The sequence below is a fragment of the Budorcas taxicolor genome, chromosome X, assembly GCF_023091745.1.
Source record: "Budorcas taxicolor isolate Tak-1 chromosome X, Takin1.1, whole genome shotgun sequence".
Taxonomy (NCBI): Eukaryota; Metazoa; Chordata; class Mammalia; order Artiodactyla; family Bovidae; genus Budorcas; species Budorcas taxicolor.
This window is the reverse complement of record NC_068935.1, coordinates 31531095-31603183: the sequence shown is the minus strand read 5'-3', so window position 1 is coordinate 31603183 and position 72089 is coordinate 31531095.

Here is a 72089-nt window from a genome sequence, read left to right as displayed (position 1 = left end):
AAATTTAGAGCAGATTCTTTACTGCCAATTTTCCCTGTAGGTTATCTACCCCTTTATTTAAACTCAATTTTCATTCTTAAGTCTTTTTAAAAAAAGAATAGTTTGCTTACTTTTATTTAACACACAATCTTAGTCATTAAAAAAATCTTGAAACACAATCTCAATCAAAAACCTACTATAAAATATGGAGCAACATTTCAATCCACATTAAAAGATGTCTTGTTCTCATTTATTTTATGTGCCTAAATCTCTCATTTTTCTTCCTTCCACATATCAGCACTACCTCTCAGAATGTGTTTGCTGAATTGTCAATGCAGCTGAGTGATTATTTTATGTACTGCTTCCATTGTCCCTGGAAGCTGTTTTGAACTTTACCTCCTCCTCAAGTTCCATACCCTCAATCCTAGCATAGTATTTTCTTAAAAAAAAAGAGAAAGAAGTTAACTCAATATTGTTTTCCTCCATTTTAAACCTACTTGTTTTCCTCCTTTCTCAGATAAGTTCATTATTTTCTTTCACTTGCACTTATCCCCTCTGACCTTTTAGCTCCCTCTCCATCAATATTTACTATTTCTTATACCTTCAATTTACTGTTTATCAGTCTATGCATGCATGCATGTTCAGTCGCTCAGTCATGTCTGACTCTTTGCTACCCCATGGACTTTAGCCCACCACACCCCTCTATCCATGGAATTTTCCAGGCAAGAATACTGGAATAGGTAACCATACCCTTCTCCAGGGTATCTTCCCGACCAAAGGATCTAACCCACGTCTGCTGTTTCTCTTGCACTGGCAGGTGAATTCTTTACCACTGGGCCACCTGAGAAGCCCTTATCAGCCTACACATGCTTGAATATTCCCTATCCTAAAATAAATGTAATACATATAGAAGCAATCATTCTAATTGGCCATAGTAGGAGAATTATTAAATGAATTATATCTTATTCATACAATTAAATATTACATCACTGATAAAAATAATGGATGGATGTGTGTATGCTCAGTCACTCAGTCATGTATGACTCTTTGTGACCCCATGGATTGTGGCCCAACAGGCTCCTCTGCCCATAGGATCCTCCAGGCAGGAATACTGGAGTGGATTGCCATTCTCTTCTTGAAGAGATCTTCCCAACCCAGGGATTGAACCCATGTCTCCTGTATTGCAGATGGATTTTTTTTTTTTACCATCTGAGTTACCAGAGGAGCCCAAAAATAATGCAGTAGATAGAAATACACTTACATAGGATGTTCCCTAATAATATTAACATTTAAAATTTCATAAGAATAAGGTATAGTAATTCAAATTATAGCACATGGGCTGGACTTAGGGATGACAAGTGTGACTTCCTATTTTTACTCTTTCTATTGAATTTGTACAATAAGTTAAATCCTTCTGTGTATGCATATGCATATTACCCTTCAGTTAAGTTCAGTTCAGTCGCTCAGTCATGTCGACTCTTTGCAACCCCATGAATCGCAGCATGCCAGGCCTCCCTGTCCATCACCAACTTCCGGAGTTCACTCAAACTCATGTCCACCGAGTTGGAGATGCCATCCAGGCATCTCATCCTCTGTCGTCCCCTTACTCTTGACTATATATTATTCCCCGAAATAGTTTCTTTCCCTGTGTTTAATATCATTATCACATGCTGCTGCTGCTGCTGCTAAGTCACTTCAGTTGCGTCTGACTCTGTGCAACCCCATAGATGGCTGCCCACCAGGCTCCCCCGTCCCTGGGATTCTCCAGGCAAGGATACTGGAGTGAGTTGCCATTTCCTTCTCCAATGCATGAAAGTAAAAAGCGAAAGTGAAGTTGCTCAGTCGTGTCTGACTCTTAGCGACCCCATGGACTGCAGCCTACCAGGCTCCTCCGTCCATGGGATTTTCCAGGCAAGAGTACTGGAGTGGGGTGCCATTGCCTTCTACAATTATTATCACATAGACTTTTGAAAATATTTTCTTTTTATTTTTTATAGAATATATTTAATTCAAATATTGTATTAAACTATACAACATAGTAATTCAATAATTTTATATATTATACTCCATACAAAGTTATTAATAAATATTAGCTATATTTCCTTTCTGTACCTTACATCTTTGTAACTTATTTATTTTATACCTAAGAGTTTGTACCTTTTTATCCTATTTACCTATTTTTATCCTCCCCATCTCCTCTCCCCTCTAGTAACTAGCAGGTTGTTCTCTATACTGTTCATAGGGTTCTCAAGGCAAAAATACTGAAGTGGTTTGCCATTTCCTTCTCCAGTGGACCACGTTTTGTCAGGACTCTTTACCATGACCTGTCGGTCTTGGGTGGCCCTACACAGCATGGCTCATAGTTTCATTGAGTTAGACAAGCTGGTGGTCCATTTGATCAGATTGGTGAGTTTTCTGTGATTGTGGTTTTCTGTCTGTCTGCCCTCTGATGGAGAAGGATAAGAGGCTTATGGGAGCTTCCTGATGGGAGAGACTGACTGACGGGGAAACTGGGTCTTGTTCTGATGGGCGGAGCCATGCTCAGTAAATCTTTAATCCAACTTTCTCTTGATGAGTGCAGCTGTGTTCCCTACTTGCTATTTACCAGGGGCCAAACTATGGTGGAGGTAATGAAGGTAATGGCAACCTCCTTCAAAAGAACCCATGTATGTACTGCTACACTCAGTGCCCCCAACCCTGCAACAGGCCACCATGACCCATGCCTCTGCTGGAGACTCCTGGACATTCCTGGTCAAGTCTGGGTCAGTATCTTGTGGGGACACTGCTCTTTTCTCCTGGGTCCTGATGTATACAAGGTTCTGTCTGTGCCCTACAAGAGTCGTTTCCCAGTACTGTGTAAGTTCTGGAAGCTCAATGATGGGATTAATGGTGACCTCCTCCAAGAGGGCTTATGCCATAACCAAGTCTGCTGTACCCAGAGCCCCTGCCCCTGAGGCAGTCCACTGTTGACCCACACATCCACAGGAGACACTCAAACACAGTTCTGTCACTGTGGGGTCCCTGGATCCTGGTGTGCACAAGGTTTGCTTGACCCCTCTGAGCATCTCTGGCAGGAATGGGGTTTGATGCTAAATGCAAATTTGCCCCTCCTATCGTCTTGCTGGGGCTTGTCCTTTGCCCTTGGACTTGGGATATCTCCTCATAGCTGCTCCAGCACCATGCAGCCACCACTACACTGCCTACCACCCTGCTAGGTAGGAACCTATTTCATCCTGGCATAGGAACCTGTAATGTTAGGTCCATGAATCAAGGCAAATTGGAAGTGGTCAAACAGGAGATGGCAAGAGTGAATGTCGACATTTTAGGAATCAGCAAACAAAATGAAATGGAATGGGTGAATTTAACTCAGATGACCATTATATCTACTATTGTGGGCAAGAATCCCTTAGAAGGAAATGAAGTAGCCATCATAGTCAACAAAAGAGGCAAAAATGCAATACTTGGGTGCAATCTCAAAAATGACAGCATGATCTCTGTTTGTTTCCAAGGCAAACCATTCAATATCACAGTAATCCAAGTCTATGCTCTGACCAGTAATGCTGAAGAAGCTGAAGTTGAATAGTTTTATGAAGACCTGCAAGACCTGCTAGAACTAACACCGAAAAAAAATGTCCTTTTCATTATAGGGGACTGGAATGCAAAGTAGGAAGTCAAGAGATACCTGGAGTAAGAGGAAAATTTGGCCTTGGAGTACAGAATGAAGGCTAACAGAGTTTTGCCAAGAGAAAGCACTGGTCATAGCAAACACCCTCTTCCAACAACACTAGGTAAGACTCTACACATGGGCATCACCAGATGGTCAATAATGGAAATCAGATTGACTATATTCTTTGCAGCCAAAGATGGAGATGCTCTGTACAGTCAGCAAAAACAAGACAAGGAGCTTACTGTCATGAACTCCTTATTGCCAAATTCAAACTTAAATTGAAGAAAATAGGGAAAACCACAGGACCATTCAGATATGACCTAAATCAAATTTCTTATGATTATACAGTGGGAGTGAGAAATAGATTTAAGGGATTAGACCTGATAGACAGAATGTCTGATGAACTATGGATTGTATATGAGATTGTACAGGAGACAGTGATCAAGACCATCCCCAAGGAAAATAAATGCAAAAAAGCAAAATGGTTTTCTGAGGAAGCCTTACAAATAGCTTTGAAAAGAAGAGAAATGAAAAGCAAAGTAGAAAAGGAAAGATATACCCATTTGAATGCAGAGTTCCAAAGAATTGCAAGAAGACATAAGAAAAACTTCCTCAGTGACCAGTGCAAAGAAATAGAGGAAAACAATAGATTGGGAAAGACTAGAGATCTCTTCAAGAAAATTAGAGATACCAAGGGAACATTTCATGCAAAGATGGGCTCAATAAAGGACAGAAATGTTATGGACCTAATAGAAGCAGAACATATTAAGAAGAGGTGACAAGAATACACAGAAGAACTATACAAAAAAGATCTTCATGACCCAGATAATCACGATAGTGTAACCACCCACCTAGAGTCAAACATCCTGGAATGTAAAGTCAAGTGTGCCTTAGGAAGCATCACTAAAAACAAAGATAGTGGAGGTGATGGAATTCCAGTTGAGCTATTTCAAATCCTAAAAGATGATGCTGTGAAAGTGTTGCACTCAATATGCCAGCAAATTTGGAAAATGCAGCAATGACCACAGGACTGAAAAAGGCCAGTTTTCATTCCAATCTCAAAGAAAGGCAATGCCAAATAATGTTCAAACTACTGCACAATGGCACACATCTCACACACTAGAAGAATAATGCTCAAAATTCGCCAAGCCAGACTTCAAAAGTATGTGAACTATGAAATTCCAGATGTTGAAGCTGGTTTTAGAAAAGGCAGAGGGACCAGAGATCAAATTGCTAACATCTGTTGGATCATCGAAAAAGCAAGAGAGTTCCACAAAAGCATCTATTTCTGCTTTATTGCCTGTGCCAAAGCATTTGACTGTGTGGATCACCACAAACTGTGGAAAATTCTTAAAGAGACGAGGATACCAGATCATCTGACCTGCCTCTTGAGAAATCTGTATGCAAGTCACGAAGCAACAGATAGAACTGGACATGGAACAACAGACTGGTACCAAATCAGGAAAGGAGTAAGTCATAGCTGTATATTATCACCTTGCTTATTTAACTTATAGTCAGAGTACATCATGAGAAACACTGGGATGGATGAAGTTCAAGCTGGAATCAAGAGAAATACAATAACCTCAGAAATGCAGATGACATACCCTGATGACAGAACATGAAGAACTAAAGATCCTCTTGATGAAAGTGAAAGAGGAGAGTGAAAATTTTGGCTTAAATCTCAACATTCAGAAAACTAAGATCATGGTATCTGGTCCCATCACTTCATGGCAAATAGATGGTCAAACAGTGGAAACACAGACAGACTTTATTTTGGGGGCTCCAAAAGCACTGCAGATGGTGATTGCAGTGGTGAAATTAAAAGACGCTTACTCCTTGGAAGGAAAGTTATGAACAACCTAGACAGCATATTAAAAAGTAGAGACATTGCTTTGCCAACAAAAGTCCATCTAGTCAAGGCTATGATTTCCCAGTAATCATGTGTGGATGTTGGAGTTGGAGTATAAAGAAACCTGAGTGCTAAAGAATAGATACTTTTAAACTGTGGTGTTGGAGAAGACTCTTGAGAGTCCCTTGGGCTGCAAGGAGGTCCAACCATTTCATCCTAAAAGGAATTTAGTCCTGAATATTCATTGGAAGGACTGATGCTGAAGCTGAAGGTCCAATACTTTGGCCACTTGATGCAAAGAACTGACTCATTTGAAAAGACCTGATGCTGGGAAAGATTGAAGGCAGGAGGAGAAGGGGACGACAGGGGATGAGATGGTTGGATGGCATCACTGACTCGATGGACATGAGTTTGAGTAGACTCTGGGAGTTGGTGATAGACAGAGAGACCTGGCGTGCTGCAGTCCATGGGGTTGCAAAGAGTCAGACACAACTGAGCAAATGAACTGAACTGTTGTCTATAACTGGTAGTCTGTTTCTGGTTTGTTATATTTTTTCCTTTGTTCTATTTTTTAGATTCCATAATAAGTGAAAACATACAGCATTTGTCTTTCTTTTTTTGACTTATTTCATTAGTCATATTTCCCTTCAGATCCTTCCATGTTGTCTCAAATGGCAAAATTTCATTCCTTTTTATGTCTGAGTAATATAGCATTGTTTATATATACTACATCTTCTTAATCTGTTCATCTTTTGCACACACTTAGGTTGCTTCTATATCATGGCTGTTGTAAAGAATGCTGCCATGAATATTTGGGTGCATGTATCTTTTGGTATTAGTGTTTTCGTTTTTTTTTTTTTTTTTTTCAGATAAATACCTAGAAGTGAGGTTTATAGATCACATAGATATTCTATTTTTGACGTAGCTGCAGGCTATTTTCCATAAAGGCTATACCAATTTATATTCCTGCCAATAGTGCACAAGTGTTCCCTTTTCTCTACATCATCGTCAACACTTGTTATTTCTTATGTTTTTGACAGCAGCCATTTGACTGGTGTGATGTGGCATCTCATTATATTGATTTGAATTTCCCTTATGATTAATGATTTTAAGCATCTTTCTTGTCCCTGTTGGTCATTTTTATGTATTCTGTGGTAAAAAATAAATAAATAAAAGTCTATTTAGGTCCTCTGTTGATTTTTAATCAGGTTGTTTGTTTTTGTGAAACTGAATTGTATGATTGATTTTTATGCTTTGGATATTAGCTCCTCACTAGCCATACTGTTAACAAACATTTCTCCCATTCTGTCAGTTGACTTTTCATTTTGCTGATGATTTCCTTGGCTGTGCAAAAGCTTTTAAGTTTAATTAGGTTCCACTTGTTGATTTTTGCTATTATTTCTCTTGCCTGAGGAGACATATCCAAAAATTATTGCTAAGACTGATATCAAAGAACATACTACCTATGCTTTCTTCTAGTAATTTTATGATTCCAGGTCTTACATATAGTTATTTAATACATCTTACTTTATTTTTGTACATGGTGTGAAAAAATGTTTTAGTTTCATTCTTTTACACATAGCTGTCAAGTTTTCCCAACACCACTTAATGAAGAGTCTGGGTTTCCCCTGCTGTATATTCTTCCCTCTTTTGTAACATCTTCGTTGACCACAGGTATGTGGGTTTATTTCTGAGCTCTCAATTCTGTTCCATTGATCTGAGTGTCTCTTTTTGTGCCAGTATCATACTTTTTTGATTGCAGTAATTTTGTAGTATAGTCTTAAGTCAGGGAGCATGATACCTTCAGCTTTTTTCTTTTGTCTGAAGATTGCTTTGGTTATTCGGGATCATGTGTGATTTCATAATAATTTTAGAATTATTTATTCCAACTCAAATGGTAAGGAATCTGCCTATGAGGCAGGAGATCAGGGTTTTATCCCTAGGTTGGGAAGTTCCTCTGGAGAAGGAAATGGCAATCCACTCCAGTATACTTGCCTGGAGAATTCCATGGACAGAGAAGCCTGGCGGGCTAGAGTCCGTGAGGTTGCAAAGAGTCGGACACGACTGAGTGACTAACACAGTCTGTGAAAAATGTCTTGGGTGTATTGATAGCGATTGTATTAAATCTGTAGATTGCTTTGGATAGTATAGACATTTTAACAATATTAATGCTTCCAATTGATGGACATAGGATAACTTTCCTTTTTTTTTTTTTTTTTTTTTTTGTTTCTTGAGATAGACCTGTATTGCTATACTTCCCTCTTGGAACTGCTTTTGATGTGTTCTATAGATGTGAGAAAGTTGTATTTCTATTTTTATTCATCTTAAGGTATTCTTTAATTTCCTCTTTTATATATCTATGACCTGCTGGTTTTTTAGTAGCATGTTGTTTAGTTTCCCTGTGTTTGTGTTTTTCCCATCTTTCTTCCTGTGATTGATTTTAGTTTCATACCACTGTGATTAGGAAAATGTTTGATATAATTTCAATCTTCTTAAATGTATTTAGAGTTGTTTTATAGCCTAGCATATGATCTATCCTTGAGAATGTTTCATATGCCCTTGAAAAGAATGTGTATTCTGCTGATTTGGGATGGAATATTTTGTAGAAGTCTAGTAAGTCATCTGGTATTTTTTTTGTCATTTTAAGGCCACTTATTCCTTATTGCTTATTCTGTCAGCATGATCTATTCATTGCTATAATTTGGGTACTGAAGTTTGCTACTACTATTGCTGTTGACTTCTTTTATTTTAGTATATACTTTATATATTTAGGTGCTCCTATATTCAGTGCATATGTGTTTATGAATGTTATATCCTATTCTTGAATTGCCCCTTTTTCATTATATATTGCCATACTTTGCCTTTTTATAGACTTTGTTTTTAAGTCTATTTTGCCAGACATGAGTATTGCTACCATAGGTTTCTTTTTGTTCTATTTGCATTGGGTATGTTTTTCCATTCCTTCACTATTTCTGCTATATGTGTTTTTAGCTCTAAAGTGAGTCTTTTTAAGTAGCATATAGATGGATCTTGCTTTTTGATTCATTCTATCCATTCAGCCACCGTATGTCTTTTGTTTAGAGTGTGTATTATTAATGTTATTATTAATAGGTATGTTGTTGTTGACTCAGACTTATGTCCGACTCTTTGCAACCCCATGGACTGCACCTTGTCAGGCTTCCCTGTCCTTCACTATCTCCCAGAGTTTGCTCAGATTCATGTCCATTGAGTCGGTGATGTCATCCAACTATCTCATACTTTGCCACCCTCTTCACCTTTTACCTTCAAATTTTCACAGCTAAAGGATCTTTTCCAATGAGTCAGCTCTTTGCAACAGGTGACCAAAGTATTGGAGCCTCAGCATGAATATTCAGGATTGATTTCCTTTAAGATTAACTGGTTTGATCTCCTTGAAGGCAAGTGTTTTTCCAGCACCACAGTTCTAAAGCATCAATTCTTTGGTGCTCTGCCTTATCTATGGTCCAACTCTCACATCCATCCATATTGGAAAAAAACATAGTTGACTAGACAGACCTTTGTCAACAAAGTGATATCTCTGCTTTTTAATATGCAGTCTAATATCGTTATAGCTTTCCTTCCAAGGAGGAAGTGTCTTTTAATTTCATGGCTGCAGTCACCATCAGCAGTGATTTTGGAGACCAATAAAATAAAATCTGTCACTGCTTCTAGTTTTTCCCCATCTATGTGCCATGAAGTGATGGGGCCAGGTGCCATGATCTTTGTTTTTTGAATGTTCAGTTTTAAGCCAACTTTTCCAGTCTCATCTTTCACTCTCATCAAGAGGCTTTTTAGTTCCTCTTCACTTTCTGCATTTAGAGTGGTATCATTTACATATCTGAGTTTGTTGGTGTTTCTCCCAGCAATCTTGATTCCAGCTTGTGATTCATCCAGCCTGGCATTTCAAGTGATGTACTCTTCACATAAGTAAAGGAAACAGAGTATGTACTTGTTGCCATTTTGATACTTGTTTTCTGTTTGATATTTCTGTAGTTTTCTGTTATTTTCTTCTTTTGGTAATTACTTCCCTTATAGTTTGATTGTCTTTAGTATTATATGTGTACTCCTTTCTCTTTTTTTTGTGCATTTTTTGTAGGTTTTCTAGTTACCATGAGGCTAATCTATATATCCATGTCTGTATCTATAATCATACTTGTTCTAAACTTATAGTTATTTAAATTCAAGCACATTTTAAAAGTTCTAAAATTTTTACCCCCATGCCCCCACAATATTTTTATTTTGATATCATACTTTGGTGTCATACTTTATTTGTATCCCTAAATTGTTTATTGTAGTTATGATTGATTTTATAATTTTTGTCTCTTCACCTTTGTATTAACTTATTTAAGTGATTGGTCCACTCTGTTTACTGTATATTTACCTTTACCAGTGAGATTGTTTATATATTTTCTTATTTCTTAGATTCTGTAACAATTCCTATATGGACAGTTTGGTTGTGATGAACTGTTTTCACTTCAGCTCAGTTGCTCAGTCGTGTTTGACTCTTTATGACTCCATGGACTGCAGCAAGCCAGGCTTCCCTGTCCATCACCAACACCCAGAGCCCACTCAAACTCATGTCCATCATGTTGGTGATGCTATCCAATCATCTCATCCTCTATGTCCCCTTCTCCCCCTGCCCCCAGTCTTTCCAGTATCAGGGTCTTTTCCAATGAGTTGGTTCTTCACATTAGGTGGCCAAAGTATTGGAGTTTCAGCTTCAACATCAGTCCTTCCAATTAACACCCAGGACTGATCTCGTTTAGGATGGACTGGTTGGATCTCCTTGCAGTCCAAGGGACTCTCAAGAGTCTTCTCCAACACCACAGTTCAAAAGCATCAGTTCTTCAGTGCTCAGCTTTCTTCACAGTCCAACCCTCACATCCATACATGACCACTGGAAAAACCATAGCCTTGACTAGATGGACCTTTGTTGGCAAAGTAATATCTCTGCTTTTTAATATGCTTTCTAGGTTCGTCATAACTTTCATTCCAAGGAGTAAGCGTCTTTTAATTTCATGTCTTCAATCACCATCTGCAGTGATTTTGGAGCCCCCCAAAATAAAGTCTGTCCCTGTTTCCACTGTTTGCCCATCTATTTGCCATGAAGTGATGAGACCAGATGCCATGATCTTAGTTTTCTGAATGTTGACCTAGAAAGTAGAAAAGTAATGCTCAAAATTCTCTAAACCAGACTTCAATAGTATGTGAATTGAGAACTTCTAGATGTTCAAACTGGATTTAGAAAAGGCAGAGGAATCAGAGATCAAATTGCCAACATCTGTTGGATCACAGAAAAGTCAAGAGAATTCCAGAAAAACATCTACCTCTGCTTTATTGCTATATTAAATCCTTTGACTATGTAGATCACAACAAACTGTGGAAATTTTTAAAGAGATGGCAATACCAGACCACCTTATCTGTCTCCTGAGAAACCTGTATGCAGGTCAAGAAGCAACAGTTAGAACCTGACATGGAACAATGGACTGGTTCCAAATTGGGAAAGGAGTAAGTCAAGGCTGTATATTGTCACCCTGATTATTTAACTTATATGCAGGGTACACCATACGAAATGCCAGGCTGGATGAAGCACAAGCTAGAATCAAGATTGCCAGGAGAAATATTGATAAACTCAGGTATGCAGATGACACCACCCTTATGGCAAAAAGCAAAGAGGAACTAAAGAAAGCAAAGAGGAACTAAAAGTGAAAGTGAACAGTGGAAAAACCTGGCTTAAAACTCAGCATTCAAAAAACTAAGATTGTGGCATCCAGTAGCATCACTTCATGGCAAATAGATGGGGAAAAAAAGGAAACAGTGACAGACTATTTTCTTTCTTTTTTATTGTTTTTATTATTATCATTATTACTTTACAATATTGTATTGGTTTTACCATACATCAACATGAATCCACCACAGGTGTACACGTGTTCCCAATCCTGAACCCCCCACCCCCCTCCCTCCCCATACTATCCCTCTGGGTCATCCCAGTGCACCAGCTCCAAGCATCCTGTATCATGCATCGAACCTAGACTGGCGATTCGTTTCTTATATGATATTATACATGTTTCAATGCCATTCTCCCAAATCATCCCACCCTCTCCCTCTCCCACAGAGTCCAAAAGACTGTTCTATACATCTGTGTCTCTTTTGCTGTCTTGCATACAGGGTTATTGTTACCATCTTTCTAAATTCCATATATATGTGTTAGTATGGTGTTTTTCTTTCTGGCTTACTTCACTGTATAATTGGCTCCAGTTTCATCCACCTCATTAGAACTGATTCAAATGTATTCTTTTTAATGGCTGAATAATACTCCATCGTGTATATGTACCACAACTTTCTTATCCATTCATCTGCTGATGGACATCTAGGTTGCTTCCATGTCCTGGCTATTACAAACAGTGCTGCGATGAACATTGGGGTACATGTGTGGGCTCCAAAATCACTACAGATGGTGACTGCAGCTATGAAATTAATAGACGTTTGCTCCTTGAAAGAAAAGGTATGACCAGCCTAGACAGCATATTAAAAAGCTGTGACCTTACTTTGTGAACATAGGTCTGTCTAGTCAAAACTATGGTTTTTCCAATAGTCATGTATGGGTGTGAGAGTTGGACCATGAAGAAGGTTGAATACTGAAGAATTGATGGTTTTGTACTGTGGTGTTGGAGAAGACTCTTGAGAGTCCCTTGGACTGCAAGGAGATTAAACCAGTCAGTCCTAAAGGAAATCAATCTAGAATATTCATTGGAAGGACTGATGCTGAAGCTCCAATACTTGGGTCACCTGATGTGAATAGCTAAATCACTGAAAAGACCCTAATGCTGGGAAAGAATGAAGGCAGGAGGAGAGGGGATGACAAAGTTTGAGATGGTTAAATGGTATCACTGACTCGATGGACATGAGTTTGAGCAAGCTCCACGTGATGGTGAAGGACAGGGAAGCCTGGCGTGCTGCAGTGCATGGGGTCACAAAGAGTTGGACACGACTGAGCGACTGAAGAACAACAACAAAAATCGCTGGAACTAGAGAGGCATAGTGGGAGCCTTATCAGAGCTGGGACTTCTTCCAGCCTCAGTGGTACTCGAATGTCCTGTCATTTGGTGGGGTCAGGGCCCCAAGAGCTAGAGCCACAGTCTGAATCAAGGTAAGTTTATCTTAGCATGATGGTGGTTTCCCCTTTGGCTAGAGACAGTGCCAGAAATGGAGTGGTTGGAACAAAAGGCCTAGGCTTCTCCCCAGCTTAATAGCTGCCTTTGCCTTGACCCAGAGGTAGGGCTGTGGCCCCAAGAACAGGAGCCCAGTAGAAATCTTGGCTTCACCCAAGGTGCAGTGGTGATTTCCACCTGGGCAGGGAGCAGTGCCAGAGCTGGAAGGACCGGAGCCTGAACCTCGTGTGGGCTGGAGGATGAATTAGGGAGTAGTTCTGGTAGACTGGCCAAAATACCAGGTGGTTTTCAATATGCTACCTCTATACTAGACCTGAGGGCAAGTAAATCTATAAGTGCACTCCTCAAAAGCAGATTTCAATTTCCTACAGCCCTCCAGTAAGCCCCACTGCTTTTCCAGCCAACCAAGGGGGCTCATGTTTCTGATGCCAGACCCTAAGGCTAGAGGGTCTAATGTGAGATTTGAATTCCTTTACTCCAACACAGGATCCCTGAGCCTGTGATATGACCATCCTCTTCAGGTTTGTCCACCATGGTGTGGGTCCCAACTGTACCACTTACCCTCCATTCCAAATAGAGTTCATATAGTCCTCTCCCTATAACATTAGTTGTAGAAGAACTACTCTGCTAATCTTCAAGTGATTCTCAGAGAGAGTTGTTCTGTATGTAGTTACAATGTTGATGTGTTTGTCAGGAGGAGGTGAGCTCAGCATCTTCCTACTCTGCCATCTTGATCCTGCCCTTTACTTTTGATTTTTAAAAGTTATTTCTATAAAATCGGAAGACAAAAAGTAAAAATATTATCTGCATTTTTAGAAAACTAATTGCTTGGTGCCTACCAAACTATAGCCTACCACCTGCTTTTGTGAATAAAGTTTCACTGAAAGACAGCACAACCATTTACTTATGTGTTATATACGGTTGCTTTCACATCATAATGGGAAAGTTAAGCAGTTGCAGCCGAGACTGTGTAGTCCAAAAACCCAAAAATATTTACTATCTGGCCCTTTTCATTAAAAAATAATTGCTGACACATGGGGTAAAACCTATTATTACAACAGTATATTTCACATAGTTAAAATCATTAATAACATAATTTTGTACACTTTTCCATTTAATATTATAGAGAATACATTTCCTTACTGCTATTTTTATGAACATAATCTTTAATGATTTTCTGACAAGTCATCTATTAGATAAGACATTGTTTAAAATAACATACTTTTATTGTTGAGCATTTAGCTTCCAGTTTTTAAGCACTGAAAATACTTCTCAGAAGAATAACCCTAATACATATTTGGAGCACATTTTCGATAATTCCTTTATAGTAGATTCTTAAAAATTGAGTTTGAGTGTCGAAAGATATGAATATTTTATAGTTTTCATAGAAATTATCACATGAATGTCTAAGAGATTATATCAGTTGACAATGGCAGCAGCAATCCATGCTGGCGTTGAATTCATTTCACAATGTCAGAAAAGGTTAGGGGAAAGTATGCTTCATAAATATAGATACATATTTTTTAATATAAATTTATTTATTTTAATTGGAGGTTAATTACTTTACAATACTGTATTGGTTTTGCCATACATCAACATGAATCCACCACAGGTATACATGTATTCCCCATCCTGAAGTCCCCTCCCTCCTCCCTCCCCGTACCATCCCTCTGGGTCATCTCAGTGCATCAGCCCCAAGCATCCAGTATCATGCATCGAACCTGGACTGGCGATTCATTTCATATATGATATTATACATGTTTCAATGCCATTCTCCCAAATCATCCCACCCTCTCCCTCTCCCACAGAGTCCAAAAGACTGTTCTATACATCTGTGTCTCTTTTGCTCTCTCGCATACAGGGTTATCGTTACCATCATTCTAAATTCCATATATGCGTGTTAGTATACTGTATTGGTGTTTTTCTTTCTGGCTTACTTCACTCTGTATAATCGGCTCCAGTTTCATCCACCTCATTAGAACTGATTCAAATGTATTCTTTTTAATGGCTGAGGAATACTCCATTGTGTATATGTACCACAGCTTTCTTATCCATTCATCTGCTGATGGACATCTAGGTTACTTCCATGTCCTGGCTATTATAAACAGTGCTGAGATGAACATTGGGGTACACAGGTCTCTTTCAAATCTGGTTTCCTTGGTGTGTATGCCCAGCAGTGGGATTGCTGGGTCATAAGGAAGTTCTATTTCCAGGTTTTTAAGGACTCTCCACACTATTCTCCATAGTGGCTGCTAACAAACACATGAAAAGATGCCCAACATCACTCATTATCAGAGAAATGCAAATCAAAACCACAATGAGGTACCATTTCATGCCAGTCAGAATGGCTGCAATCCAGAAGTTTAAATATAGATACATATTTAGAATATAAATATATATACATAAAGTTTGTCTCTCATGAGTTTATAATATGTATCTCTATGAAACTTCTCAGGTTTCATTTTTTTTCATTCCTTTTTAAACTTTTGGATAGTATCCCATCTCATTTTTGGCTCATATTTTTGGGATCTTCAAGTTATTTTGTTATCATATTTATGATTTTTATGTAAAAATTTATCTTACATACTTGCATAAATACTTTAAAATTTCTGAATTCTTTGTATTTGACCAAACACTTTAAATTAATATTGTCTGTCTTCCATCTTCTATTTTACTGAAGTGCTAGAGAAAGTTTCATTAATGGTCTGCTTTTGAAAATATTTCTTTCCTTACTCATTTGTGGCATCTGACTATGATGACCCTTATAACTACATTAAAACAATTTCTTATTTATATATTTTTCCCCTCTGGGTTTCCCTGTACTCGATCTATTTCTCATTTTCCTTTATTGAATTTCTCTTCTAACCACATTTTAAACACCAATGGTCTTAAGATTCCATCCAATTATTCTTTTTTTAATATAAATTTATTTATTTTAATTGGAGGTTAATTACTCTACAATATTGTCTTGATTTTGCCATAAATCAACATGAATCTGCCACAGGCATACACGTGTTCCCCATCCTGAACCCTGCCCCTTCCTCCCTCCCTATACCATCCCTCTGGGTCATCCCAGTGCACCAGCCCCAAGCATCCAGTATCATGCATCAAACCTGGACTGGCGATTTGTTACAAATATGATATTATACACGTTTCAATGCCATTCTCCCAAATCATCCCACCCTCTCCCTCTCCCACAGAGTCCAAAAGACTGTTCTATACATCTGTGTCTCTTTTGCTGTCTCGCATACAGGGTTATTGTTACCATCTTTCTAAATTCCATATATATGTATTAGTATGCTGTATCTTACTGAATTTTTCTAGGCATTCTCATCCTCTCTAAAAGTCTTTATTTTTTCCTGTTATATTCTCCATATCTTCATTACTCATTTTCTTTCTGATATTCAATCATATATTTTCAATTTCTTGCTGAAATCTCCTTATGTTGTCTGATAGGCTACTCCAACAAATTCCTTAACTTTTCAATCTCTTGAAAGTAGCTCCAGCTCCCGTTATCCATACTTTGGTTAATGATAGTGCCATTGAACCATTTCATATAGCTAAAAATCTTGAAGTTTTCCTTCATACTTACCTCTTTCTCACTCTCTACACTCAGTAATTTACCAAGTATTTTCAATTCTAACTGCTCAATATCTTATTCTATTGAACCATCTCTGCTGCCAAAGATTAGGCCTTCAGCCCCTCTTTTGGTTGTTTAACTGTTTTCTCACACTTAGAAGTCTTTTTCCCTCTTGTTTAATGTTACATGGTTCCATGGGTTCTCACTTTTTATAGCCTACTCCCACTGTATTATAATTATTAACATGTTTGATTTCTCCATTGGGCCATAAGTTCCTAAAGAGTGTCATTTCAATCTCAGTTCTTAGAATAAAGCAAGTGTCTGCATTGATTGTTAATTAAAAGTTTGAGTATAGGCATTCATATGTTATGAATATAAGGTACTGTATTAGTTTACCAAGGCATTTAGCCTTCACTTTAATTATGATAAGGGCAAAAAGGATGTCTATTCAAGGTGTTTTAAATGTCAGCAGTAGGTTTGGATGATTATTCTTACCATCTCTTTAAGTCTAATACACAAGCAACGATATGTAAATAATCTTCCTAACAGGAGTTAATTGACTCAAGAAACTAGTTTATTGGAATGTTTAAATTCAGTAAATCTTCTGATGTAAATTTTAAAGTTTAAAACATTTTTATGATGACAAAATTTTATAACATATTCTCCCCTTTGTCTTGATAGGAGAACAAAACCATGATCTAAAAAACAACAAACATGACCATTCTTTGAAATTATTTTCCACTTAGAAAGTTTTGGATTTAGTGTTATCTTTTGCATATTGTCACAAGTAAATAAAAATACTGAAAAATTATGACCATACATGAGTCAGTTTCTACTTCTTTAAATGACTTATGTTCTAAAGGTCTGAAATAATAGAGAGGGAGTCAATAAATAAGCATAGATACAAAATTTAGAAAAATAATTCCTAGAAAAAGAGCTGAAATTAGTATTTTTCAGACATTAATTCTGTGCTTTATCTATATCATTACATTTCAGAACTTGTCAACCCAACTACATAGAAATGTTTTAAGATAAGAAGAAAGTGTACTTGAACATGATATTAGAAATAATGCTAGGATGACATAAACTAGAACTTTAAATTATTTTGCATTATTATGTCTTGATTATAGCTTTGTAACCAACTGCAGAAAAATTACAGTAGACAGTCCAAGAAACAAAGATACAACTAAGGACTCACTTTACATGTTTATTAATATTGTATTGGTTAATATCAGACAAATACAATTAAAATAAAAAATTCCTAGAAGAGAATGTTGTAAAGATGAAATCTCAAGTGAATTTAAAATCAGGAGAATCCAGGGCACTCAAAACATCTTGTTATAGCAGCCTTTTTTTAACTAAAAAGCACTTTTAGGTTATGTAAAACAGTTTTTCAAGTTTCCCCTAGATATGAAAGGATCAACGACTGTAACTAGAACATTCTCTCTATAATGAGGCAATACTGAAAGGTATTATTTCTACCATCTTCAAAAAAACTCTTGTGCCACTCCATCATTTCTCCCAGATGAAAATGGTCAAACATAAATGAAATGTCAGATTAAAAAAAAAAAGGTGCAGCACTGCTCAAGTGCTGTACCATACCTGTACCTGCCAGAAATGATTACTAAAAACTCATTCCAATAAACCATCTCTGATTACAGTATTCACTTGGAGAAAACCTCTATCAAAATCTGTTCTAAGAGGAAAATATAAACCACTCCTTTATAGGCAGCTCTAGTATGGACTGGAGTGCTGCCTTTTATACGCAAATTAACCCAAACCTAATTGGACTCTTCCAATAGCAACTTCAGAGCTTTTCAGCAATTTGTATTCACTACTTCAGCAATGCAAAATCACAATAAAAAGGGACAACTTTCTAAAATACCATTCTTTGAGTTTGAGCAAAGGTTAGGCTGAAGAGCTTTTAATAAGAATGAACTCTATTCAGTTGTTTGAAGGGATTTTCATTAAGATTGAAAATGTGGCTTCTTTTCCAAGTGGCCACATATAGAGTATATTTAGCATTTTACTTTTTTAAAGGAAAATCTTACTAAACTATTCTAACTTGACAGCACATTTCAGAGAGAATATATTTAATATAAAATAGATCAATATCAATTTGACTTGTGCATTCATTTGTGGAAAGCTAAATTATACACAGTAAATTAGCATAATTAAATCACCCATTAATTTAAAATTTATAATCACTTGGATATATTTTGTTAAAGTTTGTCTTTCCTTCTATTTAAAAAAATAAAGGTTTTTATTTTCAGCAATATCAAGTGTATACAAGGAAAGGGATTTCCATATTTAAGAGTAAAAGACCACAAACATACTAATGTAAAATTAGTGTTTATAGACAAATATTGCTTAGGCTAATGAAAATGAATTCCTAGTATATGATGAGTAAATTTGTTTTTTTTTAAAGCAGGTATTTAAGACCAAAATAACATTACTTTTGACAGAAAAGGAAAAGAGAATTTCAGGAAACTAGGATATAGTTGGAAGAATTCTCATCTGACATTCTTTTCTGCCTATCCTAGTTTTAACAATTCTTTAGGCCACTACTACCAAATAATAAGAATTTGCACTTCTGATAAGAAACTATTTTCCATACCTAGATTAGGAGCAGGAGAGCATATTGCTTATTCTTGGGAAGGTAAATTGCCCTGCTGAGCTAAAAGAGAGGTTTTCTGTAAGAAATATGTATGTTGAAATAGGTCCAGTTATAGAAAGCTATGAAAGGCAAGTTGAAGCTTTTGTGGTGTTAACTTGTAACACTTCAGTTCTCAAACCTTTTCCTTTGGTAGCATAGGATGGATGGTATTCAGGTGAACAGTGCATTCGCATAAGTGTACCCAGCGATACATGTTAACTCCCAGAGTAAGAGCTCTGGCTCCACCCTCTTCTCTTCCATGTAAACTAGTGTTTCTGAATCAGTGAGAATGTTGTTATAGGAATCTAGTCAAATGTATTATTTAAATCATATGTAAATTGTACTTCCATATTAGTAAAGAATTACTTGCGATACATCTCAAAATTGACTATACTGTAAGAAGAATCAGAGTTGGCTGGATATTTTAGGGAGAAGCCATATGTGGTCCCAATGTTTAATCATAGAGAGGAGGCAGCAAATCAATTAAGTATCAACTCTAGGATTTTAGACTTCAGGTGCTTTGGGACCCTCCAGACTGAAATAAAATGGTAAACATGGAAAAGATAGGACATTAAGGATATAAATTATAAAGAAAAATTAATAGGTTTTGTACTTTTTATTACCATTGCCAATAAAGAATGAGGATGTATTGTGTTGAGGTTTGTGTAGCAATATTTTAAATTTTAACAATTGAGTTTAAATTTAGATTGATGTTGGCATCAATGTGGCCCAAGGAAATAATATTTTTCACTTATGATAAACCATATGAAATTGCTGACATTTGATATTTTGACCTATAGAAATAATAATTTCATATAGTTCGGTCTAATATAATCCTTGTTTTTGTGGTAGAGGCAGACTTGTTTCTGGAGTAAACTATAGGCTTTAGTCAAGTAAAGGATGAGCAGCAATGGGATGGCACTGTCAGTGAAAGGTAACTGGAACAAATGAAGTAAATAAAAGATCTGAAATGTAAAAAATTAACTCCCTTAGATATATAAAAGGTTTGGAATTCTCAAGGAAAAATGATCCAAAATGCATAACAAAAGGGAACATTAAGTATCAAGCTATATTTATGGCTATATGATATCAAATGACTGATAAATATTGAATATTCAATCATGCTGATGTTTTCAAGTATCATATAGATGAAATATCCAGATAAATAAATGCACATTTATTTTTCTTCTAGATAACTAAACATAATCTAAGATGAGATTTCAAAGAGTAAAAACTGACTCCATATAATCATACTAAATAAAAATGCACCCCCCTTTTGTGTTTCATATTTAAAGGAAAAGAATGCAAGCAACACCAATATAGGATTCAGAAAATAGACTTTAAAAAAAAATTAGGGGAAATAGCCTTCTCTTATAGTTAAATACTAAGTAGACAGCTGGTCTATATATAAACTTGATAAAGGGAGCAAAGTGGAAGCTTACAGGCATGTATTGTTCTGCCATTAATAATAATGGCAAATAATTATTAGTTACTAATTAATAATTATGACTAGTGTTCTAATCATTTTTAATACAATTTCAGTGTTTAAAAATTCAGAGAATGACTACAAGTTTGAATTTCTAGACTCTCAAAAATTTAAAAGGTTGAGCAACACTGACCTCATGTTTCCAGATGTCAGCAATCAGCCAAAAGTGAAGAGCAGATACTCTCCTTAGATGAGGTAAGCACTTTAATTTTCCAAACACCCTTCCCAGTTCATTTCACTCCATTATGCTCTATTTCCTTGTGAGCCTTTGAGTTTGTGATCTCTGACATAATGTTTGAGGACCAAATATTGATGATTGGGATAAGTTGGGGCAAAGGGATGATTACATAAATCAAGGGGAATTCTCTTATCTCACACTCTCCTCCTCTACTGTGTGGAAATGTATATATGCTTCAAAATGAATGATGCTAAAAGTATGTGATTAATATAATTTGCATTTAAACATTTTAACAGGATTACATACATCTGTGAAAAGATTATTTTGGTAGAGGCAAAGGGAAGGCCTTTTCCAGAGCTCCTCAAATAAAATACCCACTTTAACTTACATGGATAATGATGATTCAGTTCAGTTCAGCCACTCTTTGCGACCCCATGGACTGCAGCATGCCAGGCCTCCCTGTCCATCACCAACTCCTGGAGTTTACTCAAACACATGTCCGTTTAGTCGGTAATGCCATCCAACCATCTTATCCTCTGTCATCACCTTCTCCTCCTGCCTTCAGTCCTAGCATCAGGGTCTTTTCAAATAAGTCAGTTCTTCCCATCAGGTGGCCAAAGTATTGGAGTTTCAGCTTCAGCATAAGTCCTTCCAATGAGTATTCAGGACTGATTTCCTTTACGATGGACTGGTTGAATCTCCTTGCAGTCCAAGGACTCTGTGAAGAACCTTCTCCAACACCACAATTCAAAATCTCTCTTGTTTTATTTTTGTGCATTTATTTCCTAACAGATTTTTCATGAAAGCATTTTGTTGTTGTTGTTGTTGTTGGGAGATTATTTCCTGAAAGTTTTTCAGAGTAATATTAAGTCACTCTTCACTGAGACTGGAGAGAGAGGAATTCATGAGAGGGTGAAATATGATTCCAAGTTGCTTTTTGCCTTAATCTTCCCAGTTTGGTAAAAGAGTATTCATACTCCTTGGCTCAGAGCCCAGAATAGGCCACCCCCAGCTCATAATGCCCTGTGTAGTCTGGTATTTGTTTTTCTACGATCCAATAGAGTGACTTTTCTCAGCCTGGTAAACAAGCTGCTCTAGAAACAGTATAATCAGGAGAACAGGTACCAGTGTTAGTCATTTTAATCTTTATTTTTTTCAAGGTTGTGCCAAACAGCATGGAGTAGAGCACAGGATGGGGTGAGGATAGTCTGCCATGAATGCAACAAATAAGAGGATGCTGCACTTGAAGAGAATTTAAAAATAATCAAACAGACTAAAAATCAGTCAACTTTTACTATCACCATATGTCAGCATTTCTAAACATTGTTGGTGATAAAATGCTTTTCCTGTCATGGCTGGCTACTCCCATGGTCCCTTTCACCTTGCTATTTTAACTGCTTTCCCCCCCTTATTTTTCTAAGTAAATTGACAAGAAGCTTATAATCATAAACACAAAACCCCAACTCCTCTACCATTTGATAACTACCTGACCTTAGGCAACTCATTTAACATCTCTGTAGGTATATTGATAGCATGCACTTTACAGATATATGTGAGAAATTAATGAGTTGATTTTTATAGTGCTTATGAACACATATCCTCTTAATGTGTTATAATTATTATAATTATCATTCCTTTAGGGATTTGATGGTTACTTTTTAAAACAAGTACAATAATTCTAAGATTTTATTAATTTGTAATTCCAAATTGCAATAGTATTTGTTACATTTGCACTGCTTCTGGATATAATCAAACAACTCAGGCTTAAAATAGAAGAAACTGCTCTTATATTTTACTAAACTCTGTATTAAAACAGGAACCAATGAAAAGAGACTGATTTTATAGAAAATCTTGATTTGTGAATAGGAAATTGTTACTTATTTATTGAATGTCTACTACATGTTAGATACTGTGAATGATACCAAGGTATGAAATATTTCTACCCTTGCAATCTAGTGGGTGAGAATAAATCAATACCAAGACCTGTATATACACAAAGAAATTCTCCTATTTGACCATGGAAGATATCATTAATTGATCACAATGCTATTTCTAAATATTAATGGTTTTATGGTCCTTGTGAAAGTAAAACCTCAAGTAACCATCTTCTGTCTATGAAAGTTGGTAGTTAAAATCAAATCTACTTGCTGTCAAGGTCAAGATGATACCTAACTGTTAAATGAATAATCTGAGCAGCAGGAAATCATATTAAAGGGATTAAAGAGTAAAACCTTTGTAAAAGAGTGACCTTCAGTTGTCCTGAAGATTAAATAAAAAGATACTTAAAATGACCCAAGTGATACAGTAAGGTTTAACAACTATTTTAATATAATAATATAATTTTATGGTCACTTATTTTAACAAAAATACAGTATTCATCTTTCAAAGTTTAAATAAGTTTTATGAACATAAAATGTTCTACTGAAGTCAAGTAATATATCTTTAGATTTTTAGGGTCAGTCTCAGTCTAGAATCAGTGTTCTATAGATAAAATAGATCAGCTGGATTTATATCCATTTGTTGAAAATAATTATTTAGATTTTAAAAATCTAAAAATCAATTAGAATAAGACTTTAAAGGTGATTCCTTTTCTTTAGAAGATATAAAATATATGTCCTTTAGTTTTTATGGGAGATACTTAGAGCCCCTAATTAAATAAAACATAAGAAAGGACTTTTTATACATATACTTACAGATAATTACATATTTATTCCAGTTGTTTCTTCGGAAATTGCCAGTTCATATGACTTCATGTTCAAAAACAAAGTATTTTTTATGAATGCTAAACACTTCCCTGGTGGCTCAGACTGTAAAGCGTCTGTCTACAATGCGGGAGACCCGGGTTCTATCCTCGGGTCAGAAAGATCCCCTGGAGAAGGGAATGGCAATCCACTCCAGTACTATTGCCCAGAGAATCCCATGGACAGAGGAGCCTGGTAGGCTACAGTCCATGGGGTCGCAAAGAGTTGGACATGACTGAGCAACTTCACTTCACTTCACAAACATGACCTATTTAAAAAATAAAACTCTCACCTGTACTGCAGGTAGCTATTTGCAAATTAAATGAATAAAAAGTCAAAAGTTCAAGCTAAAAATGTTCAAATGCATGTTTAATCTTAAAATAGCATTAGCCATTCTTTAAAAATGTGGAGTTAACAGGGGATATGATCTCACAATTCACTTTTTATTTCCTTTTTTTGATTTGGTATCTCCTAACATAATATTCCCAGCTTAGGGAAATAAAGCTATTAACAATCAACACTTCCTAAGTAGGGAATATAATGTTATAGTCACTCTGGAAAAAATAATTAACATGTCTTAATTTCAAATACTTAGAGGGAAAAGTATTTCATTGAAGTATAGTGAATAGTGAAGTAACTCAGTCGTGTCCGACTCTGCGATCCCATAGACAGTAGGGGATTTTCCAGGCAAGAATACTGAAGTGGGTTGCCATTTCCTTCTCCAGGGGATCTTCCCGACCCAGGGATCGAACATGGGTCTCCCACATTGTAGGCAGACGCTTTAGCATCTGAGCCACCAGGGAAGGCCGTTGACTTAAAATTTCATATTAGTTTCATGTGTATAGCAGAGTGATTTATACTGATAAATATCTATTCATTTTCAGATTCTTTCCATTATCAGTTATTAAAAAGTATGGAGTATGGTTACCTGTGCTATACAATATTCTTTTTGGTTATCTATTTCATGTGTAATAGTGTGTATGTGTTAATTTCAAGCTCCTACCTTTATTCCTTCCCCCTTCCCCTTTGGTAACCATAAGTTTGTTTTCTACGTCTGTGGGTCTATTTGTGTTTTGTAAATAAGTTCATTTATATCTTTTTTTTAAGATTCCACATATAAGAAATAAAATATTTGTCTTTGACTTATTTTATTTAGTATGATGATCTCTAGGTCCATCCATGTTGCTGCAAATGGCGTTATTTCATTCTTTGTGTGGCTGAGTAATATTTCATTATATATGTATATATGACATTTTCTTTATCCATTCATCTGTTGATGGGCATTTGCTTTGCTTCCATGTCTTGACTACTGTAAAAAGTGTTGCAGTGAACATTAGAGTTCATGCCTCTCTTCAAATTGCAGTTTTCTCCAGATATGTGCCTAGGAATGGGACTGCTGGATCATATGGCAACTCTATTTTTAGTTTTTAAAAGAAGCTCCCTATTGTTCTCTATAGTGGCTATACCAATTTTCATTTCCACCAGCAGTGTAAGAAGGTTCCCTTTCTCCATACCCTCTCTAGCATTTATTTGTGGACTTTTTGATGATGGCCATTTTGACTGGAGTGAGGTGGTACCTCATTATAATTTTGATTTGCATCTCTAGTTAGTGATTTGAGCATCTTTTCATGTGCCTGTTGGTTGTGTGTAAATTTTCTTTGAAGAAATATCAATTTAGGTCTTCTGCCCATTTGTTTTATATTGAGCTGTATAACCTGTTTATATATTTTGGGAATTAATCCCTTGTTGGTTGCATTACTTCCAAATATTTTCTCCCACTCAGTAGGTTGTTTTAAATGCAAATGTAACTTTTTTTCAGAGTAGAAATTGTCTTATTTAACAGAAGAGATTGGTAGGAATATCTTCATGCAGTGTAGTGGAAAAGAGTAAAGAGAAGACCTGGGATGCATTTTGCAGGAAAACATAGAAGCCAGTTTTCACTTGGGATAAGGAATCTAATAGATCATGTAGTTATCTAGCTCTTCATAAGTGCTACTGCCTGTTGCAATTTTCTTCTGCTTTTTCCTGGAGGGAATCACTAGAAATCTGATTTCTGGTATGTATTAAAACATGGAACAACCAGCTGGCAGGAGTAAGGTGTCTAGGTAGGAAACAATTTAGTTTTCTGGCAACATTATGTTGTGAGAACAATTCAGGCTCTTTTTCCTGATCCCATATACTTCTATTATGAATGAAAGAGCTAGTGGCAGTAGGAAAATTTACATCTCATCATTGCTACACCTTCAAATGACCTAATGTTTCAAGAAGGATAAAGGAGTCACTAGTTCTAAATATAATAGAGAAATAAAGTAATTTGTGTCTCAGTGGTAAAGAATCCACCTGCAATGCAGGAGTTATGGATTCAACCCCTGGTTTGGGAAGATCTCCTGGAGAAGGAAATGTCAACTCATTCCAGTATTCTTGGCTAGGAAATCCCATGGACAGATATCCTGGAAGGCTACCGTCCTTGGGGTTGCAAAAGAGTCGGACATGACTGAGCAAATAAACAGCAACAAAACAAGGACTGAAAAGTATCCATTGGGTTTAGCCCTTAATTCTTGTTGTTGTTTGTTGCTTAGTCATGCCCAACTCTTCGTAACTCCATAGACTACAGCACACCAGGCTTCCCTGTCCTTCATCTCCCAGAGCTTGCTCAAATTCACGTCCATTGAGTCAGTGATGCCATCCAACCATCTCATCCTCTGTCATCCCCTTCTCTTCCTGCCTTAAATCTTTCCCAGCATCAGGGTATTTTCCAGTGAGCTGGCTCTTTGTATCAGGTGAACAAAGAATTGGCCCTTAATATTTTATGAGAAATGCATTATAATGGTGAAAGATTAACCTACAGTTTTAATTTCAGTACCTTCCATATGGAAGTATTTGGGAGACAGTAGGCCTGGAGTTGGGGTGGAAAAGGGAGTGAGATTAAATGAGTCAAACTTGACTGAATTGTGGGTAAATGGCAAGTAGAAATGATAGGTTGAAGATGGTCACATGATGCTGTGGAGACAGGAAAATTAGGATCACTAAGACAAAATGTATTGATCATCACCTAGTTTTACAGGGGTTAAGTCATAACCCACTGCATTTGCTGACTAACAATGTATCCTGAGAGGAATTCAGCATGATAAGGCATTCTGTGATTTGGGCAAGTAGGCCCTAAAGATAGTTCAATGTATATTTCAAGAAGAATTTTAATGACCCCAGATTCTTGAAACTTCCCAAACATAGAAAAGCACTAAAATCATTAACTTGAGATTATCTGTTCTTTGTGACTAGAGTAATTCCTTACCAAGTTCTATGTTTGACTGCGTGTATTTCCTAGTCAAAAATCATAGACAACTTGGCTTCTCCCCGACCTCTTCAGAGTAATTTCAAAGTCTTACAGCTAACTGAGTGGCTGTCTCAAAGGCTATAGCCCATAGTAAAACCCTTAATAAAACTTAAACTCACAACTCTCATGTTGTGTGTTTTCTTTAAGTCAGCACTGCAGTGTCTTTGCTTAGATAAGCATAACGTTTATTTCCCTACATCCTATAGGTCTCTTCTCAAATATTACCTCTCAGAGAGGATATTCTTAACCATACTTTTATTGTCTCCTTGATTTCTTTCGAAGGTATGTACAGAGAGAATGAGTATACTATTTGGCATATTGCTATACCCCAAATTTTAAAAGTAGTTTATTACATATAGATACAGATTACTAAATATTTGCAGTGTATCTGAATAAAAGAATATTTAAAATTACTGGAGAAAAATTGATATTATTTATTGCATAATATTGCATATTTATAAGTGGTACAGGGAATCTTGCTTCCTTCATGACTTAGTGACAAAGAATCTGCCTGCCAGTGCAGGAGATGCAGGTTTGATCCCTGGTTCAAGAAGATCCCCTGGAGAAGAAAATGACAACCCACTTCAGTATTCTTGCCTGGGAAATCCCGTGGACAGAGGAGCCTGATGGGCTACAGTCCATGGGGCTGCAAAGAGTTAGGCATAACTTAGTGACTAAAAAACAACAACATAGAGGATCTTAAGGAGGAAAAAAATTATTGTGGCCTGAAGAAGACGTCTTGAATTGTTCTTGATGGGAAAAAAGTTTTGGGAAAAGAAAAATAATTTTTATTATGAAATAAAGAATGAGCATAGCATAGAAGTACTAGTAAGAATTGCATTTTTAAAGACTAAATGTCCAACCTTAACAGGAAATAATAGATCCCTTTAGGGTAAACAATGCATGGGGGGAAGACTTCACTGGCATTGCTTCTCTTTAACTTAGTTTTGACATCAATATGCTTGTATAAGTCTGTAACATTACTTTTAAATCCAGGAAGAAAATTTATAAGAGTGACTTTGCTTTTTATTATTTCAATTTGGTGACTACTTCCCAGATTATTTTGGCTATAGAAGCACTATATAATGAGAGCCAGTTAAGTGTTTTTTTTTTTTTTTTTTTTTGGCACCTACTAAAATATCTTAGACATAGACTACTGAGCAGTTGCTCATTAGTAATATCCCTATGGGCTCTCATAACAGCATACTTACATAGGCTAATTTATAGGTTCTTCTAAGAAGTACAGGAGAGTATGATGAAACAGAAACAATGTTTCTTCAGTTCACTGTACTATTAGGTCTCTTAAAAGCTGTTTAGTTTTTTTCCCACAAAACAGGCTTTGTGGTATGTAAATACTGAATTAATTAATCAACTTACATTCAGAAAGTGGGAAAAGATGATCTTATGTGTGGATGCACTTTATGGAATCAGTGAAGACAAAGCACCACTTACCTTTTTTCTTCTTCCTCTATGAATACCCCAATGCCTAATGAAGGATATGCATGCCAAGAATAGACATTGAATAAATGAATGAGTGACACAATAGTGAGAGGAGACTCAATCACAGAACTTCCATATTGACCACATTGTTGGCTGAGATAATTATTAAGTTCTGTGTTTAATATGGATTTTTAACTCACTACACTCTGGTAGAGATGTGTATTTCTAGTCTATATTTCCTGCATTTGTCCTTATAAACAAAATTCCAAAATGTCTTGTTTTTGGATAATTCCTAACAATGTGTAGGTCATAAAACCCTTTGAAAATGTGATAGAAATTATGACTTTTTTCCTAAACTGGGGTGAGGTAACACAGATATATGTATGCCTCTATATAATTTCAAATGATTCATTAATGTTTTGAAGCTCATCCTCCAATTAAGGACTTTTGAAATTGAGGACAATATTGATTCATAAGGAATTCTCTTAATACATGGCTCTCTACTGTAATGAGCTAGTCTCTTTGGGAAATGAACTAACTCAGAAAACTATAGGACATTTTACTCAAAAAGAATATGTTTATTTTCTGTGGCATTTAAGTATTAACATTGGTATTATAATCATAAATCTAATTATTGTTGCACTTGAAACTTAAAAAAATAAGAAATTTAATTATCTACTAGCCAAAAAGTCAAGATTTGTTTCTCACCATCAAATTAAGTACACAGCAAATGTAAATGGTCAATATTGTCAATGTAAGGGTAAGGAAAACAAAACAAAAAGCATGAAGTCTGTTACTTTTGGTTCTGAGTTTATAAGAAACCCCTCATATACATAAATAAATCTTCAGAACTGACTTCCACAGAAGTATGAGCTTTTTGGAGGAGGTGAAGTGAGAACTGGATAAAGTACTTTTACAGGGATCCTAATAACTTTTCATATCTGCTTAGCTTACATGTAGGATTTAATTTTAGATTATTATATGCTTACCAGACTGTCTAGATTTCATAATTAGTAATATAGGTTCACAGGACAAGTTTCATGGAAGTTATCTAAATAAAAGAAAAACAATAATATCTCTGTATAATGAGTGTATATTTATCCATAAATTCATCTAGTCAACAATACTTAACAAGGTGCACTAAGCACAGGCGGCTGTGAGCCGGCTCACTAAGTGTGGCCAAGATGAGCTACCCCACGTCCGAGGTCAGGGGCAGTGGCCTAGAGTGCCAGGCTGAGATGGCGCAGGAACAGCCGAGAGGAGCTACCCTGTGTCCGATGTCAGTAGGGGCTGGGAGGAGCTACCCTACGTCCGAGGTCAGGGGCGGTGGCCTGGAGGAGACACCCCACGTCCGAGGTCAGGGGCGGCAGCTGGGAGGAGCCACGCACGACCGAGGCCAGGGCCGGCGGCTGGGAGAAGCAACCCGAGGAGCTATGGCTGCCCAGGCACAGGAGGGCCTAGGGGAGCTATCCCACGTTGAAGGTCAGGAACAGTGGCTGTAAGGAGATACCCCTCATCCAAGGTAAGGAGCAGTGGCTGAGCTTTGCTGGAGCAGGCGTGAAGAGATACACCATGCCCAAGGTAAGAGAAACCCAAGTAAGATGGTAGGTGTTGCAAGAGGGCATCAGAGGGCAGACACACTGAAACCATACTCACAGAAAACTAGTCAATCTAATCACACTAGGACCACAGCCTTGTCTAACGCAATGAAACCAAGCCATGCCTGCGGGGCAACCCAAGACCAGCGGGTCATGGTGGAGAGGTCTGACAGAACGTGGTCCACTGGAGAAGGGAATGGCAAGCCACTTCAGTACTCTTGCCTTGAGAACCCCATGAACAGTATGAAAAGGCAAAATGATAGGATACTGAAAGAGGAACACCCCAGGTCATTAGGTGCCCAATATGCTGCTGGAGATCAGTGGAGAAATAACTCCAGAAAGAATGAAGGGATGGAGCCAAAGCAAAAACAATACCCAGCTGTGGATGTGACTGGTGATAGAAGCATGATCTGATGCTGTAAAGAGCAATATTGCAAAGGAAACTGGAATGTCAGGTCCATGAATCAAGACAAATTGGAAGTGGTCAAACAAAGGATGGCAAGGGTGAATGTCGACATTCTAGGAGTCAGCGAACTAAAATGGACTGGAATGGGTGAATTTAACTCAGATGACCATTATATCTACTACTGCGGGCAGGAATCCCTCAGAAGAAATGGAGTAGCCATCATGGTCAACAAAAGAGTCCAAAATGCAGTACTTAGATGCAACCTCAAAAACAACAGAATGATCTCTGTTTGTCTCCAAGGCAAACCATTCAATATCACAGTTATCCAAGTCTATGCCCCAACCAGAAACGCTGAAAAAAACTGAAGTTGAACGGTTCTATGAAAACCTACAAGACCTTTTAGAACTAACACCCAAAAAAGATGTCCTTTTCATTATAGGGGACTGTAATGTAAAAGTAGGAAGTCAAGAAACACCTGGAGTAACAGGCAAATTTGGCCTTGGAATGCGGAATGAAGCAGGGCAAAGACTAATAGAGTTTTGCCAAGAAAATGCACTGGTCACATCAAACATCCTCTTCCAACAACACAAGAGAAGACTCTACACATGGACATCACCAGATGGTCAACACCAAAATCAGATTGATTATATTCTTTGCAGCCAAAGATGGAGAAACTCCATACAGTCAACAAAAACAAGACCAGGAGCTGACTGTGGCTCAGATCATGAACTCCTTATTACCAAATTCAGACTCAAATTGAAGAAAACAGGGAAAACCACTAGGCCATTCAGATATGACCTAAATCAAATCCCTTATGATTATACAGTGGAAGTGAGAAATAGATTTAAGGGCCTAGATCTGATAGATAGAGTGCCTGATGAACTATGGAATGAGGTTCGTGACATTGTACAGGAGACAGGGATCAAGACCATCCCCACGGAAAAGAAATGCAAAAAAGCAAAATGGCTATCTGGGGAGGCCTTACAAATAGCTGTGAAAAGAAGAGAACCAAAAAGCCAAGGAGAAAAGGAAAGATATAAGCATCTGAATGCAGAGTTCCAAAGACTAGCAAGAAGAGACAAGAAAGCCCTCTGCATCAGTCAATGAAAAGAAATAGAGGAAAACAACAGAATGGGAAAGACTAGAGATCTCTTCAAGAAAATTAGAGATACCAAGGGAATATTTCATGGAAAGATGGGCTCAATGAAGGACAGAAGTGGTATGGACCTAACAGAAGCAGAAGATATTAAGAAGAGGTGGCAAGAATACATGGAAGAACTGTACAAAAAAGATCTTCATGACCCAGATAATCATGATGATATGATCACTAATCTAGAGCCAGACATCTTGAAATGTGAAGTCAAGTGGGCCTTAGAAAGCATCACTATGAACAAAGCTAGTGGAGGTGATGGAATTCCATTTGAGCTATTTCAAATCCTGAAAGATGAGGCTGTGAAAGTGCTGCAATCAATATGCCAGCTAATTTGGAAAACTCAGCAGTGGCCACAGGACTGGAAAAGGTCAGTTTCCATTCCAATCCCAAAGAAAGGCAATGCCAAAGAATGCTCAGACTACTGCACAATTGTACTCATCTCACATGCTAGTAAAGTAATGCTCAAAATTCTCCAAGCCAGGTTTCAGCAATACGTGAACCGTGAACTCCCTGATCTTCAAGCTGGTTTTAGAAAAGGCAGAGGAACCAGAGATCAAATTGCCAACATCCATCATGGAAAAAGCAAGAGAGTTCCAGAAAAACATCTACTTCTGCTTATTGACTATGCCAAAGCCTTTGACTGGGTGGATCACATAAACTGTGGAAAATTATGAAAGAGATGGGAATACCAGACCACCTAACCTGCCTCTTGAGAAATCTGTATGCAGGTCAGGAAGCCATAGTTAGAACTGGACATGGAACAACAGACTGGTTCCAAATAGGAAAAGGAGTACCTCAAGGCTGTATATTGTCACCCTGCTTATTTAACTTCTATGCAGAGTACATCATGAGAAACGCCTGACTGGAAGAAACACAAGTTGGAATCAAGATTGCCGGGAGAAATATCAATAACCTCAGATATGCAGATGACACCACCCTTATGGCAGAAAGTGAAGAGGAGCTAAAAAGCCTCTTGATGAAAGTGAAAGAGGAGAGTGAAAAAGTTGCCTTAAAGCTCAACATTCAGAAAACGAAGATTATGGCATCCGGTCCCATCACTTCATGGGAAATAGATGGGAAACAGTGGACACAGTGTCAGACTTTATTTTGGGGGGCTCCAAAATCACTGCAGATGGTGACTGCAGCCATGAAATTAAAAGACGCTTACTCCTTGGAAGAAAAGTTATGACCAACCTAGATAGTATATTCAAAAGCAGAGACATTACTTTGCCGACTAAGGTCTGTCTAGTCAAGGCTATGGTTTTTCCTGTGGTCATGTATGGATGTGAAAGTTGGACTGTGAAGAAGGCTGAGTACCGAAGAATTGATGCGTTTGAACTGTGGTGTTGGAGAAGACTCTTGAGAGTTCCTTGGACTGCAAGGAGATCCAACCAGTCCATTCTGAAGGAGATCAACCCTGGGATTTCTTTGGAAGGAATGATGCTAAAGCTGAAGGTCCAGTACTTTGGACACCTCATGCAAAGAGTTGACTCATTGGAAAAGACTCTGATGCTGGGAGGGATTGGGGGCATGAGGAGAAGGGGACGACCCAGGATGAGATGGCTGGATGGCATCACAGACTTGATCGACCTGAGTGAGTGAACTCCGGGAGATGGTGATGAACAGGGAGGCCTGGCGTGCTGTGATTCATGGGGTCGCAAAGAGTCGGACACGACTGAGCGACTGAACTGAACTGAACTGAGCTGTGTATAAGACAATTTTCCTACCACTGCAGCAGAAAGATAAAATATGTATGCAGAGCACAGTAATGCAGTGTTGTGTGTGTTATAAGAGATTAAAACAGTTCATGGTAGTTCAGAAGAGGGACAACAAAGGATTCATGACTAGGAAGAAGAGAGAAAGTTAGGGAGCAGCAGAATGCCCTGGTCTCTGCTCTATTTGATGAACCTTGAACTGATCAGTACAAGGATGTTTGGATGAAAAGCTCAGAAGCAGAAAGACTTAAGCAGTGGTTTACAGAAGAGAAATTTTATGCTCAGCAAAGAACGGTAGCTGTAGAGATGAAAACTAGATTAGAGGAAAAAAAAATAAGACATCATAAAGGTTAAAGAAGCAGGCCTTAATAATGTTCAGACATTGAGTAATAATAAAGAAAAATAAAAAACAATCCAGTATACTTGGTAGGAAGGACTCACAATTAGAAAAAACAGGAAAGGCAGAATAAAAGGAAAGTGTGGGAAATATGGAAAATTTAATGCATGCTGAAAATCTAGGTTGGTAAGAACTGTTTAAACATCATCTTCTGTCAAAAAGGTTCACTCCTGTCATCACTAGAGTTCTGTTAACATTAAAACAATGAGGCTCTTACCTCATTTTTACCCCATTGGGGTTAACCTGTGTAAAAATTCTGTCTTCAACACCCTAGAATAAATTTTCTGTTCAAGTAAATAGTGAGATAAGTAACTGATGATGGAAAAAAAGGACTACAATTCAAAATATATTTTAAGTACAGAAAGGTAAAAACACTCTTCACATCCCTCTTTGACCTGTGAGATTGATGGGTTTTAAGCCAAGAAATTTGGGTTGAGAGGTGTTACTGTTCAGTTGCTAAGTTTTGTCTGACTCTTTGCAACCCCATGGACTGCAGCACACCAGGCTTCCCTGTCCTTCACGATCTCCCTGAGTTTGCTCAAACTCATGTCCATTGAATCAATGACACCATCCAGCCCTCATCCTCTGTTGTCCCTTTCTCCTCCTCCCCTCAATCTTTCCCAGAATCAGGGTCTTTCCCAATGAGTCAGATCTTCGCATCAGGTGACCAAAGTATTGGAACTTCACCTTCAGTTTCCTGGTAGCTCATAGGGTAAAGCGTCTGCCTGCAATGTGGGAGACCTAGGTTCGATCCCTGGGTTGGGAAGATCCCCTGGAGAAGGGAAAGACTACCCATTCCAGTATTCTTGCCTGGAAAATTCCATGGATGTAGGAGCCTGGTAGGCTACAGTCCATGGGATCACAAAGAGTCGGACACAACTGAGCAACTTCAGCTTCAGCATCAGTCCTTCCAATGAATATTCAGGGTTTATTTCCTTTAAGATTGAATGGTTTGATCTCCTTGCTGTCCAAGGGACTCTCAAGAGTCTTCTCCAGTGCCACAGTTAGAAAGCATCAATTCTTTGGTGCTCAGCATTCTTTATGGTCCAACTCTCACATCCATACACGACTACTGGAAAAACCATAGCTTTGACTATAAGGACCTTTGTCAGCAAAGTGATGTCTCTGCTTTCTAATACACTGTCTAGGTTTGTCGTAGCTATTCTTCTAAGCAGCAAATGTCTTTTAATTTCATAGCTGCAGTCACCATCCACATTGATTTTGGAGCCTATGAAAATGCAATCTGACACTGTTTCCACCTTTCCCATCTATCTGCCATGAAGTGATAGGACCGGATGCCATGATCTTCGTTTTTTGAATGTTGTTTTAAGCCAGCTTTTTCACTCTCCACTTTCACCTTCATCAAGAGGCTCTTTAGTTCCTCTTCATTTTCTTCCATTAAAGTGGTATCATCTGCATATCTGAGGTTGTTGATATTTCTCCTTGCAGTCTTGATTCCAGCCTGTGCTTCATCCAGTACGGCATTTCTCATGATGTACTCTGCATTTAAGTTAAATAAGCAGGGTCACAATATACAGCCTTGATGTGTTCTTTTCAGAATTTGAACCTAATCTGTTGTTCCATGTCCTGTTCTAAATGTCGCTTCTTCTCCTGCATACAGGTTTCTCAGGAGGCAGGTAATGTGGTCTGGTATTTCCATCCCTTTAAGTAAGAATTTTCCACAGTTTTTCTGTGATTCACATAGTCAAAGGCTTTAGCATTGTCAATGAAGCAGTAGATGGTTTTATTGGAATTTCCTTGCTTTTTCTATGATCCAGCATATGTTAGCAATTTGATCTCTGGCTCCTCTGCCTTTTCTAAATCCAGCTTGTACATCTGGAAGTTCTTAGTTCACGTACCACTGAAGCCTAGCTCAAAGGATTTTTGAGCATAATCTTGCTGGCATGTGAAATGAGTGCAACTGTGTGGTAGTCTGAACATTCTTTGGCATTGCTTTTCTTTGGGATTGCAATGAAAACTGACCTTTTCCAGTCCTGTGGCCACTGCTGAGTTTTCCAAATTTGCTGGCATAATGATTGCAACATTTTAATAGCATCATCTTTTAGGATTTGAAATAGCTAAGCAGGAATTCCACCACCTCCCCTAGGTTTGTTTGTAATAATGCTTCCTAAGGCTCACTTGACTTCACACTCCAGGGTATCTGGCTCTAGGTGAGTGACCACACCACCATGGTTATCCAGGTCATTAACAACTTTTTTGTACAGTGCTCTGTATTCTTGCCTTAGTCATGTACCAGTGTTTGATATGTGACAGGATTATATTATAATTGCTTATTTTCATTGTATAAATAATACAAATTGAGTCAAGTGATATTAGAAAAGTGAGGAAACCCTTAAAATTTCTGTAGCTTTTCATTTCTGTGGCTTTTTAGTTCTCTCCTTTGTTTCAGACCCATGTGTACAAAATCTTTTCTTTCCAAAAAATGAAGGAAGGTTGGTTTGTATTTATCTACTGTCAGCTTGGGGCTTCCCAGGTGGTGCAGTGGTAAAGAATCTGCCTGCCAATGCAGGAGATGTGGGTTCAATCCTTGTGTCAGAAAGATCCCCTGGAGGATGAAATGGCAACCCACGCAGGTATTCTTGCCTGGAAAATCCCATAGACAGTGGAATCTGGAGAGTTACAGTACATGGGTTCTCAAAGAGTTGGACACAACTGAGCACACATGAGTTGTGTTATGAGTTATGAGCTGAGCTACTGTTAATTTAGTTGCTATGTAGCTTAATAGTTATGAGTTGAGTTATGAGTTACTGTTAAGTTAGCACTTTCTCTCTACCTGTGAGGATGTACCAGTTATAACAACAATTCAGTCTAGATTTTAAAAGTAATTTTTCAATAGGATAAAAGATTAAAATGAAACTTCTATAACAGCAGTAAGAATCAATGCTACAATGCTAAGAGAAAATGAGATGATAAACCCATTTTGTGAAACTGAGGAAGACCTTTGTATAGAAAAACTAGTATAGAAAGTCATTATCCATGAGATTTAAGACATATTGGTTCAAAAAGTACTGGATAAATAATACCATTTATAATTCATATGAAAATAGTGGATCTAAATTTGGATTATTTTCCTATTTGACTGTGAGATATAACTGACCTTTAGATTAAATTTTCTAGTGTCAGTTTCCCATTAATATTAAATGTTCCAAACCAGCTCTCAAGTAGGTTTTCTCAACTTTTGATCTGGGATGTTATATGATCTTGATTATATACCAGTTTTTATTTAACCTTTAAATGAAATGTATATTCAAACAAAATCATTACTAAATTCCAATTTAAATTTTTGACTTAAATTAACTTTGGTTTAACAGAACTTTGAATACAAGTTTTAAAAATCTTCAATTATTTATTGTTATTTAATTTCATTATTATTTTATCAGTTATTAAATCCATGTCATCTTTATATTCATAAAAGTATTTCACATATTGAAAGTGAAAGTGTTAGCCACTCAATTGTGTCTGACTCTATGTGACCCCATGGACTGTAACCCACCAGGGTCCTCTGTCTATGGGATTTTTCAGGCAAAAATACTGGAATGGGTCGCCATTCCCTTCTCCAGAGGATCTTCCCAATCCACGGGTCGAACCCTGGTCTCCTACATTGCAGACAGATTCTTTACCATCTAAGCCCCAAGGCTGATTCAAAGTCTGTCTATGTTGTTGCAAATAACAGGATTTCCTTCTCTTTCTACAAACTGTTTTAAATTTGTCAGTTTAATCAGAATTTACTTGCTTAAGTAAATCATTAATATATAAAATACTGTGCCAGACATATCTCTTGAATGTATTCTTCTCAAAACTGAGGCTGATTTGCTGATGGATGGAGATGAAATAAAGAATGAAGAAGCCCTTGGAAGCCCTGAAGTACAGAGAAACAACCTTAGTTTACCAATCAAAAACTATGAGTTCAACATCCAACTCTACCAACTTTACTAGTGTAAGACTACAAGATTGGAGAAGCTTATCTTACATGCAATTTTAATGCTATTTAATGATATGACATATTGCCAAAAATGAGTGTTCTCTTGCTCCTCCTTCAATAGCCTATGCTATCCAGAGCAAGAGACATAATGATTTTTGCATTATTTTTGTCTCCTATTAATCTATCAATCTACAGTCCATTGATGTACATGTCCATACAAATATAGAGATACATTGAGTATTTCTATCATATATATTTTTTACATATATATGTTTGTGTTATATGTGTATATATATACACACACACACACACACTCACACATATATATGTAAAATATGTGTGAAATACTCAATTTAATATAGTTTTGACTCAGTTCAGTCCTGGCTTTAAATCTCGGTTCTAGTTCTTACCTGCTATATGACCTTGAATAAATTAATTAATCTTTCTGAATCTTAACTTTGTCATCTGTGAAAATGGATATGATGATACTTCTTTAAAAAGTTATTAGTAATAATCAGCATAATCTTAGAGTTCACTTAACATACTAGCAATATTTTATGCTAGCTCTTTTATATATATACACACACACAAAATATGTCTTCTTGGGTAGTGCAGTGGTAAACAATCTGCCTACAAATGCAAGAGACACAGGAAGATGCTGGTTTGATCCTTGGGTTGGGAACATCCCGTGGAAGAGGAAATGACAACTCACCTCAGTGTCCTTGCCTGGGAAATCCCATTGAGAGAGGAACCTGGTGGGCTACAGTCCTTGGGGTTGCTAAATGTCAGACACAATTGAGCATCTGAGCATACACACATACACACACACACACACTAATCCAAAGAAAAAAGAAAATCCACAATAAAAAGCCCAAATCTATTTTAGAAATAAACATCAATTTTATATCATAGCAACTGAAGAATTCCAATAAAATAAGTATTACATTTCTGTCAGTATCCACTGTGAAATCAAGCACCAATTAGGAGACTTTTGCAATATGATATACCTGTGGACTCTATACAATTAGCTAAATACCAAGCTTTAGAAAATTAAACCACCTTATTTGATAAACTGAAATTGGTAATCTCCCTCAGGTTGACATGGCTGTTTTTAGTGACTCAAAGTGAAACACAACCATTTGTATCATTTTACTGTTGGTTTTCCCTGTGGGCTAAAAACAAACAGCAAACAACCATGAATCTAATTTAGCAGAGATAATAAACAACAGTTTAATATGCAATTCCCTCTGCTAGAAAACATTTCAGATGTGCTTTTCCTTCTAGGTTTGGTTAACTCTACTCATCCTTTTGGATTTGGCCTAAGTGTCATATCTGAAGGGAAGCCTTCGCTAGGGTTCCTAAAACTAAGTTATTTCCACAAAATTTATACTAGAGTCTATCTTATGGTGGTTGTTATTGTTCAGTTGCTCAGTCATGTCTTACTCTTTGCAACCCCATGACTGCAGCATGCCAGGCTTCCCTGTCCTTCACAATCTCCTGGAGCTTGCTCAAACTCATGTCCATTGAGTCGGTGTTGCCATTCAGCCATCTCGTCCTTTGTTGTTCCCTTCTCCTCCTGCCTTCAATCTTTCCCAGCATCAGGGTCTTTGCTAATGAGTTGGAACTTCACATCAGATGGCCAAAGTATTGGAGCTTCAGCATCAGTCCTTTCAATGAATATTCAAGATTGAATTCCTTTAGGATTGTCTGTTTTGATCTCCTTGCAGTCCAAGGGACTCTCAAGCGTCTTCTCCAACACCACAGTTCAAAAGCATCAATTCTTCAGCCCTCAGCCTTCTTTATAGTCCAACTCTCACATACATAGATGGCTACTGAAAAAACCACAGCTTTGACTAGTTGGTAAAGCATCCACCTGCAGTGCAATGCAGGAGAGCCCAGTTTGATTCCTGGGTCGGGAAAATCCACTGGAGAAGGGATAGGCTACCCACTCCAGTATTCTTGGACTTCCCTTGTGGCTCAGCTGGTAAAGAATCCACCTGCAATGCAGGAGACTGGGTTTGATCCCTGGGTTGGGAAGATCCCCTGGAGAAGGGAATGGTTACCCACTCCAGTATTCTGGCCTGGAGAATTCCATGAACTGGACTGTATAGTCCATGGGGTCACAAAGAGTTGGACACAACTGAGCGACTTTCACTTCACTTATGCTCTTTTATATTATATTCATATCATCTGCAATTAGAGACAATTTTAATTTTCCCTTCTGTTCATACCTGATTGCTAGATATTTCAGAACTATGAATAGGAATAGTGTCTGTCCCTGGTCTTAAAAGATTTTAACCTCTCACCATTGCGTATAATGTTAGCTGTGGGTTTGTCATATATGGTCTTCATTATGTTGAGAAGCATTCTATACACAATTTGTTATGATTTTTATCTTAAAGGGATGTTGAATTTTTTCAAGTACTTTTTCTGCATCTATTGAAATGATCATACTTTTTTCTTTCATTCTGTTGATGTGATGCATTATATTTTTTGATTTTCATATGTTGAAACATTCTTGCATTCCAGAGATGAATCCCACTTGATCATGGTGGAGCTAGCTGGCCACCTTGGGCTCTCTTTTTCCCACTGGAAGAAACAAAAGCCCAAGTGGGCCCTCCCATTATTTTGCTGTGCTCTTCTAGGAGAGAAAGTGATGAGGTCAGAGTGTAGCCATTCCTTTTAACCTTCTGATGCATTTCTTCTTGATCTCTGTGGTCTAGGGCAGGGTAGTAGGAACAGGTTTACCCTCAACCCTGGGGTTTTCACAGTGGTGTCTTTTCTATGAATAGTTGCTAGTTGGTCTTCGTGTGAAGAGGACTGAAGCTAGAAACATCCTATATTACCATCATGATCCAGATAGATAGGTTTGTGTGTGTGTGTGTGTGTGTGTGTTTTTAACCACTAGTACTTGGCTTGACTGTGGCATGATATAATCTGAATCAAAACAAAAGTAAAGGTAGAAAATAGTTGATCAAAGTTCTTGGGCAGGAATTTAATTTTAATTACAATGGATGATCTTTAGCAGTGAATTATCTAAGATAAATGGAGGCAGCTTCCACATAAACAGTAAATAAACATATTTGTGTAAAATCCAACTTGTTGCATTAACATACTCAAGTCTATTTGATGGACTGTTTTCCCAGCATGCAAATGTATTCATCAAATAGCATTGCACCTCAATTAATGAACTGAATATGCTCTCCAGATGTGTAAGCAAATATAATAGTCAAAATAAAGAACCTGAAGACAGACTGCCATATTTTGAACTTCATTATGCCACTTACTATGTGTGTGATTTCAAGAAAGTTACTCCACATCTCCTTGCCTCACTTTTCCTAAACTCTAAAGTGAAGTTGATAAAAGTAATATCTACCTCAAAGGGTTATCAAGATAATTACATTAGTTTATATATAGGGAACTTACAAAGTGTTTGGAATATACTAAAAATTAGCATTATTTCTTATTCTTAGTTACACACTTGAAGTGAATTTTTTTATAAGAAAGATACTATTAGGTTGGTGCAAACATAATTGTGGTTTTTGCAGTGTTGAAATTTGCCATTTGATATTGGCATACATTCTTAATAAACATGGTTATGTTATACATCATTTTAATGCACATTTTTTGCTTTTTTTGCTAATGATTTATCACTTGCTGTTTATATTTATTTTGGACTATGGAAATGATGTTAAAAAACAAGCAGTTTTCTTATTCAAATTTAAAATGGTTCATAAAGCAGTGGAGACAACTTCTCACATCAACAATGCATGTGGCCCAAGAACTACTAATAAATGTACAATGCAGTGGTGGTTCAAGAAGTTTTGCAAAGGAGATGAGAGTCTTGAAGATAAGGAGCACAGTGGCCAGTCATCAGAAGTTGGCAATGACAATTGAGAGCCGTCACCAAAGCTGATCCTCTTACAACCACATGAGAAGTTGCATAAGAACTCAGCGTTGACCATTTGATGTTCATTCAGCATTTAAAGCAAATTGGAAAGGTGAAAAAGCTTAATAAGTGGGTGCCTCATAAGCTGACCCCCCCCAAAATAAACATCATTTTGAAGTGTCATTTTCTCTTATTCTATGCAACAACAACAAACCATTTCTCAAGTGGATTGTGACATGTGACAAAAAGTAGATTTTATATAACCAGTGATTACCAGCCCAGTGGTTGGAGCAAGAAGAAGCTCCAAAGCATTTACCAAAGCCAAATGTGCATTAAGAAAAAAGGTCATGGTCACTGTTTGGTGGTCTGCTGCCCATTTGATCCATCACAGCTTTCTGAATCCTGGTGAAATCATTACATCTGAAAAGTATGCTCAGCAAATCAATGAGATGCACTGAAAACCGCAACACCTACAGCCAGCTTTATTCAACAGAAAGGGCCCAATTCTTCTCTGTAACAACACCCAACTGCATGTTGCACAATCAATGCTTCAAAAGTTGAACGAATTGGGCTGTGAAGTTTTGTTTCATCTGCCATATTTACTTGACCTCTCACCAGCTGACTACCAATTCTTCAAGCATTTTGACAATCTTTTGCAGAGAAAACGTTTCCACAACCAGCAGGATGCAGAAAATGCTCTCCAAGTATTCATCAAGTGTTGAAGTACAGACTTTTATGCTACAGGAATAAACCAATTTATTTCTCATTGACAAAAATGTGTTTATTGTAATGGTTCCTATTTTGATTAATAAAGATACATTTCAGTCTAGTTATAATGATTTTAAATTCACAGTCCAAAACTGCAATCACTTTTGGACCAACCTAAGCCATGAAATTAAAAGACGCTTACTCTTTGGAAGAAAAGTTATGACCAACCTAGATAGCATATTCAAAAGCAGAGACGTTACTTTGCCAACAAAGGTCCGTCTGCTAAAGGCTATGGTTTTTCCAGTGGTCATGTATGGATGTGAGAGTTGGACTGTGAAGAAAGCTAAGTGCCAAAGAATTGATGCTTTTGAACTGTGGTGTTGGAGAAGACTCTTGAGAGTCCCCTGGACTGCAAGGAGATCAACCCAGTCCATTCTGAAGAAGATCAGCCATGGGATTTCTTTGGAAGGAATGATGCTAAAGCTGAAGCTCCAGTACTTTGGCCACCTTATTCAAACAATTGACTCATTGGAAAAGACTCTGATGCTGGGAGGGATTGCGGGCAGGAAGAGAAGGGGACGACAGAGGATGAGATGGCTGTAGGCATCACTGACTCGACGTACGTGAGTCTGAGTGAACTCCGGGAGTTGGTGATGGACAGGGAGACCTGGCGTGCTGTGATTCATGGGGTTGCAAAGAGTTGGACACGACTGAGTGACTGAACTGAACTGAACTGAAGAAGCATTTGTTTTCTAGTTCCATGGAAAATTGAAAAAAAAAAAAAAAAACAAAAAATGGAAATCTTAAAATCAGGTAAAAAGTGATTGTGGTTTCAATTGGTACATAAGAATGAATTTCTTTCCATCAATGTAACAAAACTTTAGGAAATGCAAGGCCTCTCTTATTGATGAAGACAACACATTGCCATCTATTTTGAATGGTTTAGATCTGTGCTATCCAATATAGTAGCTACTAACAACATGTGGGATTCCCAGGTGGCTCAGTGGGTAAAGAATCTGCCTGCAGTGCAGGAGACACAGGAGACATGGGTTTGATTCCTGGGTCAATAAAATCCCCTGGAGGAGGGCATGGCAACCCATCCCAGTGTTCTTGCCTTCCCATAGACAGAGGAGGCTGGCAGGCTACAGTCCACAGGTTCACAAAGAGTTGGACACAACTGAAGCGACTGAGCACAACTTGTAGTACTAAACATTTACAATATGGCTAGTCAAAACTGATATGTACTGTAAGGGTAAAATACACACTGGATTTTGAAGACTTTAGTGTTAGGGACCAAACGACGGGCTCTAGGACCTGAGTCATGTTTACCAGAAAGAGACAGGATATGCGCTCATCCTGCCTGGCCAATCATGTAATGCCAGCTACTCCTGTAACTGAGACAAAGAACTGCCTGTATATAAGCCGCCATACTCCTTTGTTCGGGGCTCTTGTCAGATTCCCTTGTACGGGATGAGACTTCGGCCCTAGCATGCTAGGAATAAACAAACTCCCTTCTTGCCTTTGCATTACTGTGGTGGACTTGCTCTCTCAGTCGGTTCGGAGATACGGGCTTGGTGCATAACATTTGGGGGCTCGTCCAGGATCTCCGTCCCGCTGGGGAGGACAATTCTCCTGGTAGAAGGGAGTAACCTCATTAGGAGATAAGAGCTCTGAGCACTGGTGCTAACGTTGCAGAAGCCCAGATTAAGTCCAGGGCCCAGTATCATACTGGGGAGGCATCTGGGTGTAAAGTGCAGAGGCAAGTCCAGCGTAAGGCTGGGGCCCAATATCTTGCTGGGGAGGCGGCTGGCTCTGGTTACTGGATTAAGTCCAGTGTAAGGCCAGGGCCCGGTATCGTGCCGGGGAGGCAGCTGGCTCTGTGAACATCCTGCAGGTAAGATTGAGTGCATTGTTGGCGGCCACCTTGCGTTTGTTATCTGTTTGTCTATTTGTGGTGTCTGCGTTGCTCTTTGTGTGCTCTGTTGGCTCCCAGTGTACTTTTCTGTGATCATGGGACAAACAACTTCTACTCCTTTATCTCTTACGATTAACCATTTCTCTGATTTCAAGTCTAGAGCTCAGAATCTTTCGTTACTGGTGAAGAAGAGCAAACTGGTGACTTTCTGTTCCACCGAGTGGCCCACCTTTGACGTCGGATGGCCACAAGAGGGAACCTTCAATCCCCAAATTATCCAGGCAGTTAAAGAGAGGGTGCTTACTCCTAGTCCTGCCGGGCACCCAGATCAGACTCCCTACATTCTGGTCTGGCAGGATCTAGTGAGAAACCCACCAGAATGGCTTAAACCCTTTGTTCTCACTCCTTCTAAACCTCCTAAACCTCCCCGTCCCTGTTCCCCAACTCCAACCTCGCCAACCCCTCAGGTGCTAGTCATGACAGCTTCCGAAGACAAAGAAGGAAAAAAGGACAAAAATCGACCAAAGCCGGTCTTCCAGGAATCTTCTCTGTATCCTAATCTGATAGATTTAGAGACCGAGTTGTCCCCACCCCCATATGCGGATCCACATCCGCCTCTGCTTCCACAGGTTCCACAGGTTCCACAGGTTTCATTGGGAGAAGCCCGGAGGAGAGCCGAGCCCTCAGCTCCTCCCAGAAAAAGGGGCCCTGCCCAGGGAACTCGGGGAAAGGTGAGAAAAATGGCCGGCGTAGTGGAAGAAGACCCGGAGGTTCCCTCCTCCACCGTTCATGCGTTTCTGGTCCGGGTGGGGCCAGCCAGAGAGGGTGGAAAACAGACATATCAGTATTGGCCCTTCTCCACTAGTGATTTGTACAATTGGAAAACCCAGACTCCCTCCTTCTCTGAAAAACCACAAGGTCTTATTGATCTTTTAGAGTCTATCCTGTTTACTCACAATCCCACTTGGGATGATTGTCAGCAACTGTTACAGGTACTTTTTACTACAGAGGAGCACGAACGGATCCTGTCAGAAGCCCGGAAAAATGAGCCAGGGGTGGATGGGAGGCCCACAATACAGCCTAACCTCATTGAGGAGGGGTTCCCCTTGGTGTGACCCAACTGGGACTTCAAATGTGCTGAAGGTAGGGAGCGTCTCCGAGTGTACCGTCAGACTCTCATGGCTGGCCTTAGAGTGGCCACCAGAAAGCCAACTAATTTGGCCAAAATAAATTCAGTGAGACAAGAGCCAAATGAGAGCCCAGCAGCCTTCCTGGAAAGGATAATGGAAGCTTTTAGACAGTATACCCCTATGGACCCACAGGCAGATGAGTCACGAGCGGCAGTTATGTTAGCATTTGTAAATCAAGCAGCCCCCGATATTAGAAGAAAGTTACAAAAGATAGAGAGGTTAAGTGAACAATCCTTGCAAGATCTAGTGAGGGCAGCCGAGAGAGTTTTTAATCATAGAGAGACCCCAGAAGAGAGAGAGGACTGCATTAAAAGAGAAGAAAAAAAATTTAGAGCTGAAAAAAAAAAGGTAAAAATCAAAAAGAGCTGGCCCAGATATTTTTTGCCAGGGTTGAAAACAAAAACAGGTTCCAAAAAGGAAAAAAAATGGACTCAAAAACTGAAAATAAAAACGACAAGGCGTAAGCTTGAAAAAAACCAATGTGCATTTTGTAAAGAGTTTGGACATTGGAAAGATAAATGCCCCAAGAAAAATCTAAAAGAGGGGTTCTTGGGCCCAAGAACGAGACTCCCTCCCCAGACAGTCATATCCTCTACGCGGGTGAGGATAGCGACTAGGGGGGTCAGGGCTCAAAGCCCCTCCCCGAGTCCTGAGTAACTATAAATGTAGACGGGAAACCGGTTGGCTTCATGGTGGACACGGGAGCCCAATACTTAGTCTTAAACCAAAAAGATGGACCTATGTCTAAAAAAGGTAGCTGGGTGCAGGGAACAACCGGGACTAAATGATATGGATGGACTACAAAACAGCAAGTGAACTTGGGGGCCCACCAGGTGACCCATTCGTTTCTGGTGATACCTGAGTGTTCAGCGCCCTTGTTGGGAAGGGATTTACTGTCTAAAGTGAATGCCCAAATTCATTTCGACCACGGACAAGTGTCGGTTCTAGATGGGACTGGGCATCCTCTTCAGGTCCTGTCTCTGGCATTAAAAGATGAATACAGACTCTACTTGCCAGAGGCCCCAGCGACAATAAGCCCCAAAGTACAACCATGGGTTCAAAGATACCCTCAGGCCTGGGCTAAAACAGCAAAAATGGGACTGGCCAAACAGAGGCCCCCTATCATTGTGGAACTAAAAGCCAGTGCTTCCCCGGTGAGGGTACGGCAGTACCCCATGAGTCAAGAGGCTCGACAAGGAATTACTCCTCATATACAACGCCTCATAGACACTGGGGTCCTAAAAAGGTGCCGGTCCCCATGGAACACTCCCCTGTTGCCTGTAAAAAAGCCTGGGGGAACTGATTTTAGACCGGTTCAAGATCTATGAAAAGTCAACAAATGGGTGAGTGATACTCATCCTACAGTTCCTAACCCTTATACATTGCTAAGCAACTTGCCTCCAAACTACATTTGGTATACTGTTTTAGATTTAAAAGATGCCTTTTTCAGTTTGCATCTTGCCCCCGCAAGCCAAGAGATCTTTGCCTTCAAATGGCAGAAAGCCGGTGGTCAGACCCCTGTACAGCTGACATGGACTTGCTTACCACAGGGTTTCAAAAACTCACCCACGTTATTTAATAGGCCCTGGACGAAGACCTCCGTGAGTATCGGGTTGAACACCCTACCATTGTTTTATTACAATATGTTGATGACCTCATGCTGGCAGTGGCTACAGAAAAAGAGTGCCAAGAGGCAACAGGTGACCTTCTCCAAACCTTGGGGACTTTAGGTTACAGGGCCAGTGCCAAAAAGGCCCAGATTGCCAAGCAAGAGGTTACATACCTCGGTTATAAGATAAAGCAGGGCCAAAAGTGGCTAACACAGGCTATGAAAAAAACCATCCTCCAGATCCCTGAGCCGGCTAACCCTAGACAAGTGAGAAAATTTCTGGGAACTGTGGGATATTGCCGGTTATGGATCTTGGGGTTTGCAGAAAAGGCCAGGCCCCTATATGAAGGGAACAAAAAAAACAAGGACTGAAAATAGACTGAGCCAATAAAAGAGGCCTTCCAAGAGCTCAGGCGAGCCTTGCTAGAAGCTCCTGCCCTTGCCCTCCCTGATCCATCTAAGCCTTTCCAATTATTTGTAGATGAAAAGCGGGAGATAAAAAAAAGGGGTACTAACACAGAGATGGGGACCATAAAAGCGACCTGTAGCTTACCTTTTCAAGAGACTGGACCCAGTGGCAGCTGGATGGCCACCTTGCCTCTGTATCATTGTGGCCACCATGCTCTTAGTCCACGATGCTGATAAACTGACTTATGGACAGAGACTTGGTCTACACTCCTCATGCCATAGACAGAGTTTTAAAGCAACCCCCAGGTAAATGGATTTCTAATGCCTGCTTGACGCACTACCAGGCCTTGCTACTTGACACCACACGGATTCATTTCCAAACGCCCTGCACTCTAAATCCGGCCACTCTTTTGCCCAATCCAGAAGAAAATAGCCCCCTCCATGATTGTGATGAGATACTGGCCGGGGTAACAGCAATGCAAAAGGACTTAACCGATACTCCACTGGATAACAGTGAGCTAAAATGGTTCACAGATGGCAGCAGTTATGTAAAAGATGGACAGAGATGGGCGGGAGCCGCAGTAGTAGATGACTCTGGACAGACAATATGGGCAGAGGCCCTTCTCCAGGATACCTCAGCACAAAAGGCAGAGTTAATTGCCCTGATTCAAGCATTAGAGAGAGCCAAAAATAAATAAATAAATAACTATTTTCACTGACAGTCGCTATGCTTTTGGCACGGTACATATCCAGGGCCCGATATATCGGGAACGGGGGTTTTTGACAGCTGAAGAAAAAAAAAATTAATAACTTGCCTAAAATCCATAGACTTTTAGAGGCTGTACAGATGCCTCAGGCTGTGTCAATAGTATACGTACCTGGACATCAAAAGGGTGACAGCCCCACGGCACGAGGGAATCGTGCCGCAGACCTGGCAGCTCAAAAAGTAGTTGATAAAGATTTCATCACCCCTGTGTTGGCGATTGGACTTCCACCTCCAGGTATGGGAACTCTGCCCCCAACCCCTGAGTATTCATCCACAGACCTTGCTTGGATCCAAGAACACACCAACCTTCAGAAAGGTAAAGATGGATGGTACCGAGACTCAGACAGCTACTTGATACTCCCTGCTCAGTTGAGACAGCAACTATGTGAACATTTGCACTTGTCTACTCATCTGGGAGAAAAGAAGACTCTGATGCTCTTTCAAACTGCGCACCTGCGATTTCCCCAGCACCAGACAACTGTAAAGAACATAGTGCATGCTTGTAAGGCGTGTCAACAGATGAGACCAGAAAAGAGACAACATGCAGGACTGAGGTATTGGAGAGAAGGACCAGGGCAACACTGGAAAATAGATTTCACCGAGGTAAGGCCAGGCAAATATGGTTACCGGTACTTGTTAGTGTTGGTGGATACCTTCTCAGGGTGGGTGGAGGCTTTTCCTACAAAGGGAGAAACCACGATGATAGTGGCAAAAAAGATTTTAGAAAAAATAGTTCCCAGGTTTGGCCTGCCAGTGACCATCAGCTCTGATAATGGACCTGCTTTTGTGAGTCAAATAGTTCAGAGCCTTGCCCTAGCCCTGGGGACTAAATGGAAGTTACATTGTAAATACAGTCCACAGAGCTCAGAGCAAGTAAAAAAAATAAATCGGACTCTAAAAAAAACTTTAACTAAATTGGCTATAGAGACTGGTGGGGACTGGGTGACCCTCCTTCCCTTTGCCCTCTTCCGTGCACGTAATACTCCTTATCAACTTAATCTGACCCCATTTAAAATTCTGTATGGGAGACCTCCCCCTGTATGTCCAATATTTAAAAGAAAAAAACTACCGCCTCCCACGTTGGGACAATTCCAAGAGGCCTTGATGGCCTTAAGCAAGGTGCACTCTCGTGTCTGGAAACTGTTCCGGGAAATACATGTGGGTCAAAATAAGGGAACTATTCCCTCACATGACATTGGCCCAAGAGATTGGGTATGGGTCAAAAGGCACCAAACCAAGGCACTAGAACCCAAATGGAAGGGTCCTTATGTTGTTCTTCTTACCACCCCAACTGCCCTAAAAGTCAACGGTATCAGGCCTTGGGTGCATTGCAACCACGTACGCCCAGCTGCTTCAGCAGAGCAGAAAGACGCTAAAAAAAAATGGGAAGCATCTCTGCACCTGTCCAACCCCCTGAGGCTAAAGCTTCGAAGGCGCCAACAGGACCAGGACAGCTCGGCTGGGCCGTCTTGTGGATGACCCAGTTACTCTGCTCCGGAGCTACCAGCGTGAACCTGCATCAACCCGTCAAAATCACCTAAAAGCTGCAAAATGGACTAACACGAGAGGTGCTAAACTCCACTACCGCAATACGTCCACCAAACACATGGTGGCCAGACTTGTACTTTGACCTTAAGCCGATGGTAAATGTGCCTTGGGCTAGGGGTTATCTCCGAAAACAAGGGTTCTGGGCATGCCCAGGCGCACCCAGACATGACTAGAAGACCTGTGGTGGGGCACAAGACTCTTATTGTAAAACTTGGGATTTTGTTACTTCTAATGATAGACCTCGGCCCTGGGAAGTAGAAAATCGAGATTTACTTAATTTTTCATTTGCCAAGCCCCTCCCTAGGGTCCTCGGAGATCCAACTTTTAGCTGTAAAAGTTGCAATTATGCACAAGTCAAAATAAGGTTCAATCCAGAAAAAAAGCAAAAAAGAGGGGACTTAGATCTCTGGCCTATCTTGGGGGCTACAGACGAGGGAATCAGGACGGTTTGGGGTTGATGGGGAAGGGATTATAATAGTGAGCCAGGTCTTAGAGCCAATTCTTGTACACAGTATCGGGCCCAACAAAGTAAAAAAGCTGGCTGTAACCCCCCGCCTAACGACTTCCATGCCAACATCTTTGGCAGTGAGCCCGGAAGCAGATCTAAAATAGATCCCCTATAAAAGCTGATTAGGGCAGCTTATGCCACCCTGAATCAGACCCATCTGAGGCAACTAAATCTTGTTGGTTATGTTACAACTTAATTCCCCCTTATTACGAAGCAGTAGGCCTCAACGCCTCTTATGACTTGGCCAACAGCACCGATCCTCCTCAATGTCATTGGGGAGACCAAAAGGTGGGTCTTACGATGAAAGAGGTATGGAAAAAGGGCTTATGCATGGACACGGTGTTACCAGCAAAGTCTCCACTTTGTGTGCATGTCGTCAAGCCTGATGATTTGCCTGTAGCTAAATGGTTAATACCTCAAATGGAGGGATGGTGGGTCTGTTCACACACGGGGCTAACTCCATGCCTGCATAGCTCAATCTTTGACCCCAAAGAAAAATTCTGTGTTATGGTGGCTGTCGTGCCAAAGATTCTGTACCAACCAGAAAAAGCAATATATGATTATTGGGCCCAAAAATTAACTCTAAATCCTCCAAAAAAAAAACTTATAAAGTTAAGAGGGAACCTCTTACCGCCATAACCATAGCAACTATGTTCGGTCTTAAAATAGCCGGGGCCAAAACCGGAATAACAGCTCTGTCCCTGCAAAGCCAAGGATTTAACTCCCTGAGAGCAGCCATAGATAGAGACATTACCCGTATAGAGCAATCTATTAGTCATTTAAAATCATCTCTAACTTCTCTATCTGAAGTAGTTCTGCAAAACAAGAGGGGATTAGATCTGCTCTTTCTGCAACAAGGGGGACTCTGTGCTGCCCTAGAAAAAGAGTGCTGTTTCTATGCTGATCATACAAAAATAGTTAGAGAACCTATGACCAAAGTGAGAGAAGGACTAGCCCAACGTAAACGAGAACATGAGGCTCAACAGGGATGGTTTAAATCTTGGTTTCAACAATACCCTTGGCTGACTACCTTAATCTCCACCTTGCTAGGACCCCTGCTAGTACTTTTACTAATGCTTACCTTTGGCCCATGTATTATCAACAGACTTGTAGCCTTTGTAAAGGAACGCATAAATACAGTACAGCTGTTTTTGCTTCAACAACAATATCAAACTGTGTCTCAGGACCAAGAGAAAGATTCCTCTATATGATCTAAGGACGGGGGGAATGTTAGGGACCAAACAACAGGCTCTAGGACCTGAGTGATGTTTACCAGAAAGAGACAGGATATGCACTCATCCTGCCTGGCCAATCATGTAACGCCAGCTACTGCTGTAACTGAGACAAAGAACTGCCTGTATATAAGCCGCCATACTCCTTTGTTCGGGGCTCTTGTCGGATTCCCTTGTGCGGGATGAGACTTGGGCCCTAGTGCGCTAGGAATAAACAAACTCCCTTCTTGCCTTTGCATTACTGTGGTGGACTTGCTCTCTCGGTCGGTTCGGAGATACAGGCTCGGTGCATAACATTTAGTGTAAAGGTAAAAGGAAAATCAGCTCAGTTCAGTTCAGTCACTCAGTCATGTCCAACTTAGCTTATTAATATTTTATATACATTAAAAATTGAAATAATATTTTGGACATATTGGGTTAAACATATTAATAAAATTAATCACAACTGTTTCTTTTTTACTTTTGTACCATGGCTACTATAAAATTTTAAGTTACACATGGGCTTGCATTGTATTTCCATTGAACAGCAGTGGCTCTAGATCCTTGCTATTCCAAGTGTGGTCTTTGGACCAATCACACCACCCAGGGACTTGTTAGCAATTCTGAGTCTCCAGGTTTTGTCCTAGGCCACTAGAGTGCTTCCTGACATTTTACAAGATCTCCAGGTGATTCTTAAGCACATTTCATTTTGAGAAGTGCTGCATTCATTGGCCTACTGACACATATCAGATATAGTGAATTTTAGGTTTTATCATATAAACTTACATGATGAATTAATGACCAATGATTAGGAAGATCATCTGGAGAAGGGAATGGCAACTGACTCCAGTATTCTTGCCTGAAAAATTCAATGGGCGGATTCCATATATATGGATTGGAATATGATATTTATCTTTCTTTCTATAACTTACTTCACTCTGTATATGTTCTAGTTTCATCCACCTCATTAGAACTGACTCAAACTTGTTCTTTTTTATGGCTCAGTAATATTTCATTGTGTATATGTACCAAAACTTCTTTATCCATTCCTTCTAATGCATATATACAGAATATAGAAAAATGGTACTGAAGAATTTATTTACAAGGCAGCAATGGAAAAACGACATAGAGAATGGACTTATGAACATGGGGAGAGAGGAGGAGAGGGTGAGGTATATGGAAGGAATAACATGGAAACTTACATTATTGTATGTAAAATAGATAGCCAACAGGAATTTTCTGTATGGCTCAGGAAACTCAAACAGCAGCTCTGTATCAACCTAGAGGGGTGGGATGGGGAGGGAGATGGGAGGGAGGTTCAAAATAGATGGGATATATGTATACCTATGGTTGATTCATGTTGAGGTTTGACAGAAAACAACAAAATTATATAAAGCAATTAACCTTCAATAAAAAATAAATTAATTTTTAAAAATTCCATGGATAGAAGAGGCTGTGGGCTACAGTCCATGGGGTCACAAAGAGTCAGACATGACAGAGCACACATGAAATATGAGCTGATGACTTAGCACTTTCTATCTGTCTGTGAGTATGTACCAGTTACCACAATACAGTCTAGATGTATGGACTTCCTGGTTGGTTTATGGTAAAGACTGTGCCTGCAATGCAGGAGACACAGGAGATGTGGGTTCAATCCCTGGGTTGGGAAGATCCCCTGGAGGAGAAAATGGCAACCCACTCCAGTATTCTTGCCTGTGAAATCCCATGGGCAGAGGCACCTGTCAGACTACAGCCCATAGGATCACAAAGTTTCAAACACGACTGAACACGCACACAGATGCAGTTTATATTTATAGAATGACCTAACTGGAAATCAAGTATCCTGAATTTGCCTTTTTCATGCTTTCTCCTTGGTCCTAATTTGTGATTTTTCCATAGCTGAGGGCAGAAGCTGGGTGGGTGTTCAATAAAAGTTTGCTACCATTTACCCAAGAGGGCATTTTTAGTAAGCCAGTGGGACTGGAGTGGTTTGGGATAGGGTATCTTCCAATAAATCTGACCCTCTGGCACTAAACTAAGAACATAAATTACTACAGTCATGTATTGTTATGAGAGAAAGTAACTACGGTCATTCAAGTTCCTGCTGCTGCTGCTGCTGCGAAGTCACTTCAGTTGTGTCCGACTCTGTGCAACCCCATAGACGGCAGCCCACCAGGCTCCCCCATCCCTGGGATTCTATTCAAGTTCCTATAGACAGCCAATTTTACTTAAATAGTCTAATATACTTTTTCCTCATATAAAATGAGTCAAACATCTCATTACATATTCCTCCACAGTAAGGGTAGTAACAGCTTTTGTTTGAGATAATCAAGAAAAACGCCTAATGAGGTAAGAATTTTACTTCATAATTGAAAGTTCAAGGAACACAATAGGAAAATTCAAGGAAATTCAACAGTATAAATGCAAAATAGAGAATTAAAACCTGGATGTACTTCCAGCATCAACACTTTAGGAAGAAAGCTAAGTAAGATTTTTTTTATTAAAATGAGTGTTAAATTAGGAAATGTGAAGGCTGAAAGGAAAGTAGAAGAATTTTTTTATAAGTTGTATATTTGACAATCTTAGGAATATACTACCCAATTAAATCTGCCTAGGAAGAGAGCAAGCTTGGCTGGAGAGACAAGGTATTTCAGTAAAGTATTGGCAGTAGTTAATAGTGTCAAATTTATCAACGAGGACAGATTCTGATAAAAAAAAAATTCTTTAATACCATTCAAACTCTATGATGTAATTAGAGGCTGCCAACTTCCATTTGGTCTGGCATAGTATCTTGGCTCTCAAAACTAAACTTTATTATGGAATTAATTTTTGATAAAAATAGCCATTAAGGCCATGAATACTGTATGATTAATGTACCATATGATTATATGAACTGTATCATTGCCAGAGTAAATGTATCATGTAATTGCATGAATAAATGTAAAATTATGCTATTAAATGAGTCTCTGTCCACTGTAACTGATTTTATGTGGATAGAAATGAGTCAGCACATACCATGGGGTCATTCCATGCTAAAAGTCAATGCTCCCCTCTCATATTTATAATTAATTCAGTTCTCTTATTTACCCCATCCTGTACCTAGGGTGCCAGATTTAGCAAATACACACAGAATACCCAGTTAACTTTGAATTTCAGATAATATTTCAGCATTAGTATCTTATGTGTCAATGGTACTTATTGTTTATCTGAAATTCAAATATAACTGGGTGTCCTGCATTTTTTCCTGCAATCTTAGTACTGTCTCATTGTTTTCAGGACATTATCATGTACTTGGCCCTCTCCAAATCATTCTTTCCTACACTTTTCTAATCATAGCCAAAATATGAAACACTGAATTTACCTATTGGTTAACAAAAACTTTTCTGAAAGAGGCACATGAAATAAAGATGCTAACAAACTTTTCTCACTAACAACATGGAAATCCTTATCTGTACAGTTCTTTTCAAAGTATAGAATTTTGGGTAGAGGTAGCAAAAGCAGATTATATAAATCTTCAATAAACCAGAAAGCTACCTGTTAAAGAACAGGGTCATTTTATTAACTCAATTTCAGCCTCTCTTTTTTTCTTCCTTTTTTACACCATTTTTTGTTTAATTTAGTCTCTCTCTGTGACATAATATTATCCTAAAAATATTACCACTAGGTCTTGAGCAATTTTTTTCACTTAACTGTTCTTTTATAACCAAACAATTTTTAAAATCTTCTTTCTTCCTGTGCCTTATCAAGTCATTCTCATCAGAGCCTGTGAATGCACAGCCACCTGTATGAGTGCGTGTGCGGGCACACACACATACACAGTGTCTCTCCCAGTCACTTTTAGTTTTTGCTCTCTAAAGAGGACTATTGTCAGGGGACAGTTCTTTCATAGTTTCCCTTTGACTGAAGCTGGGCTATTTTTTTGTTGCAAAATAATAGATTTGAGAATGTTTTCTTTGCCATGGGCTGACATATTAAAGGTTTCTGCTATCTATCAAGGGACTTGTTATAAATAAGAGGTGGGGGAGATGCTATCATTCTGCTTCTTATATTGAATTTGTTCTATAAAAGGGGCCTGTGGGTTTTTTAAACAATCATTGTTACTTCTTTTGTCTCTTGCTATTTCTCACACTGCTGTGCTTTTTCTGGCAGAGCCCTTTAATGTCCTTAGAAATAACCATTTTGAGACTGGCCTGGAAACTGACATACCAAAAAAAAAAAAAAATCAATAGCATTTCCTAAAGATTAAGATCTTACTATCTGCCATTAAAATGGGTTCTCTACATTCTGGCTCTATAAATCTGTGATTGAAGTGATACACAACTATGATAGAGTTGAAAATTAGTGTGTGGAAGAGGTACCAAAATAAAAAGTGTACCAAACTATATGTAGGAAGATGTCTGAGGCAACATTCTTCATTATACAATTCAAAATTCTTCAATTGTGTTTAACATTTTATGCATATTCTTCCTTAGCTTTGAAATAATGTATACTACCAAATCATTATCCCAGATATGCCCCCACACTATTACCTATTGAAGGTTGTAGTGAATGTCTCAGTCTTGGATGTTTAGACATCATCTTGGATGACTTCAGTATTCATGTGTCTGTAGTGCTTCAGAACAGCCCTCCTCAAGATGTACTACTGTGCCATGTGAGTTTTTCTGAGTAAAAGGCAGTCGAGACCATGCAGGCTTATGAGAGACTACTGCTTACCAACCTAGAATAATTTAAATGGGGGATTTTTTTCCCAGAAAATAATTTCTGGTGATACACTTTATCTAAATGGCTCAATCTGTATGGCATGGCAAACATCTAAGTACCCAACATCTACTATTCTTTTTTAATTGTTCTGAGAATGATCCTTCTGTCCTTGAGGCCCCCAAACTCCTCATTCCTTACCACAGGGTAGTATGTATATCTAATTTTTCCATTCTATCTCTGAGTCTCTTATATGTGGAGTCTCTGACTTTCTTATGTATGTGGGGTTCCCATATGTATAAAATTAGATTTGATTTTTCCTGTTAATCTGTATAAGATCAGTTTAATTTCTAGAGCATCCAGAAGATCTTTGAAAGGTAGAGGAAAGTTTTCTTCTACCTCGACATCTTTGTCCATGGCCTTTAGGGTGCTTACTGTTCTTATCAATGATTTTCTTTTTATAATCAGTTTTATCCAGTAAACACAACAGAATGCAAATGACATGTTTCATAGGTATATCTATCTATCAATGTCCAAACTGTAAGTTCTACCAGCCAGCCATCCTTTCTTGTACCATTATTTCTATAAATCTTTTAACTTTCTTGCCCCTCACCAAATACTTCTTTGTACATTCTTCCAAGGCATTATGTAATATTTTTGCTGTCTAATGAGCAACTATAGGTGAAATATGAGCTGGTGAACATGCCTTGAAGGAGACAGCATATATTCATTTATATGAAGTAGTAAGTTTATTTTTTTATTTCTGAAAGGACTTACACTAGTTTTACTCAATGCACTATTCCAAATACAGAAGAGAAGAGATAATGACAATATAATTCTATTATGTCAACATTGCCTTGTACTCATTCAGCTAATTCAAGATCTTACAGAAGATATGTTGTTACATGCTGACTTTGTCAACCTTTCATAAAATAGCCAATCATGCAATTAGAGTAACAACCTTGTGAGAGATCAGGTGAAAGAAAAAGGTTGACTGAGGAAACACTTAATCTAAACATTAAAAAAAAAAAGCATCTCTTTGCTTATCTATGGTCTTGGAAAATAATCTCTAAGAATAAAATTAATTCCCCAGCATCTACTTCTGCAGTCAAGCACAAACATAAAGACTATTGTGATAATTTTGACTGGAAAGCTTAAATGAAAATCTATTTAAGGAAACAATGTTAGTGAAACAAGTTTTTCAGTTTCATTGATGTAATCACATTTTTATGCCTGTTGACTCTTCAAGCAGTTGTTGGGATATTAATGGGACATAAGTTCAGTGATGGAATTCCACAACTGTTGGAGTTGTGGCACTCTGTGCACTTGATTTCATGACACTTCTTCCAAAACATACAGTATCTTGCACAGTTCACTGTCAAGTTTATATCTATTCCATGAGTCAGGGAAAGCATTCATGAAGTCTTTAGAGAGCTAAGGAAAATATATTCACTTAAAACACAAAGTAGCACAATATCTTTTCTAAATTATTTTTCTTTGTAAATTTTAGGATAATCTTTAAGATGTCTATCAGAGGGTGGTCCTAAGATAGCAGAAGAATAGGATGGGGAGACCACTTTCTCCCCCACATATTCATCAAAAGAACATTTGAACGCTGAGTAAATTCCACAAAACAACTTCTGAATGCAGGCAGAGGCCATCAGGCACCCAGAAAAGCAGCCCATTGTCTTCAAAAGGAGGTAGAAAAAAATTTAAAAGACAAAAAGAGAGACAAAAGAGGTAGGGATGGAGCTCCGTCCCAGGAAGGGAGTCTTAAAAAAGAGAGAAGTTTCCAAACACCAGGAAACACTCTCACTGCTGAGCCTGTGGTGAGCCTTGGAACCACAGAGAGCAACATAACCAGGAGGAAAAATAAATAAATAACGAAAACCACAGATTATGTGCCCAACAGTAACTCCCCCAGCAGAGAAGCAGCACAAAGGCCTGCATCCACCATGAGTAAGCGGGGGCTGGGCAGGGAGGCTCAGGCTGCATTACTTAGAGTAAGAACCAGGCCTGAATGCCCTGAGGGCAATCTGAGGGAACTAACTTGGGATAGCAAACCAGACTGTGGGATAGCTACCACGCGAAAAGCCCTAACCTAAAACACTGCCAGGCGTGCTCACAGAACAAAGGACTGACCAGAGCTATGCGAAAAACCCTAACCTAAGACACCACCAGGCCCACTCACAGAACAAAGGACTGAGCAGAGCTAGCCGGCAGCAGACCATACCCCTCTGGTGACAGGCAGCCAAAGCCGGAAGGGGGCAATCGCAGCCCCAGAGAGGCATTATCTACCAAACTGCAAGCAGGCTTCATTGCTAACTAAGACTTCCTGGGATTCTGGATGGTCAACATCCACTGACAAGGTATGCTGGTTGTACACCCAGAAAACCAAGCAGTAGGGACAAGGGAGGCGACAAGTTGCAGCGACCGCGCTCGCCAAACACTTGGTCACCTGAGGTGCTCGGATCTGGGAAGGGCACAAAACGCAGAGGCAACTGAGTCTGTACCTCTGAGCATTACCCAGGTACCTGAACCTGAGCAGCTTAGACCTGGGAAGTGCATACAAACCAGGGCTGGCCTCAGACAGTTTCCGGCAGAGCAACCTAGAGCCTAAGCAGTGTAGACAGGGAAAGCACACACACCGTGAGCAGGGTCAAACCCAGTGTGGCCAAGACACTGTGAGCACACGCCAGTGTTATTTGTTTGCAGTGTCCCTCCCTCCTCACAGCATGACTGAACAAGTGAGCCTAAAAAAGTGTCCACCACCCCTCCCTTGTGTCAGGGCAGAAATTAGACACTGAAGAGACCAGCAAACAGAAGAAGCTAAAACAGAGGGAACCTCATTGGAAGTGACAGGTGCAATAGATTAAAACTCTGTAGTTAGTACTGACTACATAGGAAGGGGCCTATAGATCTTGAGAAATATAAGCCTGACCAAGGAACTATCTGAAAATGAACTGACCCCACACTGACCACAAAAAATCAGAGAAAGTCTTAGATATATTTTTACTATTTTTACTATCATTCTTTATTTTTTTAAAATTTTTTTCAAAAAGTGTTAAGTCCTCTATCATTCCTTTAATTTTCATTTTTATAACCTACTATTACTTTGCAAAAAAAGAGAGACACTATTTTTTAAAGCAAGTGGCATATATATATATATATATATATATCATAATTTTTGTGATTTTTTTTCTTTAATATTGTATTTTTGAAAATCCAACCTCTACTCTAGATTTTTAATCTTTGCTTTTTGGCATGTTATCAATTTTGTACCTTTAAGAACCCAATCTTCAGTACCCATTCTTACTTGGGACCGAGATTACTGGCTGGACTGTTCTCTCCCCCTTTGGACTCTCCTTTTTCTCCACCAGGTCACCTCTATCTCCTCCCTCCCCCTTCTCTTCTCTACCAAACTCTGTCAATCTCTTTGTGTGTTCCAGATGTTGAAAAACTCTTAAGGAACTCATTACTGGCTGGATCTGTCTCTCTCCTTTTCATTCGCCCCTTTTTCCTCCTGGCCATCTCTGTCTCCGTCCTCCCTCTTCTCTTCTCTATATAACTCCGTGAACATCTCTTAGCGGTCCAGACTGTGGAGCGCACATAAGGAAGTGATTACTGGCTAGCTTGCTCTCTCCTCTTTTGATCCCACCTCATCGCATTCAGGTCACCTCTAACTCCCCCCTCCCTCTTCTCTTCTCCATGTAACTCTGTGAACCTCTTTGGGTGTCCCTCACTGTGGAGAAACTTTTCATCTTTAACCTAGATGTTTTATCAATGGTGCTGTATAGATGGAGAAGTCTTGAGGCTACTGTAAAAATAAGACTGAAAACCAGAAGCAGGAGGCTTAAGTCCAAATCCTGAGAACACTAGAGAACTCCTGACTCCAGGGAGCATTAATCAACAGGAGCTCATCAAATGCCTCCATATCTACACTGAAACCAAGTACCACCCAAAGGTCACCAAGTTCCCGAGCAAGACATACCATGCAAATTCTCCAGCAACACAGGAACACAGCCCTGAGTTTCAATATACAGGCTGCCCAAAGTCACTCCAAACACATTAACATCTCATAACTCATTACTCGACACTTCATTGCACTCTAGAGAGAAGAAATCCAGCTCCACCCATCAGAACACCGACACAAACTTCCTGAACCAGGAAACCTTGACAAGCCACCTGTAAAAACCCACCCACAATGAGGAAACTCCACAATAAAGATAACTCTACAAACTGCCAGAATACAGAAAGGCCACCCCAAATGCAGCACTATAAACAAGATGAAGAGACGGAGGAATACCCATCAGGTAAATGAACAGGATTAATGCCCACCAAACCAAACAAAAGAGGAAGAGATAGGGAATCTACCTGATAAAGAATTCCAAATAATATTAGTGAAAATGATCCAAAATCTTGAAATCAAACTAAATCACAGATAAATAGACTGGAGACAAGGATTGAGAAGATGCAAGAAAGGTTTAACAAGGACCTAGAAGAAATAAAAAAGTCAATATATAATGAATAATGCAATAAATGAGATAAAAACACTCTGGAGGGAACCAACAGTAGAATAATGGAGGCAGAAGATAGGATTAGTGAAGTAGAAGATAGAATGGTAGAAATAAATGAATCAGAGAGGAAAAAAGAAAAAAATGAATGAAAAGAAATGAGGACAATCTCAGAGACCTCCTGGACAATGTTAAACATCCCAACATTCGAATCTTAGGAGTCCCAGAAGAAGAAGACAAAAAGAAAGACCACAAGAAAATACTTGAGATAATAGCTGAAAATTTCCCTAAAATAGGGAAGGAAATAATCACCCAAGTCCAAGAAAACAAGAAAGTCCCAAACAGGATAAACCCAAGGCAAAACACCCCAAGACACATATTAATCATACTAACAAAGATCAAACACAAAGAACAAGTATTAAAAGCAGCAAGGGAAAAATAACAAATAACACACAAGGGCTTCCCATATGGATAACAGCTGATCTTTCAATAGAAACTCTTCAGGTCAGAAGGGAATGGCAGGATATACTTAAAGTGATGAAATAAAATAACCTACAGCCCAGATTACTGTACCCAGCAAGAATCTCATTCAAATATGAAGGAGAAATCAAAAGCTTTCCAGACAAGCTAAAGCTGAGAGAATTCAGCACCACCAAACCAGCTCTCCAACAAATGCTAAAGGATCTTCTCTAGACAGGAAACACAAAAGGGTGTATAAACTCTAACCCAAAACAATAAAGTAAATGGCAACGGGATCATACTTATCAATAATTACCTTAAACGTAAATGGGTTGAATGCCCCAACCAAAAGACAAAGACTGGCTGAATGGATACAAAAACAAGACCCCTATATATGCTGTCTACAAGACACCCATTTCAAAACAAGGGACACATACAGACTGAAAGTGAAGGGCTGGAAAAAGATATTCCAAGCAAATAGAGACCAAAAGAAAGCAGGAGTAGCAATACTCATATCAGATAAAATAGACTTTAAAACAAAGGCTGTGAAAAGAGACAAAGAAGGCCACTACATAATGATCAAACGATCAATCCAAGAAGAAGATATAACAATTATAAATATATATGCACCCAACATAGGAGCACCGCAATATGTAAGACAAATACTAACAACTGTGAAAGGGGAAATTAACAATAACACAATAATAGTTGGAGACTTTAATAACCTACTCACATCTATGGATAGATCAACTAAACAGAAAATTAACAAGGAAACACAAACTTTAAATGATACAATAGACCAGTTAGACCTAATTGGTATCTATAGGACATATCACCGCAAAACAATGAATTTCACCTTTATTCTCAAGCACACATGGAACCTTCACCAGCATAGAACACATTCTGGGCCATAAATCTAGCCTTGGTAAATTAAAAAAAAAATTGAAATAATTCCAAGCATCTTTTCTGACCACAATGCAGTAAGATTAGATGTCAATTAGAGGAGAAAAACTATTAAAAATTCCAACATATGGAGGCTGAACACCACACTGCTGAAAAACCAACAAATCACATAAGAAGTCAAAAAAGAAATCAAAACATGCATAGAAACAAATGAAAATAAAAACACAACAACCCAAATCCTGTGGAACACTGTAAAAGCAGTGTTAAGGGGAATGCTCATAGCAATACAGGCATACGTCAAGAAACAAGAAAAAAGTCAAATAAATAACCTAACTCTACACCTAAAGCAACTAGAAAAGAAAGAAATGAAGACCCTCAAGGTTAGTAGAAAGAAATGAATCTTAAAAATTAGGGCAGAAATAAATGCAAAAGAAACATGTGAGACCATACCAAAAATCAACAAAGCCCAAAGCTGGTGCTTTGAGAGGATAAATAAAATTGACAAACCATTAGCCAGACTCATCAAGAAACAAAGAGAGAAAAATCAAATCAATAAAATTAGAAATGAAAACGGAGAGATCACAACAGACAACACAGAAATATAAAGGATCATGAGACTATATCAGCAATTATATGCCAATAAAATGGACAACTTGGAAGAAACGGACAAATTCTTAGAAAAGTACAACTTTCCAAAACTGAACCAGGAAGAAATAGAAAATCTTAACAGACCCATCACAAGCACAGAAATTGAAACTGTAATCAGAAATCTTCCAGCAGAAAAAAGCCCAGGTCCAGATGGCTTCACAGCTGAATTCTACCGAAAATTTAGAGAAGAGCTAACACCTATCCTACTCAAACTCTTCCAGAAAATTGCAGAGGAAGGTAAACTTCCAAACTCATTCTATGAGGCCATCATCAGCCTAATACCAAAACCTGACAAAGATGCCACCAAAAAAAAAAAGAAAGAGAAGAAAACTACAGGCCAATATCACTGATGAACATAGACGCAAAAATCCTTAACAAAATTCTAGCAATCAGAATCCAACAACACATTAAAAAGATCATGCATCATGACCAGTGGGCTTTATCCCAGGGATGCAAGGATTCTTCAATATCCACAAGTCAGTCAATGTAACACACCACATTAACAAATTGAAAAATAAAAGCCATGTGATTATCTCAATAGATGCAGAGAAAGCCTTTGACAAGATTCAATATCCATTAATGATAAAAACTCTCCAGAAAGCAGGAATAGAAGGAACATACCTCAACATAATAAAAGCTATATATGACAAACCCAGAGCAAACATTATCCTCAATGGTGAAAAATTGAAAGCATTTCCCCTAAAGTCAGGAACAAGACAAGGGTGCCCACTTTCAGCACTACTATTCAACATAGTTTTAGAAACTTTGGCCATAACGATAAGAGCAGAAAAAGAAATAAAAGGAATCCAAATTGGAAAATTAGAAGTAAAACTCTCACTGTTTGCAGATGACATGATTCTCTACATAGAAAACCCTGAAGACTCCACCAGAAAATTACTAGAGCTAATCAATGAACACAGTAAAGTTGCAGGATATAAAATCAACACACAGAAATCCCCAGCATTCCTATACATTAATAATGAGAAAATAGAAAGAGAAATCAAGGAAACAATTCCATTCACCATTGCAACGAAAACAATAAAATACTTAGGAATATATCTACCTAAAGAAACAAACCATAGCCTTGACTAGATGGACCTTAGTCGGCAAAGTAATGTCCCTGCTTTTGAATATGCTATCTAGGTTGGTCATAACTTTTCTTCCAAGGAGTAAGTGTCTCTTAATTTCATGGCTGCAGTCACCATTTGCAGTGATTTTGGAGCCCCCAAAAATAAAGTCTGACACTGTTTCCCCATCTATTTCCCATGAAGTGATGGGACCGGATGCCATGATCTTCATTTTCTGAATGTTGAGCTTTAAGCCAGCTTTTTCACTCTCCTCTTTCACTTTCATCAAGAGGCTTTTTAGCTCCTCTTCACTTTCTGCCATAAGGGTGGTGTCCTCTGCATATCTGAGGTTATTGATATTTCTCCTGGCAATCTTGATTCCAGCTTGTGTTTCTTCCAGTCCAGCAATTCTCATGACGTACTCTGCATATAAGTTAAATAAGCAGGGTGACAATATACAGCCTTGATGTACTCCTTTTCCTATTTGGAACCAGTCTGTTGTTCCATGTCCAGTTCTAACTGTTGCTTCCTGGCCTGCATAGAGATTTCTCAAGAGGCAGGTTAGGTGGTCTGGTATTCCCAGCTCTTTCAGAATTTTCCAGTTTATTGTGATCCACACAGTCAGAGGCTTTGGCACAGTGAATAAAGCAGAAATAGATGTTTTTCTGGAACTCTCTTGCTTTTTCCATGATCCAGCAGATGTTGGCAATTTGATCTCTGGTTCCTCTGCCTTTTCTAAAACCAGCTTGAAGATCAGGGATTTCACGGTTCACGTATAGCTGAAGCCTGGCTTGGAGAATTTTGAGCATTACTTTACTAGCATGTGAGATGAATGCAATTGTGCGGTAGTTTGAGCATTCTTTGGCATTGCCTTTCTTTGGGATTGGAATGAAACCTGACCTTTTCCAGTCCTGTGGCCACTGCTGAGTTTTCCAAATTTGTTGGCATATTGAGTGCAGCACTTTCACAGCATCATCTTTCAGGATTTGGTGAGAGTTGGACTGTGAAGAAGGCTGAGCACTGAAGAATTGATGCTTTTGAACTGTGGTTTTGGAGAAGACTCTTGTGAGTCCCTTGGACTGCAAGGAGATCCAACCAGTCCATTCTGAAGGAGATCAACCCTGGGATTTCTTTGGAGGGAATGATGCTGAAGCTGAAACTCCAGTACTTTGGACACCTCATGCAAAGAGTTGACTCATTGGAAAAGACTCTGATGCTGGGAGGGATTGGGGGCAGGAGGAGAAGGGGACGACCAAGGATGGGATGGCTGGATGGCATCACGGACTCGATGGACGAGTCTGAGTGAACTCTGGGTGATGGTGATGGACAGGGAGGCCTGGCGTGCTGCTATTCATGGGGTCGCAAAGGGTCGGACACGACTGAGCGACTGAACTGAACTGAACTGAACTGAAAGAAACAAAAGACCTATGTTTAGAAAACTATAAAACACTGGTGCAAGAAATCAAAGAGGACACTAATAGATGGAGAAATATCCCATGTTCATGGATCGGAAGAGTCAATATAGTGAAAATGAGTATACTACCCAAAGCAATCTATAGATTCAGTGCAATCCCTATCAAGCTACCAACGGTATTTTTCACAGAGCTAGAACAAATAATTTCACAATATGTATAGAAATACAAAAAACCCCGAATAGCCAAGGCAACCTTGAGAAGGAAGAATGGAACTGGAGGAATCAACCTACCTTACTTCAGGCTCTACTAAAAACCAGAGTCATCAACAGTATGGTACTGGCAACAAGACAGAAATATAGATCAATGGAACAAAATAGATAACCCAGAGATAAATCCATGCACCTATGGACACCTTATCTTTGACAAAGTAGGCAAGAATATACAATGGAGAAAAGACAATCTCTTTAACAAGTGGTGCTGGGAAAACTGGTCAACCACTTGTCAAAGAATGAAAGTAGAACACTTTCTAAGACCATACACAAAAATAAACTCAAAATGGATTAAAGAGCTAAATATAAGACTAGAAACTATAAAACTCCTAGAGGAGAACATAGGCAAAACACTCTTTGACATAAATCACAGCAGGATCCTCTATGATCCACCTTCCAGAATATTGGAAATAAAAGCAAAAATAAACAAATGGGACCTAATTAAAATTAAAAGCTTCTGCACAAGAAAGGAAACTATAAGCAAGGTGAAAAAACAACCTTCAGAATGGGAGAAAACAATAGCAAATGAAGCAACCGACAAGGAATTAATCTCAAAAATATACAAGCAACACCTTCAGCTCAGTTCCAGAAAATGAACCACCCAATCAAAAAATTAGCCAAAGAACTAAATAGACATTTCTCCAAAGAAGACATACAGATGGCTAACAAACACATGGAAATATGCTCAACATCACTTATTATCTGAGAAATGCAAATCAAAACGACAATGAGGTACCATTTCATACTAGTCAGAATGGCTGTGATCCAAAAGTCAACAAGCAATAAATGCTGGAGAGGGTGTGGAGAAAGGGGAACCCTCTTACACTGTTGGTGGGAATGCAAACTAGTACAGCCACTATGGAGAACAGTGTGGAGATTCCTTAAAAAACTGGAAATAGAACTGCCTTGTGACCCAGCAATCCCACTGCTGGACATACACACTGAGGAAACCAGAATTGAAAGAGACATATGTACCCCAATGTTTACATATAGCACTGTTTACAATAACTGGGACATGGAAGCAACCTAGATGTCCATCAGCAGACGAATGGATAAGAAAGCCACGGTACATATACAGAATGGAGTATTCCTCAGCCATTAAAAAGAATACATTTGAATCAGTTCTAATGAGGTGGATGAAACTGGAGCCTATTTTACAGAGTGAAGTAAGCCAGAAAGAATAACACCAATACAGTATACTAACGCATATATATGGAAATTAGAAATGTGGTAATGATAACTCTGCATGCGCGACAGCAAAAGAGACACAGATGTATAGAACAGACTTTTGGACTCTGTGAGAGAGGGCGAGGGTGGGATGATTTGGGAGAATGGCATTGAAACATGTATAATATCATATGTGAAATGAATTGCCAGTCCAGATTCGATGCATGATACAAGATGCTCGGGGCTGGTGCACTGGGATGACCCAGAGGGATGGTACGGGGAGGGAGGTGGGAGGGGGGTTCAGGATGGGGAACACGTGTACACTCGTGGCGGATTCATGTTGATGTATGGCAAAACCAGTACAATATTGTAAAGTAATTAACCTCCAGTTAAAATAATTTTTAAGAAAAGGATGTCTATTGGAAAAGACTTTTATTGTCATATGTAAAGGATCAGGAAATACAGTCTAAAATGATGCATTCTTACTAAATTAGAAACTTTTCTTATATTTCACTCTATATTATCATGTATAAAATTCACCCAAATTGGGTATTTCACAAATTTTAGAATAATAATTGGTACATAGTAGGAAAATATTAAATAATAATAATACAAAAATTCATTCATTTACCAAGTACCTACTGTGTATTAGACAAGAAGAGACAATATTCCTGCCATTATGAAACTTGAAGTATCAGAGAAGAAAATGAAGTATAATTATTTAAATTCAACTGCAGTAAGAGCAAAAGAACTAATGTGCTTTAAAACTTTGAAATAATAATATACAGTAAAAGTACTCATGATATAGTGGTTGAAGTATTCCAGGGTGTATATGCTCTGGCTTTTAAGTCTATAAAGATGTTGAGATGGGCAGTTTCATGTGTATGGAGCTGCATTTCTAAGGAAGGTTGCTTTTCACTTGGACTAGGACTATTGGAGAATTCAGCTGTAAATATGAGCGAGAGTACAACATAAATAAGTAACAATTAATTGAAAAATACCTATAAAACAAATATAATATATATGTAAAATATATATGTACAAATAAAAACTGTGATGCACATATCTTGTTTTAAATAGTTCAAAGTCATGTCATTAATGGCAAGAGATGAATAAAGTATGTTTACATGCAATTATAAACAAAGGGGTTCTTTTTATTTCTCTTTATTGAAGTATAGTTGATGTATAATGTTGCATCAATTTCCACTGTACAGTGAAGCGACTCACCCGTATATATATATACACACACACACACACACACACACACACACACACACACACACACAATTTAAAATATTTTTTCATTATAGTTTATCATAGGATATTGAATATAGTTTCCTGGGCTATACAGTGGGACTTTGTTTTTCCATTCTGTATATGAAAGTTTACATCTGATAACCCCAACCTCCTACCCATCCCTTTCCTAACCTCTATCCTACTTGGCAACCACAGGTTTGTTCTCTATGTTCATAAGGCATTTTCTGTTTCATGGATATGTTCACTTGTGTCATATTTTAGATTCTACATATTAAGTGGTATCATATGGTATTTGTCTTTTTATTTCTGACTTCACTTAGTATGGTCATCTCCAGGTCCATCTATGTTGCTGCAAATGGCATTATTTCGTTCTTTTTTATGGCTAAGTAGCTTTCTGTTACATATATATATATATATATACCATATCTTGTTAATTCATTCATCTGTCAGTGGACATTTAGGTTGTTTCCATGTCTAGGCTATTGTAAATAGTGTTGCTATGAACATGGGGGTGTATGTATCTTTTTGAATTATAGTTTTGTGTGAATATATACCTAGGACTGGGATTGCTGGATCATATGGTAGCTCTTATATGATGTGACTTTTTTTTATCTAGTGTTAGTAGACATGTTTCTTGACATGGAGAAAATGACATTTTTGAAAAATGGAATTGGGTTTTCTTACCATTCCAATTCCTTGAAACTTGATTCCATCACAAAAGGACCTTGATTTGTACTACAATTTTGTTCTAGTACAAATTTTATAAAATATATTGTTTCAGATGTTCTAAAAGATTGAGGTGTTCTTTAAAAGATTGTATTTTATAATTCTCTAGAGTTAGGATTCTGCTTCAAGATCTCAGAGACTTCTGTTCCATTTAGCCTTGTTTTTGTAAAACTTCTATCTGAAGCACTTTTGTTTTCAAATTCTATCTCATGGTCTCTGATTCATTCTTCTAAGATCAACTCAGCTGGAAGTTTTCTATCCTGACTTACGTCTTCTCAACCTGTCAATACCCCATGAATACATGCTTGCATGCCCGTGTGCTAAGTCACTTCAGTCATGTTCAACTCTTCGTGATCCTGTGGGCTGAAGCCCTTGGGGCTCCTCTGTCCATGGGACTCTCCAGGCAAGGATACTGGAGTGTGTTGCCATGCCCTCCTCCAGGAGATCTTCCCTACCCAGGGATTGAATCCCTGTCTCTTCCATTGCAGGTGGATTATTTACTGCTGAACTGGACATGGAACAACAGACTGGTTCCAAATAGGAAAAAGAGTGCATCAAGGCTGTATATGGTCACCGTGTTTGTTTAACTTATATGCAGAGTACATCTTGAGAAACTCTGGGCTGGATGAAGCACAAGCTGAAATAACAGTAACCTCAGATATACAGATGACACCACTCTTAAGGCAGAAAGTGAAGAAGAACTAAAGAGCCTCTTGATGAAAGTGAAAGAAGAGAGTGAAAACGTTGGCTTAAAGCTCAACATTCAGGAAACTAAGATCATGGTATCTGGTCCCATCACTTCATGGCAAATAGATGGGGAAAACAGTAGAAACAGTGGCAGACTTTATTTTGGGGGGCTCCAAAGTCACTGCAGATGGTGATTACAGCCATAAAATAAAAAGACGCTTACTCATTGGAAGGAAAGTTATGACGAACCTAGACAGCATATTAAAAAGCAGAGACGTTATTTTTGCATTCAAAGGTCCACCTAGTCAAGGCTATGGTTTTTCCAGTAGTCATGCATGGATGTGAGAGTTGGACTATAAAGAAAGCTGAGTGCCGAGGAATTGGTGCTTTTGAATTGTGGTGTTGGAGAAGACTCTTGAGAGTCTCTTGGGCTGCAAGGAGATCCAACCAGTCCAACCTAAAGGAGATCACTCCTGAGTGTTCATTGGAAGGACTGATGCTAAAGCTAAAACTCCAATACTTTGGCCACCTTATGCAAAGAGCTGACTCATTTGATAAGACCCTGATGCTGGGAAAGATTGAAGGAGAAGGGGAAAACAGAGGATGAGATGGTTGGATGGCATCACTGACTCAATGGACATGAGTTTGGGTAAACTCTAGGAGTTGGTGATAGACAGGGAGGTCTGGCGTGCTGCAGTCCATGGGGTTGCAAAGAGTTGGTCACGACTGCGCGACTGAACTGAACCACCAGGGAAGCCTGAATATGTGCTTATATCCATGTAATACTTTTCACATTGTGTTATAATTAAAGTATTCTTTCTCCAAGAATGAAAACGACTTGGTGTTTCCTGATTACAAAGATGATATATGCTACTGCAGAGAAATTCAAGGAATTTAAAAGAGAAGCAATTTGGGTTGACATTTTTCCAGGAATCTATCTATAATTGTCTACAGATTTCAACAATATTTTATATGAATTAGAGCATATTATCTATTTTGTAGCTTGGAATTTTCCTCAGCAATGTGCTATGGAAACTTTGCATATCAATGCATAAAAGGGGGAATATATTTTACTGGCTATATAATATCCTGCTTATGAACATATGCTTGAGTATTTAATCAAGTCCACAAATGATAAACATTTGGTTGTCTACAGCTTAAAAATGCTATCTTTACAATGCCTTTCACTTCCATACTCTCCTTTGTATTCTGCTGCTACCGCCCGCTCTAGTTCAGCCTTTCACTATTTCTTGTCTGGACCACGTTAGTCTTCTAGCCTCCTAATCCAGTCAATCTCTGCCTATTCCATTTTGTTCTATGGAGTTTCTTGAAATAGTGCTGATTAATTTATTATTCTCTTGCTCAGTAACTCTCCATGGCCCTTTGTTACCTAATAAGTAAGCACTACATGCCTTCGTCTGCAGTCATTATGGACAAGCCATATGTTCAGCTGTGTTCATGTGTTCTAATATTTTTTTTTTTAATCTATGGATTAAGTCCAGCGGGAAGATGTGATTTGTCTGGCTTATGTGATGTTTCAAAACTCTGTGAATTTGAATGCTTTCCAGTGTGGTATGCCCATTACTTTGTTTCAGGGTAGATCGAACCAGGTCTTAGTATCTTTCACTTTGCCAGACTTTTCTCATATTTGCCTGGCCTCTGAATAGATATATTAAATATAACTTATATTTCCACTAAGTAGAATTACTGATGGTTTCTTGAACACCTAAGCCTTTACTCCTCACCTCCTTAATACTGTGCCTTCCTTCCTGCTTTCCTTTACCAGAAACTTACTGTTCTGTAATTTAAATAACAAAAATCCATGCAACCTTATTTCAAACCACTAATAAGTGCAAAATATTTTGTGAAGCCTTTACTGTGCTTCCAAAGAAGATGAAATATTTCTCTTCTTTAAATATCTCTAGTACTTTATATGGTTTATTGTGTAACCTTGAATTTTCTACTTGTTATTATGGGCGTTTCCCTGCTAATCCCCTAAGTAGATTCCATAAAGTATTGAAATAATGCACAATCTGCATGCACTCTGTGCAAGACATTTGACTGAAAGATGCAGAAAATAAGTGTAAGGTGTTAAAGTAATTCAAAGCTACATTTGGGGGAAGATGAAGTAGTGGCTACAGGCTTGGCCACATCTTATGGGAAGTCAAGTGCCTTTTGACACAGCACTTAGAAATCCCAAGGACTTATTTTCTTTTACTTGCCTCTCCTTCTATCTCTGTACTTTCTGACATTTAATATCTATGGCTATTCTTAGGATCTTACATTTTGTGTTATTTTACCCATCACACAAAAGGTTTTTTTTTTTTCAATTGATCTCCTTCAAATCTCTCACACAAGGCATGTCTGCGAGTACAATTTTGTGATAATATGCCTGTTCTTAAAAGCATCACTCCACCTTACAATCAGATACTTCACTGGTCACTTTACAGATTGTAGCCAATATGCCTTGTTACTAGAACCTCTTGTATTAGTCAAAGTTCTGCAAAGAAAAGGAACCATACAAGATATGTACAAATATATATATATATACACACAAATATATATATACACACAAATATATATACATAATTATATATATAGATGATAGATACATTACTTACAGAAACAAATATAGATTGATAGATTCATCAATCTATATATATACATATGTAAGGAAATTCATTATAGGAATTTGATCACATGGTTATGAAGAATGAAAATTTCCATCTGCCAACTGGGGAACTAAGAAAGCCAGTGGTGTAATTCAGTCCAACTCTGAAGGCCTTAAGAACCGGGGAGCCAATAGTATGAATTCTAGTTCAAATATAAAGTCCCAAGAATTGAGGGACCAGTGGTATAAGGACAAAACCAAAAGCCCAAGAACCAAGAGCAGTGATGCCTAAGAGCAGGAGAAGAATGTCCCTGCTCAAGCAAAGAGTCAAGTTGCCTTTCCCCCAGCTTTTTGTTCTAGGTAGGCCCTCAATGGATTGAAGGATGCTTACACATACTGGTAAAGGCAATCTTTCTTATTCAGTCTACCAGAAGCACTCTAGCAGACACATCCAGAAATAATGTTTTACCAGCTATCTGGATATTCCTTAGTCTGGACATGCTGACACCTAAAATTAACCATGATACCTCCTTTCTCCTTTCCCTTGCTTTTGTTTCTCAAAATTAGCATTATATACTACCATTAACATCTCAGTCACTTCCAT